The sequence below is a fragment of the Sarcophilus harrisii genome, chromosome 2 (genome assembly GCF_902635505.1).
Source record: "Sarcophilus harrisii chromosome 2, mSarHar1.11, whole genome shotgun sequence".
Taxonomy (NCBI): Eukaryota; Metazoa; Chordata; class Mammalia; order Dasyuromorphia; family Dasyuridae; genus Sarcophilus; species Sarcophilus harrisii.
This window is the reverse complement of record NC_045427.1, coordinates 509,725,134-509,797,222: the sequence shown is the minus strand read 5'-3', so window position 1 is coordinate 509,797,222 and position 72,089 is coordinate 509,725,134. Positions and strand designations below refer to the sequence as shown.

Below are 72,089 nucleotides of genomic sequence, written 5' to 3'. Positions count from 1 at the left end.
TCAGGAGGATGAGTTTTCCTGACTCCAAACCTGTGTGCCACTGTGCCACCTAGCTGCCCTACAGACAAAAATAATATGGACATATTAAAACACATACAAAGTATAGTGAAGAGTAATATAAGAAGAAATGACTAATAATTGGGGAGACCAGGAAAGTCTTCATGCTGGAGTTAGCACTTTAGCTGGGTTGTGAAGGAAGCTCACAACTAAGGGATGGAAGGTGTACATTCTAGACATGGTACCCACTTGTGCAAAGACAAACCTCAGGGAAGAAGTAGGAGAAGAAATATCACGTATGGGGAAAGCCAGCAGACCTATTTGATTGAAACAGAGAGCATATAATAGAAATATGTTTTTTCAGGGCTGCACATATGTAATCTATATTAAATTACTTGCCTTCTCCAGAAAGGGGGAGGGAAGGGAGAGAGGGAAAGTATTTGGAACTCAAAATTTTAAAAAATGAATGTCACAAATTGTTTTTATGTATAGGAAAAATAATAAAATATAATTAAAAAGAAAAGAAACACCATAAAAGGGGAGTAACATGAAAATAGACTGGGAATATAGGTGGGAGTTAGTTTTGGGGGATCTTTAAAAGCCAGAGTAACAAATGTGTATTTTCTTCTAGATGTACTAGGGAGCTAGAGAAGTGTTTTGGTTTGTTTATTTTTATTTTATTTATTATTTATTTTTACTACAGAGCGGTAATATGATGAAATTTGGATTTTAAACAAGCTAGATTGACTAGTTTGTTCAGAAACAATACAGCATACCAAAACATTGACTTGATTGTTATTTCTTTCCCCAAAACCTAATTGAAGAAGAAAAGAAGAAGAAGAAGAAGAAGAAGAAGAAGAAGAAGAAGAAGAAGAAGAAGAAGAAGAAGAAGAAGAAGAAGAAGAAGAAGAAAGAATTGTAATTAAAAGAGGTAGAACGCAATCCCTTGTTTAGGAAGAAGGACAGAAAAGTTTCTCTTCCATCCTGTGTTAACCAAAACTACAATATCTGGTGCTGAAAGAAAAGTTGAAGGATCAAACTAGCCTAGAAATAAATGGAACTTTGCAACTGAGGCTATAGGCAGAGGTATAAATGATGTGAGATAACAATGATAGCTAACATTTATATAGTAGTTTAAGGTTTTCAAAAAACTTTACATGAAAAACAATGTAAATCGTTATAAACATAATATGAATCAGCATGTATTCATGTGTGGAAATTTTGTACTAATGGAGCCCCAAAACAGTTACTTGGGAAATAAAAAAATCTGGTTAATCAACTTCATTCTGGTAACAAAAGTCTTCTTTGGGACAACATTGGGTTAGATAATCCAATAAATAATTCTGGATTAGGTAATCTACTCAGTAAACCCTGGAATAGAACTGACCCAGGTAAGATTTAGAGGGTGGGCCTCTCAAAATATGTCTTCCCATCATTACAACCAGCCAAGTTCCAACATTCATTCCTTCCTGCCTTGGATGACCAAAAGACAAAACTTAGAATTCACATCAATAATGAGGGAGTGTATGGGGCAGGCATATAATCAGACATTAAAACAAATTGGAAGTTTATAATAGAAATCCTTTAAAGACCAGTCCTCAGTTAAATAATTTGCCCAGGGTTGCACAAGTAATGAATTGCAAGGCAGGATTTGAATCCAGACCCTCTGACTCCAACACCAACATTATTTCCCTTATATCATGCTGTACTAGCAGGATAGGAATAGCATGCTTTTGGATAAGTAATAGGCAGAACAAGATAATAGTCGGACTTAAAAGCAACTTAGGACCTGAAGTTTCTATTTTCATTTTTACACACTTACATTGGAAAAAGAAAAGTGAATCTAGGATAAAGACTATCTTTGATCAAATTAGAAAACATGTAAAGTGTGTTGCAAATTTTAAAGCACTATGAACAGCTAATATTAAGAGCTAGTTGTTTGCCCCCAAGTTAGTGTACTCATGGACAAAGAGAGCTATTGGCTAATCACTACATCAAAATTCAGGGGATTTTTTTTTTTTAGCTGAAGCAATTGGGGTTAAGTGACTTGCCCAGAGTCACACAGCTAGGAATAGGAAGTGTTAAATGTCTAAGACCAGATTTAAATTCAGGTTCTCCTGACTTCAGGGCTGGTGCTCTATCCACTGCGCCACCTAGCTGCCCCCCAAAATTCAGGGAATCTTAAATATCAGCCTTGCCTCAAGTTTGAGTTTGATGTGCCTCAATTTCTCCATCTAAAAAATGTTTGACAAGATTATCAATCTATTTCCGCGGGACAACTGAGGATAGATGTATGTAGTTGATGGGGAGGGAAGTGGATGGGAGGAGTATCAACTAATACAATAAAGGGTATTATAAAATGATTATCAGACCAGAAACCACAACCATAATGTTTTTCTAGCAAGAAAAAAAATCAGTCTTTTTTCTTGACCATATGTATTGGGGGGAGTAGTAATCAGAGGGTTAATTGTAATAGAAGATATATTCTAGGAGACAGCACTAAATCAAATTATAGGAAAACATTCCCACGGTTTTAATTTACTTCACAGAAAGAAGCAAAAATATTCAACATCTTATATTGCTTCTCTTTTGCCTGAAGGGTAAATGAGAGATTAACATGTAGAAAATTCTAAAAATGTAATAATAAGTCCCCATCATTTCTATGTTAGTATTGAGGATACAGAATCATCTTTTTTCAAAAATGTAATGTTGCCCTTTATAATCCTTTTGGGAATATACTCAAATGTCAAGATATTACACTAGCTTTTGTCCTATGCTTCCAAAGGATGAAAGAGAACATTCACTGTCAAAATGGAGGGGCTTGGATTGGGAGTTGTTTTAGTGTAAACCTCAGTTTCCACTCCTGAATCAGAAATATTTGCTGTGCTGCTGACATCTACTGAGGAAATGTGAAATAGCATTGCATGGGGGAGAAAACATGAGTGATGTTCTGAGAAAAATATTGCCATGAGAAGACGTCTGAAGCTAAGCAGAAACAGATGAATATACAAATTGATTCCTACCTCATAGAGTCATGGGAGAAACCATCTAGAACAATGCCCTCAGTTTACAAATGAGGAAAAGAGGTTAAAGGAATTTACAGCTATTAAGTCACAGATCAGGATTTGAATCTAGGCCCTCTGACTGCAAAGCTATTGTCTTATTCATGGTACCAGCCTGGGACCACAAATTGTGACTGCTTTTTAAAGAGCCAACTTTGGAGGCTGAAGATTCATCTTTGTCACAAAGATTAGATAATGATGGAAGAAAAACAAACAAGGTTATCTGTACCTGTTATCTCCATAAAGATAAGGAATAACACCTTAATTCCAAAGCAGACCCTTCCACTCCCCCTCAAAAAACATGTAACGCTCTTTGGCTTCCTTATTTTCCTTGTCTGATGCTTCATTCCAACCTTCACTGAAATTCTCCTGTGGGTGCTTCAATGGGATGTGACCATGAGCCCAGATTTTCCAAAGAGAGTGTACTTCTACGAAGATTTGAGTAGTATCCATGTTTCCCACTCTCTCCGTGTACACTCCTAAAGACTAAGGTATAGAAACGTCACAATTTACTTTGGCAAAAGAGTGACCATGGACCTTTGAGAGTCAGAAAAGTGGTTCTGTGAAAACAAGGATGGATTTTGAGAACGTGGTTTTGAATTCTGGTTTAGTTATCTGTGGGACCTCAGACAAATCGTTCTTACCTTTCACCATAAACTTAGAGCTAAAAGGGACCTTTGAGTAGTGCAACGGCTTCATGTTAAACAAGGTCAAAGGAGATGGAGGTTTGTCCAACATTATATAAATAATAAGCAGCACAATGTGGATTCATACCCGGGTCTTTGCTATGACTTGGAATCCAGTGCTTTCTCATCTATAAAATGAAGAGACTGGACTGAATGGCCTCAGTGATCACATCTGATTTTAAATCTGTGATCCTGCGAATTAAGTTGGTCACTGTGAATAAATGCCTGCTTATACAGTTTAAGTTACATTGATGGGGGGGGGGGGGCAGGGAGGAAGAGAAACAGAGGAAGTTTAACAAGCTTCAGATCTAAGTAGAAATCATTCAAACTCTTTTTTTTTTTTAAATCAACTATCTTTGCCACTAGAAAAGGTGATATATGAACAGCTCTGAGATTTAATGAGACATTTGGCAATTATATCTCTTAAAAGCTATGGGGTCCAAAAGAAGTTCTCCAGAACCAAGAGAATATGAATTTAGAATGTCATATATAATTTTATTTGCAACCATTGAGGGAATTTTTCTTTGACAACGTGTGTGTGTGTGTGTTTGTGTGTGTGTAAGGAAGAGAAAATAGACTTCTGTCAAATGGAAGAAAAATTTAAATTGAAGGAGAGGGGTTGCTACAAATAGAAAACATTGTCTATCTTCAGATGAACTTGTTACAAATAAGTTTTATTTAGATGGTTCATTTTGTTACAAGAGATTTCTCATGAAGTGGAAGAATTTCTAATATGAAAGTGTTTGTAATATAAAACCCCCAAAATAGAACCAGTAAAATTTTAAAATATTTTTAAAAGACATAGGGCCCAGTTTCACGCTATTTTCATTTTCTTCTCTAATATGACACTATTAGATAATGATTTTTATTTATTTCATGCTTTCATGTACATGGACCTTGCTATTTGTGATTGTTACAAATCTGTGTGATCTTAGACAAGTCACTGAGTCTCTGTAAAATGAGAGTGATGATAAATTATGACCACTTCTAGGTCTAAATCTCTGATCTTAGGATCTCATGACACGCTCTATGTCTGTGTCTCCTTCTCAGACAAGCTTGCCCGTCTCCCAAAAAGCCCCAGCCAAACGCAAAGAAATATTTCTTTGCCATTCCATGGTAGTGCTTAAGTGAAAATTGGGAGAAGAAACTAGGCCAAAGGCAGATCAACCCCAACCACCTCCCTGGCACTCTGTCAGCAGTTTTAGTGAGTCAAGATGGGAATGCTTTAAAAAAATACAATAAATGTTTGCTTACTTATGTAAAACTTGTGAGGTTTTCAAACTTTTATTAAAGTGTGGTATTTCAGGTTTTATTTATTAGGAAGTTGGTGGAAAGAGGAGGGGAGAGAAGGAAAGGGAACTGGCTCCTGTTTTGGAAGTTGTATTTTCTTTGATTGGAGTATAGCATTTCATTTGTGGAATTGAATTGTTGCACATGAGGAAGCTTACCTGTAAAAGACCTAGAGGGTCTCAGGGATGGATGCCCTATAACCTTCTAAGTCTATGATTGTCAATTTGAATCAGGATTATGGTCCGTTTCATTTTATTTTTCATTTCACTTTCATGACATCCTGACCTTTGGTCAAGAAAACTATGTTGTTGTTTTTAAATTCCATCCATATGATTCTCATTTTGTCTATGCTTTATCAGAGTCCCTGATGATGAATTTATAGTACATTTTACATATACACATACATATATGTATCTATATAATTTTTAGTGAACCTAAAAAAGATATTTCATGGAGTATTAAGGGGATCTCAAACTGGGTCCACAGACCCCCTCAGGCTCCTTGCAGACTGCCAACTTGTGTTATAAAGGAAGGATAGTATAACTGGTAGAGCCCTGTTGTATTCAAGTCTTCTCAAACATTTATTAGTTGTATGTCCCTGGGTAACTCTTTCTTGTTTAAGTTTCTTTGATTGTAAAATGAGGAGATTTGATTCAGTGATCTCTGAAGTACCTTCCAGATCCAAAAGATTGAACCATTTGGATTAAATAAATATGTAATTAGATTAGTGCGTCTTTCTGAGAAATAATCCGTTCAATTAACAAATATCTGTAAAATGAGGGTGGACTAAAATAATCTTTAAATTATCTTCAAGTATACAACATTAAAAGTTTGAGAGATACAAAGTGTGAATATAACTCATCCTGCCCTTATAGCATAATTATAGTATAATATGATGGTCAAGCTCATTAGAAAGATACAAAGTGCTTCTGAGGACCCATGGCGGTGAACAGAGATTATAAAATTGTGGTCGGGATAGAATTTCAAGAAGAAGATGTCATTGATAGAAACTTACGACAAGCTTAGAATACATTCCAGCCCCAAGGAACAATATGAGCAAAGGCACAAAGGTAGAATAGAAGGGTATGTTCAAGAGATGGCAAGCAGTTCAATCTGGCTGAAGCACAAAATGAATGGAAAAAAATTAGAATAAGACTAGGCTAGAAAGGTAAGGTAGTGCCAAGTTGCAAAAGGGCTCAAATACCAGGTAAAGGAGTTTGAAGTGTAATTAATGGATAATGTCAGTGAACATTTCTGAGTACAAGATGAAATAACCAGGTTTATTTATGTAGAAAACTGACCTTATCTTGCTGTGATTCAAAGATGGCAAAGAGAAATAAAAGTGGTTCAGTAAAAATAGTGCCAAATATAGTTGTAAGATCTGGCTACAAAATCACCCTCTTCTACTTATCCCATGTATGACTTGGGCAAATCAAAGTCTCTGGATATCAGTTTACTTTAGTAAATAAGGGAGTTGGGCTAAATGGCTTCCAAATCTATGATTCTGTGATAAGTTAGAGAAGACTGTTGCTATGATAGTTCATACAGATAGATATAAAGTTCTAACTTAGAACAGGAGCCACAGGAATGGAGAAGAAAGAATAGTGACAAGCAAAGGTTGTTTGGAAGTTCAAATAAGATAAGAGATACCTTAAAATAATATTTAAATGCCTAATTACTACTATTACTGCTGCTGCTGCTGCTACTTCTACTACTACTATTACTGTCACTGCTACTAGTACTACTACTGCCACTACTATTGTGCTACTACTACTATTACTACTACACTAGTACTACTACTGCACTACTGCTGCTGCTGCTGCTGCTGATACTACTACTACTATTACTACTGCACTACTACTACTACTATACTACTGCTGCTGCTACTACTATTGCTCCTACTACTATACTATATTACTACTACTGCTACTACTGCTGCTGCTACTGTTATTACTATTGCTACTAATACTGCTAATATTGCCACAACTACTATACTACATTACCACTACTGTTACTACTACTACTGCTGCTGCTGCTGCTGCTGATACTACTACTACTATACTACTGCTGCTGCTGCTGCTACTACTATTGCTCCTACTACTATACTATATTACTACTACTGCTACTACTGCTGCTGCTACTGTTATTACTATTGCTACTAATACTGCTAATATTGCCACAACTACTATACTACATTACCACTACTGTTACTACTACTACTGCTGCTGCTGCTGCTGCTGCTGATACTACTACTACTATTACTACTGCACTACTATTACTACTATACTACTGCTGCTGCTGCTGCTACTATTGCTACTACTACTACTATACTACATTAGTACTATTGCTACTACTACTGCTGCTGCTGTTGCTGCTATTACTACTGCTACTACTACTACTATTATTACTGCACTACTACTACTGCTGATGCTGCTACTATTACTACTACTACTACTATTAATTAGTCTATGGTCAATATAGACTGGTTATTAATCCTCTAATCTGGTTATGACTTTATTCCCTGTTGCACTCCTGTTGAACTGAAGCAATGTTTACAGACCACTTTTCACACAAATTAAGTCTTATCTAACCAATTAGAAAAATATTAAATGCTCTTGGATAGGGCAAGCAAATATAATAAAGATGACAATATTACCTAAACTAATCTATTTATTTAGCGCTATACCAATCAGACTCCCAAAAAACTATTTTAATGACCTAGAAAAAATAACAACAAAGTTCATATGGAAAAACAAAAGGTCAAGAATTTCAAGGGAATTAATGAAAAAAAAATCAAATGATGGTGGCTTAGCTGTACCAGATCTAAAATTATATTATAGAGCAGCAGTTACCAAAACTATTTGGTATTGGCTAAGGAATAGATTAGTTGATCAGTGGAATAGATTAGGTTCAAGGGATAAAACAGTCAACAAATATAGCAACCTAGTCTTTGACAAACCCAAAGATCCCAGCTTTTGGGATAAGAACTTACTGTTTGATAAAAATTGCTGGGAAAATTGGAAACTAATATGGCAGAAACTAGGCATTGATCCATACTTAACACCGTACACCAAGATAAGGTCAAAATGGGTTCATGACCTAGGCATAAAGAATGAAATTATTAATAAATTAGAGGAACACAGGATAGTTTACCTCTCAGACCTGTGGAAGGGAAGGAATTTATGACCAAAGAAGAACTAGAGATCATTACTAATCACAAAATAGAAAATTTCAATTATACCAAACTGAAAAGTTTTTGTACAAACAAAACTAATGCAGACAAGTTTAGAAGGGAAGCAATAAACTGGGAAAATATTTTTACAGTCAAAGGTTCTGATAAAGGCCTCATTTCCAAAATATATAGAGAATTAACTCTAATTTATAAAAAATCAAGCCATTCTCCAATTGAAAAATGGTCAAAGGATATGAACAGACAATTCTCAGATGAAAAAATTGAAATTATTTCTAGTTTCATATGAATGAATGCTGAATATGATGCTCCAAGTCATTATCAAATTAAGACAACTCTAAGATACCACTACACACCTGTCAGATTGGCTAAGATGACAGGAAAAAATAATGATGATTGTTGGAGGGGATGTGGGAAAACTGGGACATTGATTCATTGTTGGTGGAGTTGTGAACGAATCCAACCATTTTGGAGAGTAGTTTGGAACTATGCTCAAAAAGTTATCAAACTGTGCATACCCTTTGATCCAGCAGTGTTACTACTGGGATTATATCCCAAAGAGATTATAAAGAAGGGAAAGGGACCTGTATGTGCACGAATGTTTGTGGCAGCCCTTTTTGTAGTGGCTAGAAACTGGAAACTGAATGGATGTCCATCAGTTGGAGAATGGCTGAATAAATTGTGGTATATGAATATTATGGAATATTACTGTTCTGTAAGAAATGACCAACAGGATGATTTCAGAAAGGCCTGGAGAGACTTACACGAACTGATGCTGAGTGAAATGAGCAGGACCAGGAGATCATTATATACTTCAACAACAATACTATATGATGACCAGTTCTGATGGACCAGGCCATCCTCAGCAACGAGATCAACCAAATCATTTCTAATGGAGCAGTAATGAACTGAACTAGCTATGCCCAGAAAAAGAACTCTGGGAGATGACTAAAAACCATTACATTGAATTCCCAATCCCTATATTTATGCACACCTGCATTTTTGATTTCCTTCACAAGCTAATTGTACAATATTTCAGAGTCTGATACTTTTTGTACAGCAAAATAACGGTTTGGTCATGTATACTTATTGTGTATCTAATTTATATTTTAATATATTTAACATCTACTGGTCATCCTGCCATCTGGGGGAGGGGGTGGGGGGTAAGAGGTGAAAAATTGGAACAAGAGGTTTGGCAATTGTTAATGCTGTAAAGTTACCCATACATATAACCTGTAAATAAAAGGCTATTAAATAAATTAAAAAAAAAAGAACTGAAACAGTGTTTACAGAACACTGCTTAGGTGTGCTGGGAAATATTTAACCACTTGTTTGGTAATGAGGGAGTGGGGAGATAAAAATTTATGGATAGACATTTTAAAGTTTAATCTGTATTATTAACTCTGAAGTCTAATAATCAAGCCCTGATTCAAGCAATTCATGATTTCTAAGGGATAAAATTTCAGTCTGAAATTTTAACAGTCAGCTCTTGCAACTGATTAGAACAGGCATCAATATGTTCCTGGATTATGAGAGATTAGAGAATTGGTGAATGTTGCAACTTTTTGATTATGAGAGGTGAGGAAGAGTCAAAAATAGCATTAATTACATTAAACATAGGAGACTGGATAAATGGTAGTACCTATAATCATTAAGATAGAAAGAGGGTAATGTAAAAAATAACATTGTTACAATTACAAAACTTTGATACAATTTTATTTTTAAAAATATGAGGATACGATTGACTCAGATCACCTTAGCATTTTATAAGTTAAAAGAAAACACTAATATCTATCAGAGACATAAATGGATTGGGAAAGATCAGAAAAAGGTTTGTTAGCCTGAGAAACAAACTTTAACATTAAGGAGGGATAAATACATGATCCACTTGCAAACACTTTAGTTTAGGCAAACACTTTTGCCTGATTAGTCTCTCACCACTAATTAGAGGGATATTCAGGTTAATAAACTCTGTCTCTGAAAAAAAAAATTGATGTAATATATGTCTTTCTCTACCCAATATCCAGCACAGTATCTATCACATTGTTGCTATTCAATCATTTCAGTTGTCTCTAGCACTTTGTGATCCCATTTGGGGTTTTCTTGGCAGTAGTTTGCCATTTCTTTCTCCAACTTATTTTACAGATGAGGAAATTTAGGCAAATAGGGATAAGTGACTTGTCAAAGCTAGTGTCTGAGGCCGATTTTGAACTCAGATCTTTCCCACTCCTAGTCCTGTATTCTATTCACTGTGCCAACTTTGTCTATCATGGAATACATGTTTTAATCAGTACTTAGTAGTTTGAATAAAATTATATTGACCTGAATTGATTTGAATTCTATTTAAAACCTATCTTATCATCAAGCTGGAAGAAAAGACATTGGATTTTAAAAGCATACCCTGAAAAGTTTCTCTGACATTGTATTAGTTCAATGGTCCCTGACAGTTAGAAATCTCCATTATCACATTGTTTGCCAGTGTGTCCCAACATTTACAATGTCATTCCTGTGGAACTAATGCCCCCTGCAATATTATTTTGCTTAACATGCTTTGACAAAAACAGTTAAGGATGTTATTCAGAGGATACCTAAAGCTTACCTTTGATTGAATCTCTTTTGTCCATTTGTCAATGAAGGAATGGTCAAATAGAAAAGAGATTTGTTTGCCTTTGTACATAGATGACCTAGGCAGTTAGATGTCACTATGATTAGAGAATTGAGCTCGGGGCTAGGACAAACCAAATGTCTCAGATAATAAAATAGCCAAGTGATTTTGGGCAAGTCATTTTTACCCCTGTCTACCTTAATTGCCTTATCTGTAAAATGAAGATTTTAATAATAGCACCTCCTTTACAAAGTTATTGTGAGGATCAAATGAGATAATGTTTGTGTTTAGTGTGAAGCCTGGCACATAGTCGTGCTTAATAAATGCTTGTTCAGGGGCAGCCAGATGGTATAATGGGTAAAGCACCAACTCTGTAGTCAGGAGGACCTAAATTCAAATCCAGCCTCAGATATTATCTGTGTGAATCTGGACAAGTCATATAGCCCCAATTACCTCACAAAAAAAAATAAGTAAATAAAAAATGTGCTTGTTCAATCTTCCCTCTCTTTCCTTTTTCCATTTTTTTTTTGTGCAAGACATGATATTTACATAAATTTAGATTATCAACAGATTTCATGCGTTTCTGCTCATCAGATTTTAGAGGACAATCCTAACAGCCAGGAAAACTAAGGTCACAGGTGGACCTAAATCCTGAACTCTGTCCTTTTAACCTGAAAAAACATTCCTAACATAGCAAAAGGCAACATTTAGCTCAGGGAACATCAAGGGGAGAAGTAAGGATGCTTAGGGGCCTTTTAAAAAAAATTCTAGTTCCAAACACAAAGGATTTCCATAATCCACTTTTAAAACAAAGTCAAACAACCTTTAAAGGATGTCAAAACATTTTGCCTGTTCCCAAGAATTCCCTCCCAAGATGCACTTTCGGATCATTTCACTCTGTATCTGTGCTTATTGAAGACTGAGGCCACTTAGATTAATATCAACATTTCATAGATTCTAATAACAAAATATGGCCACAAAAATGTTGTCTATTGAAAAAAAAGTATATGGAAGAAAGAGTTTTTAGGATATTAAGAACAGATGTCACTGATATGAGAGAGCTTTTACTTTCTAACATAGCCAAAGAGATCTATGAAAACATATGCAATATCAAATTAATATCGCTTTTATTGGATTCTTTCCACATATTGACCAGTTACAAAGCAATTTCTGCTTAAAGATATAATCATAAAAAAGAGGTTTCTATAATTTCCTGGCAGCTGCCTCTTTTAAGACCAAGCGGTAATAGCTCAATAAATAAACACAGTTACCTTTCATTGTCCAGTATCCAAAACAGTCAGGTTCTGGTGGAGGGCAAATACATCACCATCCATCAAACATCTACTGATTTCAATTCTAATTACTCCCATCCTGAGAACAAGGAAGGTTGTTGTACATTTCTAGGGAAAATCTGTGAGAGAGATCTCTTAGACTCATATGAGGGAAGAATACATAGGGAGCACATTGATGACAGATTTAGGCAGGAAGGCACCTGAAAAGTCATCTAATCCAGCCTCTTCATTTTACAGTTTAAGAAACAGAATTTTAGAAAGGATGCTCCTTAGAGGTAGGGACTGTTTTTCTTAGTATTCCTAATACTTAGCACAGGGCCTGGCATATAATAAGTTCTTAATAAATGCTCATTGATTCATTGAAATGATTTGTGGTCACATTAAAGAATGACCCAAATCACTAATCGTTAGAGAAATTAAAATTAAACAAGTATGAGTTTCTACCACCCATCAAATTGGTAAGTATAGCCAAAAAAAGGAAGAATTGCAAGTACTGGAGATGTTACAGGAAAATAGGCATATTAATGAATTATGAGACCATGAATTAGCCTGATTACTCTGGAAAGCAATTTGGAAACATATCCAAAAAGGTATTAACCTGTGCATACATTGTGACCCAATGATACCGCTATTCCTTAAGTAAATCCAAAAAAAAAAAAAGGACCTATTTTATACAAAAATATTAATAGCAGCTTTTTTGTTGTAGCAAAGAACTGGAAACTAAAGGATAGGCAAGACATTAACTAGGGAATGGATAAACAATTTTGGTGTTTGAATAAAATGTAATATGATTGTGTTGTGAAAAACAATTTTAAAAATAGCTTCAGAAAAAATTCATGAACTGATGCAGAGTGAAGTAAGTGAAATGAAGAGATCAATTTGTACAATAACAACATTGTAAAAACAAAGAATTTAAATACTAAAAACTCTAATTAATTCAATGGCCAACCACAATTCCAGAGGCAGAATGATGAAGTTTCTTACCTTACCTATCTCCTGGCAAAGAAGTAATGGACTCAAGGTACAAAATGAATTTTTTTAGACATGACCAAGGAAGAAATTTCTTTTACTGAGATATACATCTCCATTATAATATCTTTATTTCTGTGTCTTTTTTTCCAATGGAAGGGGAAAAATTTAAAAATTTTTTAAAAATTTGAAAAAATAATTTTAATGAAATGATTTGCCCTGTTGCATTAATAATAATAAATAACTGGCAAAGCTAAAATTTTAACCTATGTCTTCTGATTTCACATCTAGTATACCTTCCTGTGTAGTATACTTTCCTGAACTCTTTGTGATCCCATTTGAGGTTTTCTTGACAAAGACAGTAGAGATATTTACCATTTCTTTCTCCAGTTCATTTGACACAGGATGAACTAAGGCAATAACTTGCTTAGAATCATACAGCTAGTAAATATGTGAGGCCATATTTTTTAATTCAGGGAAATGAATTTTCCTGAGTCCAGGACCGGTATTCTATCCGCCTTATCACTTAGCTGCCCCTACTTTCCTGTGTACTATACTGAATTAAAAAATACTGTGTGAACAAATCTAGCACCCAGAGAAATTATTTCCATATTGGTATCAGAGGAAGGGGGAAGAGACCCAGGCCTTGGGAATATATTTCCATGACAAAGTAAGCAGGTCCCAAAACCCTGAACTTCCCACATTTTGATTTTTTGTGGAATTTTGATATATTTGTGGGAAATTCCCATAAGTTTGCAAGCAAAGTTGAAGTTCCACTTCCTCCAAAACAAGCCACTGAGAAAAGAAAGTCCATTGTAGAAAAGATCCCACCAGAGGAACTGAGGCGTCTTGTACTACTCAAAGTTCAAATTTCCTGGTTTTTGTCATTTTGTCTGGCAAAATTCATATTATCTACACTTAAGAGGCTTTTAATTTCCTTTTTTAATAATAGAAACCTGTCATGAGTAGTTTTAAAATGTATATTTACCTTTGGGACTGAAGCTGAAAAGTAATGGGGGAGGGAGTGGAGAGGGGAAGGAGAACTTTCTTCACCATTACCAGAGAGCAATGGGGGATACAGAGAAGAAAAGGGACAAGAAGAGCCTCTGGTTTTCTTTCTTTAACATAGCTTCATCCCCTTGGGCCCCATCCTTGCCCCTCTGGCTGATCTCAAGAACAGAGCTGTCAGACAGGAGTGTATTACTTACCTCAGAAATCCAAATAATGTTCATTCAACCAGGGATCTGACTCCATACTGGAAATCTGGAGAATCCAGTGGGGCATACTCAATGGAATCTGCCCAACAAATTACCCTAAGGGTTCAGTTGCTTGATTGGAGTTCTGAGAGTTTGGGCAAAACCAAATTATACTTGGGCAAGTATACTTAACTCCTGTTTGTCTCGGTTTCCTTAACTGGAAAATGGGGATAATGATAGCACCCAACTTTACAAGGTCATTGTGAAGATCAAATGAGGTAATATTTGCAAAATACTTAACTGACCCTTAGAAAATGCTATATGAAATAAGCATTTATGCTTATTTCCTTTCTCCCTAAGAATTGTAGTAGCTTCAAAAGAAGTATAAAACACAGTGACTGCTTTCAGAGAACTTACAGAGGACTATATATAAATGATAAAATGCATGATGCAGATTTCAAATAAAAAGGGAGGCTGGGTATGCCAAAGAGAAATATGAATAATAGTCAGAACATCCTTTTCTACTTTTACTGGAGGAGGGACATAAGAAGAAAGGAACTGACAGGAGAATATCAGGCAGAAAGGAGGGGATCAATATCTAGGGAATAAGGGGTCATACAGAGAAGATATCAACCGTCCAGAAAAGGTATATATACATGGGAACTGAAGCAGTCTTGGAGGACAACAAATTTTATCTAGTCTTTAAAGGATGAGTAAGATTTAGATGAAGGAAGTTAGGAACAGATTAGTTTATAAATAACCAGAAACAACCATGGTTGCTATGGAAGAGATTTGTCTGAATTTAACTGAAGATCCAAATGAGAAAGTAGTAGAAAATAAGGTTGGATAGCTGAAGTGGACCAGATTATGGAGGATCTTAAAGCCAAGATATGGATAATTAGAGTGTTCAATAAACACTCTATGCTAGAGAATGTCACCTAAGGGAGTGAAGAGGAAAATGTTATTACAAAGATTTGCATCTTGGTAGTAATGTACAGTGTGGATTGTTAGGAAGAAAGATTAAGTAAGGATCTGTTATGGTAATCTATATATAAGAGAGAAGAAAGGAATGAGAATGAGAAAAACAAGAAGGAAATTAAGGGGATTTTTCAAATAAAGAATAGTCAGAATTTGGTGACAGATCAGAAAGCATATTTATTCAATCTTTACTGCATTTGAACAAAAGAATAGTCTTATTAATCTGAATACAGTTTGACTACAAAAATTAAAAATATCTTGGCTTCTATTTGTTCAGATTTTTGTTGAAAGTAAACTGGCTTGATCTTTGGTAAAATTCTGAAATTGGAAAGCATCTCTTTGTGACCCCTTCTCCCCTAACTTTTGATCCTACGCCCCTTTAGGTGCCTAGTGTTCTTTCCTTCAGCTCCTTTCCTCCCCCTCCCCTAAGCAAAACAGGAAAGGATTTTACCATCATTATTCATGCTCATCTTTGGCATCCTCTGCCTCCCCTTTTATGCATTCTTTGCTACCTAGAGGCTACTCCTTTCCTTCTGTCAGACCTGAAGAATGTGGGCAGAGAGGGAACAACTTTGCCCCCATAGCTTTGGTTGCTGTCCACATCTGTTACTTATAACTTAGTCCTGATGCTGGTGTTAGAGGCATCACGGTGGAAATCAGTCCCTAGATACAATAAGAAAAGGTTTGGATGAAGAGATAGCATTATAAAGAGTTTTCTAGTATATGGGAGAAAGAGGAAGGGGAAAGTCAGGGAGTGACTGGCAGCTAAAAGTGCCAGGAGTTGCTGGAGATAGTGAGGGTGTGGGCAGAAATAGAGTAGGAACGGATAACGGAGTAGAGTAGAAGCTGGGATGAGATTGGTCTTTCTAATTCTATATCTAAATGGCAAATTTTTGAGGTTCTACAAGGGAAAGCAGTGTGCCTGGTAGGAGTGGGGAAGAAAAACAGAATCAGAATGTAGTGCCTTAATAAGCTCAATGGGGCTTCAAATGAAATGTTCTCAACACCTCCCTGGGGGAAATATGATGGTGACAAAGCAGAAAGAATTTTAGACTTGGAATCAAGAGACCTGAGCCCAGTGTTTCATTTTCCCTAACTCTAGACTTAGAAAGGGATGTTACTTCTTGGTAATAATATGACAGAGATTTTAGGATCACAAATTTAGAAGGAACCTTATTGGTCTCCTAGCCCATACTCTCCATTTTGCAGATAGGGAATTGAGCCTAGAGAAGCTAATAGGCCATAGAATCTTAGTGTTAGAGTTAAGAGAGAATAATTAGTCCAATTATTATTATATTATATTATTATTACTGAAGTTGAAGGAGGAGCAAAGGGAATAAGCATTTATATAGTACCTACTATGAGCTAGGCAATGCTAAGTGCTTTATACAAATATTACCTCTTTTTATCCTAACAATAACTCTGTAAAGATGGGCACTTTTCTTCCCCATTTTTCAGTTAAGGAAATCTAGGGAAAAGAGACAGAGCCAAGATGGCAGAGTAAATCAGGAACTTGCCCAACCTCTCCCTCAAACTGCTCAAAATTCTTTTTTTTTTTTTTTTTTTTTTTTTTTGGCTGAGGCAATTGGGGTTAAGTGACTTGCCCAGGGTCATACAGATAGGAAGTGATAAGTGTCTGAGGCCAGGTTTGGACTCGGGTCCTCCTGACTTCAGAGCCAAATTCTTTAAATAATGAGTCAAAACAAATTTTAGTGCCAGAACACTCACAAAGATGAAGTAGAACATTTTTTAACTGAAGAAAACATAGAAGGTCAGCAGAAAAGGCCTGTGGCACCAGGATGGAAATCCAATGAGCAGTCCCAGTGCAGGCTGTGCCGACACAACCCTGGCCCTGACCCTAGTCCCAGCCACAGCTCCACACCAGTAAAGCAGGAACTGGCCTAGGGACCTCAGAAGTACTGGTCTGGACCTCTCAGTCCAGAGACCCCAAAGACAATTCGGAAGGTCAGTGGGGTGAGCAGGCCTTGGCAAGCCAGCAAACCACGAGTGAGCATAGGCAGTGGTGGCAGCTAGCTTTTGGAGGCCTCAGCCCCCAGGAGATCTCTTTATTAACATTAAAGAGACTGTGGCTTTAGCACACTGAATGTATAGTCTCAAAGGGAGGAGGATGGGGACATTCCTAGTTTGAGGGTAGAGAGTGTTTGTGTTTAAGTCCCTAGAAAGATCTCTGAAAACAGCTTCACAAAACCCCTGAAGTTGGAAGAATGCACCCTCCACTCTGGAAACAGAGCTCTACTTTAGTAAAGAGTCAGAAGCTAAATAAAAGGCTAGGGAAATGAGCAAACAACAGACATAGTTTCTGATCATAGAAAGTTATTATGGTGACAAGGAAGATCAAAATACACACTCAGAAGATGATTACAAAGTCAAAACTCCTACATCCAAAGTCTCCAAGAAAAAAAAGAATTGAGCTCAGGTCATGGAAGGACTCAAAAGAGATTCTGAAAATCAAGTAAGAGAGATAGAGGAAAATTAGGAAAAGAATTGAGTTATGCAAAAGGAAGTGCAATAAACTAATCAGGAGAAGAATGCCTTAAAAAGCAAAATTGGCCAAATGGGAAAGAAGGTACAAAATCTCATTATGGAAAATAATTCCTTAAAAATTGGAATTGAGCAAATGGAAGCTAATGATTTTATGAAAAACCAATAAAACAAAACCAAAAAAAAAATGTAAAATATCTTATTGACCTGGAAAATAGGTCCAGGAAAGATAATTTTAAAAAATTATTGGTCTACCTGAAGGTCATAATCAGGAAATCTGGGCAGACAGAGTGACTTGTTCAGCTAAATACATAGCAGTAAATATCTCCTAACTCCAGGTCCAGAACGCTATCCACTGAACCACTTAACTGCCTTAAGGGTGATTAAGTGACTTACTCACAGTCCCATATGGACAATGTTCAAGAGGGAAACCCTGATTCCAAGACTACTATTCTTTTTGTCCCACTCTGCTATACTAATTTCACAGACCACAGCCAGTAGTTCACACCCAAAGTTAAAGCCTCCAATGTTCTCTGAGAGTGTCAAAACAATGTCATTATCTGATATAAATAATATCAGAGATGAAAAAGACTGTGAAGAAAACTGAGACCTAGAGAAGAAGATTTCCCAGGGTCACACAAGTAGTGATAGAGGTGAGATTTCAACCTACCCAGATCCTCTATGCCCAATCCAGTGCTCTTTTTTCACCATATATACCATTTTATTTTATCAGCCCAAGGAAATAGGAAGAATCAGGATCATAGGATATGGGAGAAAAAATGGAGAATACAGTTATTAAAAAAATCCAGAGCATCAGGTCCTGCCAAGGGAAGGGAGACCCCTGTGAAGTCTAGATTAGTAAGGGACAGACAAACAAGGGCCAGAAGAAAGAGAACAAATTGAAAGGCCCCCAAAATACACACTTTACCTATTTCAGAATTGTACCTTCTGATTTCCCTGGGAAGAGAAATAGTGACAAAGCATCTTCTCCCCTAGGAAAAGAGGAAGATCTCCTTGGAAGACCTGCTTCCAAGCTAGATTCCCCAGTGTTGTAGGTACTCAGAAGTCTGCATTTCCAGTATTTGAAGCACAAGGACATTTTATAAAGGCTTAGGTCAGCTTTTTGGCACCAGTATCCTACAAGGACTAAGAATGGTACTTACCAGAAGAATATACTCAATCCAAAATAGATCTGGGATCACACAGGTCAGAGTTGACAAGCACTACCAATTTTCAATGATTCTCATAAACCATTGTCTGGGTTATAGAGACCCCAGGGGTTCTCTTTTCCCCTCCTCTCTTTTAGTATCCCACTGTTCACTGCTGCCTCCTGTCTCATCCATTCTGCTCCTTGTCAACCACTCTGATAAAAGATTTTGATGGGGGAGGATTGGGACTGCCAGGATTATAAATGTCCATGTTATTTCTGTCACATGTGAATATAGACAATTAGAAGGGGCCGTATGAAAATGAGATCCTGGAAAAGTAATCTGCTATTATTAGGGACAGTTAATTTTAAGGGCTTGTCTGGAATGCACTCTCTCCTTACCTGAGCCTGGTTGAATACCTCGTTTCCATCAGTACCAGCTGCCACATAGCCCTCTGCTCATTTCCCACCCCCACCTCCCAGTTACTGCTCAATCCCTCTTGAAATTACTTGGCACCCACTTTGTATTTATTCATCTGAGGGCAAATTCTATCTCCCCAGTAAAATGTAAGCACTTTGACCAGAGACAGAGACTGTCATGTTTGCCTCTGTATTGCCAACACTTAGCACAGTGCTTTTTTATGATTAGATGATTAATAGTTTTATCCAAAACCAAGTTTCTTCTGAGGGCTATGCATAAAAATATTCTGTCTTAAGCAAGGGGGTCAAAAGGGAAGAGCACATGGAAAGAAAAACTGAAAGGACTCAAAAAGATAAACTCTACTTACAAATTAGTATAGGTATAGAAATATGGTTCTAGTATAATTTGCATCTGTCACCCTATTTAATAGTTTTCCTTTCTAGATAAGCAGATATTTTAGACCTCCCTTGACATCAAAACTGCAAAACTCTTTCCTAAATGTTCGTTGGACTTGATTCTTCAAGTCAGATTCATTCTGTCTACCCCTAATATGTAAGCCCAGGTGTGTCTATGAAGTAACATGGACAATGAAGTAAACAGACATATGTTTTCAATATACCATTAATCCTTATCACATTTGGGTAACATTTAGCAACAACAACAATGAAAAAATGGGAGCCTTGAATCCAAGAACATTTTAAATGGTGGGATTGTGGCAAACTCCATTTCTTACTAAGCCACAGACCCACAAAGCATCAATAAACTGACCTTCAAAATAGTGTTTAGGGGTTTGTAGGTCAGAAAGAGAGGTCAAGGCAACCAATTTGAGCATTTTTCACCTATACACAAAGGAAACATTAAAAAGACATGCAGGCATGTAAATTACCTCTGTTACAAAGAGACTGAAGTTGCCTTTCACCTACTGCTTTCCATCAGCCTCTCCCTCTTTTGCTTAAAAATTGGTCCTGAGAAATTGGACTGACAGATAAGAAATTTCCCTTTTTACACTAAGCCATCCATTGAAAAACCATGGTTAAAATAGACTGAGGCTTGCAAAGGAGGATTTTTAAACAATGCAGAGAAAGTCACTCACGTTTTTTTATTAGTTTGCACCCCCAGAAATCTTATTCTGAAGGCTGGGCATAAGATGCTTCTCTGATAGAAGGGGGAAAGAGAGACAAAGACAGAAAACAGAAAGGGACAGAGAAGAGACAGAGCTAGAGAACAAGATTTAGAAATTAAATATATTTAATTGAATCGGCTATTGTTTTGACAGATGTTTTATACTGTGCTTCATCTGCTAGGAACAAGATGTTCTAATAAATATTGGATAATAGTGAGAGAAAATTTACTACAAAGCTATAAATCAATTGACAAGAGGTCATAAACTGCAAGACTGGTGCTCAAAGCATTTATTAGATTATCAGAATTTAAGATTGATCTGCAGCTTTATCTATCCTCCCCTATCCATCATTTTTATAGGACATGGAAAAGAGTTATAAAGGACAAATTGCATTTAAAAAAATTAAAATGGCGAATTTAGACAAAGAAGCATACCAGGATATAGGACTAGATTAAAAGAGTGATAACTCAAGAAATATATCCAAAGCAGAAATATTTTTATCCCTCTGTAAGAGGTATGTGAATATCGTTTGAGTAGTCAAAAACACCATAAAATAACAGACTGATAGAATTTAGAACTGGGAAGGACATTAAACACCATCTCATTCAGTCCTCTCCCCCTCCATTCTTTTTTTTTTAACACATAAGGAAACTGAGGCCCAGAGAGACTAATTAATTTCTTCAAAGGCATATCTTGCAGCAATTTTTTTTCTAAATAGATTCTAAAAATTGTATTTTGTTTTTCATATCATTGTTTGGGGCTTTTTTAAGAATAAATTTTGGTTTAATGAACTTTTTAGATCATAAACTCCTTGAGGGTAAGAACTGAGTCAATCTTTATTACATATTCCCAAGTATTTAGTAAAATGATAGTTTAAAAAGTATTTGCTGGCTGACCAGAAAAGATGCAGAGAACTCATAGCTTTTGAGTAATTCCCTTTAGTTCTCAAAGGCTTTGTTTCTTCAGCTAATAAAATGAGAACTAAGGGATTAGACTTGGTCTTTAGGTGGAGAAGTGATGAAGGCAGGAAGGTCACCACAAGGCTGGTCAAAGATGGAATGTCCCATTTCCAATCTTTCTCAGCCTTTAAATACCCTATTACAATTACATCATTACAATATACTGAGTATGTGTGAACTAGAGAACCATCATCTCATCAATTCCACTGAGTTAACACCTTGTTGTAAGTATTTTTATTTCAAGTATACTGAAACTTGAGTTTCCAGCCCTCTATGCTCCTAGAGAGGTATAAACATAGGAAAACACTCCTGGCCCAGATAACTCACAATTCAAGCAGTATAAGGACCTCAATATCCTTTTAGTTATTGTGGTATCTTCATTTTACTCCCTCTAATTTGGGAAAATTGCTCAGCTGTGTTCTCTGAACCTCATTCTCTTCACATCTCAACTACAGATTTCCCACGCTGCTTTTCTAACTGATTAAATCTCTCAAGAATATATTTTGCACTTTTTAAAAAGGACTTCCAAAGGGTATATATGGCTGATATTCTTTTTCTTTGTTGAACCCTTTTGGGATTTTCTTGATAAAGATGTTGGAGTAGTTTGCCATTTCCTTCTCCAGCTCATTAAAAAAAATTTGTTAACATATTGTTTTATGAATCATGTTGGGAGAGAAAAAACAAAGTAAAAGGGAAAAATCATGGGAGAGATAAAAAAAAGAAAAAAAGAATTGAACATAGCATCTGTTGATTTACATTCAGTTTCCTTAGATCTTTTTCTGGATGCAGATGGCATTTTCTGTCCAAAGTCTATTGGGATTGCTTTGAATCACTGAACCACTGAGAAGAACCAAGTCTTTCATAGCTAATCATTGCACATTGTTGCTGTTATCATGTACAATGTATTCCTGGTTCTGCTTGTTTTGCTCAGCATCAGTTCATGTAAATCTTTCCATGCCTTTCTAAAATCAGCTTGTTCATCATTTTTAAAAGAAGAGTAATATTCCATTACCTTCAAATATCACAATTTGATCAGCCATTCCCCCAATAATGGGCATCCACTCTTTTTCCAATTCTTTGCTACTACAAAAACTGCTGCTACAAACATTTTTGCCCATGGGGGTCCTTTTCCCTCCTTTATAATTTCCTTGGGATTCAGACCCAATAATGACACTGCTGGGTCAAAGGCTATGTAGTTTTATAGAATCTGATATTTTGAGCAACCTATGGCCAATTTCCCTAAAATTCCATCAAGCTTAACTGATGTACTTTAGGCATACCTTGGCAACTTAACTTCTGTTTGCCTCAGCCTTCTCAACTGTAAAATGGGGTTAATACACTTATCTTCCAGAGTCATTGTGAGGATCAAATTTAAAGTACCCAGCACGCTTCTGAAGCATAGTAGGGGTTATATAAATTCTTCTTTTTTCTTTTCTTCTTCTTTACTTCTCTTTTTCTTCCTCCTTCTCCTCCTTCTCATCACCTTTAAGACCTTAACATCTCATTGTCTCTATTGTATGTTCATTATACTCTATAATTTCATTAATTAAACTAATAATAAGTCAATTGACCAAGAGTCTCCTCTTTCCACTCCTGTACCCTGACTATGCATCAAATATACCAGTGGTCTGGAAGCAGATTCCTTTTACCTGGTATTGTTGCCAGAATGCTAGACTTGAGTTAAGAAAGGCAGAAAAATGAAGTTTCCATACAGAATGCCAAGTTATTATAAAATATACATGGAACAAAACCACAACAATTCTGCTTATCTAAGTTCTGTGCACATCTTTAACCAGACTATAAGCAGTGGACATATCTAAGGATGCTTTCTTAAGAGGCTTCTGGGAGTCTAGAAGGAATTAAACATCTGAAAGGTAAATAGAGACTTGGAAATGTAGGCTCCAACCAATAAACCTCTCGGTGAAAGCCAAGCAGGGGCAGCTAATTTCACTCTCAACTGCTTCTTATTCCTTCCTGCTGCTGCACACAAAAACATGTGTCCTCAATTCTTCCTTATCTTCAAAATGTATATATCTCTCACCTTCTTCAATGTAGCCACTAGGGTCCACTATGGAAATGACAATCATTTACAAAGACAGGTCCAACGGTATGTTGGACACCTCCAAGCACAGTGGCAATCATTTTTGTGAAAGGAAGACTTTGAAATCCTATGAGAACAAAGGTTTTTTACAAAAGAAAATGGATAGGACCAAGCATTTGTCCTACAAATAATATTTAAGATTTTACAGATAAGATTCAGATTCTTCATGGTGAGAAAAAGGACAAAGGGGAGAAGTGGAAGGCTTGAATTATGAGATGTAAGGAGTCTATAGGAAACTACAAAGTATTAGATTACTATGCTCTAGCAAAGTAATTTCACTCTGTTTTTTTATGATAGAATTATAGAATTTTATAGCTGGAAGTAGATAGTCAAGCATCATTGTGGTTTGGAAATTGTAAAATGAACACACATTAAAAACTGGAACCTCCAAACAAGTGTCAAAGCCACAACTAGAATCCTGCTTAAGCTCATTTTAGATAGTTATAGAATCAAAGATCGAACTGGAAGGGATTCTACATGCTATCATGTCCATCCTCCTCTTTCTACAGAAAAGGAAATTGAAACCAAGGAAGGTGACTTGCCTTAAGTCATATAGATAGGATTAGGAGGAGAGTTTGAAGCCAGGTCCTCAGATAGTTTTCAATTCTTATGCTCATAACAATTTGTCTGTCCATATGAATTCTAAGGATTAGAGAGTATCACTTTTAAGTGATGTCTTCCACTTCTTTAAATAGTTCCCCTTTCCTAAAACAGCAAAGACCTAATGTAAATTGAGAGGCAACCTGCTGTAGTAAATAATGTTCTAAAATTGGAATCTGGAAGACTTGCCTCAGGTACTTATTAATAAGGTGAATCCGAGTAAATTTCTCTGAATCTTATCTGTAAAATCAGGGGGGTGCACCCAGAATTTGTATTCTTTTATTTTTAAGGTCCCTTCCAGTTCTAAATATATGATCTTCTACCACCTTGCTCTGTGAGTCTATGAACTGTAATTTTGTTGATGTTTTATTGTTCAGTTGTGATGTCCAACTTTTCATGACCTTATATAAGTTCTGTTTTGGTTTGGTTTTTTGGCATACTCATTTAACAGATGAGAAAACTGAAGTAAACAGAGTTAAGTGACTTGCCCAGAGTCACACAGTTAATAAGTGTCTGAGGCCAGAATTGAACTCAGGAAGGTAAAAGTCTTCCTGACTCCAGGTTTGACACTCTATCCACTGTACCACTTAACTGCCCAAACTATAATTTAGTTTCTTGTTTTTATTTAATTTCCAAAGGAAAGCCCATGTTGATATTGTAATATCAGCAAATCAGCTTATATTCCTGATCTCACAGGGAAGGACTGATGATGTAAACCTTATGCAGTCTCAAAATTCTCCTGGCTATTTCAGTATCTATTGAGTTTTTCATAAAACAAGACCCCCCTCTAATATTTGCCACTCATTTCAACTCTTCTTTACATGTTCCCACATCCAGAAGTAACCCTACCTCAAAACCAACAAGAGAGAGTACTTTATGGAAAAGGTAATGGGGAGTCAATCTTGTCATTTTAACTACTACCATGTTCTTGTGGTCCAAAACATCTTCAACAACAGCCTGAATGACCACTTGTTTGATGTCTTACAGAAAGGATTCTTTTCCCATTATGGTCTGAAAGAGATGGCTTCTAAGTTCTCTTCCATCACTGAAGTTCTTCCATTCTATGATTCTGTGATCTTTAATTGGGTCTGGCCTTTTGTTATTGAACTAGTTGACGGGATTACAATGCTATGAGTTGTAAAAAGGGTTTTTCCTAAAAATAAAATACTAAAATATAAAGCTCAGCTGGATCCCGATTTAATAGTATCTGGCAAGGCAACTATATTGTTTTTGTACACACAGAAGTAAATCTGATATGAATAATAAAAAATGAAATTTAACATGGACAAAGGAAATTTAAAATTCTCCTCATCTTCAAAAGAAATTCTATACTTGAATAATTAACTATGCCATATTTATAAAACTAGAATAATTGAAACCAGGATTTTCAGTTGATTCATATAGCCTCTGAAATATTTATTATTGCAAGTCCAAAAGATCTGTCTGGGTTTTGTCACTGGAAATGTCTAAACTCGGTGTCCAGATGTTTATTTAAGTTGCTCCCACAGAGTTCTAATGTCAATACCAGGGGTTATCAGAGAGCATCACTGTGTATCTTCCTTGAATAATATTCTCATTTATTCTGCATCTTTGATGTTTTCTTTCATTAAAATTCCTGGCCTATATCCACAAAAAACTGCTGGGTTTGCATTAAAAAATTCGTCTGCAGACTTGACATATGATGATGCTCCATGTCTCTACAAAGATAATATTTATCAGCAGCTATCACTTAGGTATAACTACCAGTAATGCAGATTTCCATTTGAGAGAGAGAAAAAAAATCAAAGAATACAAACTCTAGGTATTTGAAAATACAAGTGGCAGGCCCATCCTGATTTTCTCCATATACTTTTTCTCTTAAAGTGCATTATGAGAAGGCTAAATAATCTAGGTACAAATCTCCACATCCATGCTTTCTTTTTTCTCCTCCTCTCTTCTTCTGTCATGCATATATACTCATATTTACCCTTTGCTTTTCAAAAATGTAATGTATAAGAGGAAAAGTCAAGATTTAAAATAAAAGAAATGAGGAAACCTATCAATATCCAGAATCCAAAGTTTCAGTGAAATAAATCACCTGGAAGAAAATTGTAAAGATATATGCCCTGACTCCTTTTCTTTCATTTGAGGATGACAGATGACATAATGACGTGTCATGGAGCTGATAAGATGGAGATAACAGTATTATTTTTGTTAGCCAACTAAGCAAGAAAAGAGGATTCCACAAGGTTCTACCTCTCTAAGGTGGGTTGAATTTTACCCAGCTTTTTAAAGTGGTAGGTCATTTCATATAATAGGATAAAAAAAGAAAAATCAGTGTACAGCAAGATCATTCCAAAATCATAGGGCCAATTGTACAACCAAATATAAATCTAATCCTCTAATTTCCCCTTAGCTTTTGTACAACTGATCTAAAGATAAAGATAAAGATAAAAATTCAATTGAATTTGCTTTGTTCTCCAAGATAACATGAGTAATGTGGCCAAAAATGTGGAGGTAATTGAGAAAGTACTAATACAACTAGGTAATGGACACTAAAACAAAATCTAGTCAGCCTTAGATGATCTTGGAGTAGCTATACATATTTCTTTTTGTCTACTAGCAAATCTGTCAAAGTTATTGCCCGTTAGCACCTACTCTACCTAATTACTTGTTCTGTTGACATCTCATAAGTCTGTTTATCCCTAGTAGATGCTGCCTATAGCCAGTATTTGAATTTCTTTTCAGCCAAACAGCTGGGACACTGCAGTCCTGCCTGGGTTAATGCTTGCAATTAGTTAGTTCAGTGCAAGCTACTGACTTTTCTTGCTGGGATGAGTAAATGGAAGGATTGAGGTGGAGGGAAGAGCTGGTGGACAGGAAGAATGGCCCAAATGCAATGACCCAGCAAGGTCATGGTTTGGTCTAGGGTGATTTCAAAAGGACAAACAAGGCTGGGTGTGGCGGAAAGTCTGTGATCCCTGCTATTGGGGTTTGGAGGGGGGATGGAGCTGGTAGATCCCCGGGCTCAGGAATTATGAATTGTGGTAGGATTTGTTGTTTGTCTTTCTTTTGAAGGGGATAAGTGACATCACCAAATAATGTCTTGACTTGTGCATGAATTGTATTTAAGTGAGACATAGTTGTACAAAATCATCAGTCATACTCTTTCTGAGTGAAGATGACTGGTGATGGCCTAGGATGCAGTAGATGACCTTGGCGTCTTCGAAGGAGCAAATTATAGTAGGGTTAAAATCAACTGGAGAGGCAGTTAGGTGGGCCTGGAGTCAAGAAGATCTGAGTTCAAGTCTGGCCTCAGATGCTTATTAGCTATGTGACCTGGATAAGTCATTTAATCCTGTTTGCCTCAATTTGCTCATCTGGAAAAAGGAGTTAGAAGGGAATGAAAAATCACTGTCGAATCTTGCCAAGAAATGAGGATTATGAAAAATCAGATATGACTGAAATGTCATAGCAAAAAATCAATTGACTATCATACTAAGTCTGGCAACCTCAAAGGTAGTAAGGTAGAAGAAAAAATCAAAATTATTGATTAAAATCAAGGAAAAGAGGGAATTTTAGATACCACTATGATTCTTAAGCAAGAGTGAAATGGCTCAGATCAGAAATGGAATTGGTCAAAGTTTCCAGGCTGATCCATACTGCAATCAATGGAATGATGTGCTGGAAAATATTTAAGAACTAATTCTAGAAATGGGGGAAGAAACATGACACTTTAAAATTTAATCTTATTATTAAAATTTTCTACATCACTTCCTTACATCTAGACAATCATCAAAACAATAAACCAAGCATTTATAGCATTTCCAATTTCCAAGATATAGATGCTCACACTGAAAATTTAATAATAACACACCAAAAACTGGTATAAACTCATGCCAGCACATCTCTAGATTGGTGGTAATACACTTCCATGCTGGGTCATATAAAGACCTTATATGACCTGGACAGACAGATAAGACAGACAGACAGATAGACAGATATAAACAGATGATAGATAAACAAATGAATAAATGAAATGAATGAGTAAATAAATGGATAGATAGATAATAGACAGCTAGACAGACAGAGAGATAGACAGATGATAGATAAACAAATGAATAAATGAATTGATGAATGAATGAGTAAATAAATATACAGATGGATAGATAGATAGATAGATAGATAGATGGTTAGATAGATAGATAGCAAGAATTCTAATTCTCTGCAACACTAGAAGATTTGGGGAGGAAATTAACAATTGTATAAGAGGCATTCAGGAGTGAAATTGTGTCCAAGCTTTACTTGAAGTTTCTTAATTATTAGTGATATATATGTATATATACATATATATGAGGTTTACAGAGATCTTTTTATGCTTTACCATTTGATTTTTTTAAAAAATGCTTTCCTCTCATTCAAAACAATTTTTAGTGAAAAAAGGTGCCATGAACAGTGGGAAATTAGGCCCCCTAGTGGTATGGAAAGAACTTTTTATAGTTTTGCTCTCAAAGCCTCCTCTGGTTACAAAGAATTGGATTTTGGAGCCAGAAAAAAGGTTTAAAATGGCTGAGTTCAATCCTCTTATCTGTAAGTTAGGCTCAGGGAGATGGAATGGCTAGCTCAAGGTGAGGAAACCTGCCGGCGTAAGTGTGTCAGGCAGGAATGGGACTGGAAGCGGCTTGTTTTGACCCCCATCCGGTCTCCTGCTGCAGTACCACTGCTGTCTAGGCCTCTGTACTTCATTTCCTGTTCTAAGAGTGGGTCAAAGGTTTTGTTCAATGGTTATGAAATTTCAGGATGCAGCTAAAAAGACAAGTAGCCTGGGCATGAAGTAGCACCTATCCTGCAATTGTAGTAGATGTACCTCCCTTGCCCTATTTGTAAAAACAAATTTGCACCTGCCAAATGCATTTTACCAGAAGGCAAGACAGGAATACATTGGCTAAATTTGTAATTGTGGACTGAGCGTTCTGGTGGCATGGAATGCCAAAGAAACAAAGAACTGGGTAAATGCTAGACCAATAGACAAAAAGTTTTCTATATTTAAATATTGCTACATATAATTAGAATTTCTAATGCATAAATAATTTCATTTTTAATCTTTTAGAACAGCTCTTTTTATCATCAGGTCCAGGAATTCCATCCTTCCTCCATCCAAAGTCTGGATTAACTGTATTTCAATCTAATTAGTTTTCCTTTATAATCTTATGTACTTTATTTTGTATTAAATGCATTATTCTAAAATCAGTTCATAGGTTTCATCAGACTTCCAAAAATGTCTATGATATAAAAAAATTAAAAGCTTTAACAAATGACTCCTCAGGTCCCTTCTAGAATCAAAATATGAAAAAGAGGCTTTTTTTAAGTTTAATTACTTCCATGGTACTTAAGTGTCAGGAGAAAACAGTCACTAACCTTCTATACAGTGGTCTCTGTACATGTTACCCTAGTAAACAAGGAAATTGGCCAATAGTTTAGAATTCAAAGCCTCTGACATTTGAAAACAAACTGTCACAAGCCCAGTTATATCTGAAAATATTTTAATAAAATCTCAAATTAAGCAGCCATTTTCTAAGTATGAGAATGTTATCCAGAGAACATGAAGTCCATGTTTCAAATACAGGTAAAAAAAAAAGCATGTGCTCCTTGGATCCAGGAAATAGGGAGGCAAGAAGAATGCTGTATGACCTGTTGGTTAAAACAGATCTGGGAGACCAGAAATCTGGATTCAATTCCTGGCTCCATCTCCAACTCACCATATAATTAAGAGGGCAAATCAGTTAATCTCCCTGTCCCTCATTCCACCATCACCACTATTCTCACCATCCACCACCGCCCCTCACTTCAGAATGATAAAATCTGGTCTCCCCCTACTTCTGAGGAATGTCATGACAGAATAAATATGATATGGATGCCTGTGAAGGTCAGTTAGCCTTGGACAGAGAATAATTTTATGTGTGGCTTAAACTGACTCATGATTTTGGTCAAGAGGAGTTTGGGTGAGAGGAAAGGGAAAGAAAGAAATTGGTCTGGAGAGGGCAGGGGCAAAAGTATGAGCAGGGTAGGGCAGGGAAGGCAAGGGCAGGGAAAGGCAAGGAAGGAAAGGAATATCCACAACCTAATATCACTGCAAGAAAAATGGCATAAAGCTCTTGTCCTGGTGTAATAAATCAGTAGCATCAGTTCAGAATTCCCTTGACTGGGAGCATAATTCAGAAGTAATAGGAACTAAACAGGGAGTTGGAAAACCTGTACTGTCATATACAATCTGGCTTGTTACCAACAACCAGGACCTAGAGTTGGGAAAGGATCATGTTTTGGTAGGGTCCATAGTACAGAAGTTTTCCTGTTCTGGGATTGAAAAGAAAGGATATTGCCAATGTTCATTCATAGATTAAGTTTTGACATGTTGAATAAATTTTAGATAATAGAACTTGAATTGACTGGTTTATTATCTAGAAAGTCCATAGGCGAAAATTAGGATAAAGATCAGGGATTCATAACAAGATCTAAGGGGATTGTTCTCTTAACTCACCATAGCTTCAGCTTTCAAGCCTCCCGTCCTGGCCATCATTAGCCATCATGAACATATCAGCCAAAGCATTTTGTACCATCACTCGCACCTTCATAGAAACTATAGGAGAATGAGGAAAATCTCTGTTCCAGTTCTGGATTTTTCATTTGTGTAACACTGGATAAATCACTTTTATTTTCATAAATCTCTTCATATCCTCACCTGTAAAATGAAGGGGTTGTTCTAGAGGATATTAAAAGGGCTCCATTCATCTTTATGAATCTATGATGTACTATAAAAATGCAGGAACCATCATTTCAATCTAAACAGTTAGGCTTTCTTTGAGAGAGAAAGAACCTGACTTCCCATCCCATCTCTGACACTTCTTATGTATTTATGTAAACTTCACCTTCCCTTATTCTGTCTCCTCAGTTTTAAAATAAGAGTTGAAGTAGGCAGCCCGAAGTCCCTTCCAGCTCTATATCTCTGATCCTGGGATCCTAATTTTCATACTTTGGAATCTAATCTTCACTCTTACAATGCCACCACCGAGTATTAATGCTATCTGTCTATTGGAGCTCTTAGGTGGTGCAGTGGAAGAGTACTGGGCTTATAGTCAAGAGGAGCTGAGTTCAAATCCAGCCTCAGACACTTATTAGTGACCTTGAGCAAGTTACTTAACCCTGCTTACCTTAGTTTCTTCATCTACAAAATGAGCTGGAGAAGGAAATGGGAAACCATTTCAGTATCATGATTAAGAAAACCCCAAATGGAATTAAAAAAAAGTCAGACACAATTGAGCAACAATAACAAATCTATCCATCCCTCCATCATCTTGGTAAATATGTTTCTGTGTATCTCTATCTCTATTGATCTATCGTTTAGGTACCTTTGTCTATGTATCTTTCTATTTCTTTCTCTCTCCATCTATCTTTCCAGTCACCCATCTGTTTATTCATTCACCATCTCTCTGTCTATTGTTTGTCTGTCTGTTTCTCTGTGTATGTCTATCTGTCAGTCTCTCTCTCACATACTCACACACCCACACACAGTCAATGGCTCTCCATAAATTCTTTGGCAAATCAAAGTTTCCTTGTACTAACAACTCTCCAAGGGATGATGTAGTTGAAAGAGTGCTGATCTTGATGTCCATAGAGGTCTGGGTTCAAATCCCAGGTCTGACACTGATTAATTATATGATCCTAGGGAAGTCACTTCTACTCTATAACCATCACCTGTAAACAATATATACAATATATACAGTATATACAGTTAATATACAATGACTTAAAATAAAAACACCACTCCTTACTACTTTGCAGGGTGAGGGTTAATGTATGTACACACACACACACACACACACACACACACACACACATATATATATATATATACCTTTTGATCCAAAGATCCTATCACTAGTTATATACTCCAAGGAGGTAAAAAATAAGGGGGAAAATTCCATGTAACAAAAATATTCATAGCAGTAATTTTTATGTCAACAGAAAAAAACCCACCAAAGTGAAAACTCCTCTGTTTGAGTCTGGCTAAACAAATTTTGGTGCATAATTGTAATGGGATATTATAACAATGTAAGAAATCACAAATATGAACAATTCAAAGAATAGGAAGAAATATGTGAACTGAAGTAAGCAAACCCAGAAAAATAATATATACAATGACTATAATAGTATAAATGGAAAGGGAAAAAAGAAATTGGATACCATGTGAATATAATAATCAAGGATCAGAGTTGAAGAAATGCACACATAATCCTTTGCAGAGTTGAAGGATGATGGGTATCGAATATTATAAAGACTGTCAAAAATAACTGATGTTTTCATTCATCTTATATAATTTCATTTATTTTATACTCTATTCTTTGTTGTATGGGATAGTTTTCTAAGTAGGAAAATGAGGAGGGATTTATTTAGAATTGAAGGTGATGTAAAAACAAAAGAAATCAATTTTAAAACTCAAAAATAGATTTGATTTGTACATATGACCATTCTTTGAATCGTGCTACCTGGCTTCAGTAGCCACCAGCAGAAATTCAATACTAAAGACCCTGCTGATTCTATCAGTGCATCATATGATCTTGTCAGGAGATTTGTTAGCATATTTTCCTTATTAGCTACTAAATGATTTATTGATACCTGGGCAACTTGGATTTTAAAGGAACAGTAATATTAGGATTGTTAAGAAACAATCAGAGAAGGCTTAAACCAACTTTGCTTAAATAAACTTAAACTAACTACAAGTATCTGCTTATAGTTCTTCTACTCCAGAGAGTTCTGCTAAGTATCCAGAAAAATAGAATGAACAGAATGGTTGCTTGGTTCTAATAGTGTCAGTGAAAATGTCCAGTGACAGGATTAACTCTTTATGATTCAATTCAATGGAACAAACATATGCCTAATGTGTACAATAATGCTTACTGCATTAATAAAAGCAAGATGTTTTGGGGGCCCAGGATACCAAGACAAAACTACAATCCTGGTCATTAGGAACTTATAGTCTATTGGAGATGGAGGAGATGACAGAAATGGGTTGAGAGATATACAAAATGACACACAGATAAGTAAATGTAGGATGGGTGGGGTGTAAATCAGTAATCATTAGGGTAGACATTCCTAACCTGAGGTACATGAGCCCCTAAGTGATCCACAAATAGGTTTCAGGACATCCAAAAACTTGAATACAAAAAATACAACTCCAAAACAAAAAAATAAAAAACCTTGCATCTAACTGAAATTTAGCATCTCCCTCTAAATTATAAATAAAAAAAAAACTATTCTGTAGAATCCAGAGATTTCCAAATGGGGTTCATTACACAAAAGAGTTAAGAATCCCTGAATTAGGGACAAAGACTTTGAATAGACACATGAGTTAAACTTTGAAGCGTGGTAAGGATACTAAGAGGTGTATGTAAGAGGATGTGGTGTATGTATGGGACATGTTTTCCAGACATGCAGGCTAGCATAAACAAAAGCAGAGAGGCAAAAAATAAAATACCCTTTATAAAAGAACAAGAAGCCCAGTTTGGTTGGAATATAGGATATATAAAAGGAAGTAAGAAGAAATAAATCTAGAAAAGTAGACTGGCGCCAAATAGTAAAGGTTTTAAATGGTCATCATAGGAATTTATAACTTATCTTATTCGATTCAATTCATCAATAATTTGTCAAGCTTCTAAAATGTGTAAGGCTTTAAGCTAGGTACTAAAGATCAAAAGACAAAAACGAAATAGCTACTGCCTTCAAGGAAAATATATTCTATTGGGGGAAAACATATACCTAGAAATTTAAATAAAATATATATGAAGTATAGTCCCTCCTTTTGGTTCATTCTCCCAACTTCCATTGTCAGTTAGGATTCCCAGAAGGAAAGCTGCTATTATTTATAGATTTCCAGCAGTAGGGAAGATGGTAGAGAAGATCAGAAAATTCCATGCTCTCTAGATTTCCTCCACAAGCAAGAGAAAATAATGCTTTGGGGTGAAATATGGCAGGCAAAAATAAACAAGAAGTGGGGTAGAGCAGTGGTTTTCCTGAGACAACAGGAGAAGACTTGAGGAAAGACTGGAGGATGGAGGTTGAAGCTGAGTGAAGTACAAAGATCTCCAGGTTATTTCTACTGAAACAACAAACAACAAGCACTAGGGGTGGCTAAGTTGTGAGGTAGCCTCAGTCTCAGTCTTGGAACACTATATATCAAAGAGCAAAAGAACTGAGGTTCTGAACAAAAATAACTAACCCAGCAAAGTTAAGTATAATCCCAAAAGGAAAAAAAAAAGATATTCAATTAATTGAATGACTTTCAGGTTTTTGTTGCAAAAAAAGCCAGAACATAATGGAAAATTTTACATATAAGATCCAGAGGAAATATAAGGTAAATATAAAGACCAATTACAAGGGATTCAATAAGGTCAAAGGGTTTTTTTTTAATATGTGAAAATGTTATCTCAGTATTTTTAAGACTGCCATTAGTACTCGGATAGTTTTAAAAAAAAAGATTAGGACTGAGCTGAATATGGTGGAATGAAGCTAAAAAGCAAAAATATCTAGGAAAAGGTAAAAACAAAAACAATTATCTCATCCAAATAAGTCAGCAAAGGAAGAACTAATACAGACTAAATAGGTAGGAATAGAGGGCTTGCTCTCCTCAGATCTGAGTTAAAGAGGGAATAACATGTACATCTAGAAGGGTGTAAAAGTCTTTTAAATTTATAAATAAATAAGATGGTAAGGGAACAGGATAATAGGGGGGAGATTCTTAAGATTCTTAGAAAGTTATGTTGACTAAAATTTAGGAGGGTGGGAGGAGAGGTAAAAGTAGTGGAATAAGGAAAAGAAGTTAGGAGAAAGGAGAAGGGAGAGATTCTTCAAAAGGGTGTGGATTGGGGAGATTGTGCTTAAAAGAAAAAAGAAGAGGGATAGAGTAGCCTGAGAAGGACAATAATGAGGAGAAAAATAAGATAGAAAGAAATACATAAATAGTAATTATATGTTTGAATATGAATAGGATGGATTCAACCATAAAACATAAACCAATAGCAAAATGGATTAAAAATCAGAATCTGAAAATATGCTGTTTTACAAGAAATACATTTTAAAATGAGATAGTGTGGAAGCCAAGAATCAATTGTCAGTCACAGAAAAAAAAGACTCAGAAATTGGAGTTTTCCAACATTCAACCAAATCTTTCCATTACATTACACTGTTATCTACTGACATATATTCTAACATGAGAATCTGGAACCAGATTTCTAATTGCATTGGTAAGGAGCAAGGATGTCACATTCAAATAAAAACAAGATGCCTGCAGAAGCATATTAACATATAAAACTACAAATAACATCTTATTGTAACATTTTTATTTTGTCAAATATTTCTCAAATATAACTTAATTTGGTTGGGCTACACTGGAGAGTTTTGCAGACCACTTGCAGCCTGCTGGCTATGAGTTTGACATTTTTGATGGAGAACTTCTCAGAGGAGGAATTTCTCCTATTAATGTAGATGGCCATTTCTATGCCATTTAAAGCCTCAGATGTTGTCAGGGGGCACTGAAAGGCCAGATGACTTGTCAGACAGCCACAATGTGTGAGAGATGGGGCTTGAATCCATGTCTTTCTAATGCTGAAGTCAAGTCTCTATCCACAGTACTTTGCTACCTCTCTTAATATTTCTTGATAGTTCAGTAGAAATTTATTTCACCTTAAATTTGTAGGTGTCCAAGGAAATACAAGTCTCCAGAACTACAGTGATAAATTTTTAAAACTATGACTTCTATTAACATTTGGAAGAGCAGTGGAGGAATACCGGTATTTGTCATTTCATTTTTTTTTCCTATTATGCAACATCAACAGCTTATTTAAAATATATATTATATATAGATCAGTTTCTTAACTATTTTATTTTCCCCCAACTACATGTTAGAACAATTTTTAACATTTTTTATGTTTCAAATTCTAATGCTCCCTCTGTCTCATCTCCCTTCTGAGATGGTAAACAATCTGATATACATGTATAAAACATTTCTATAGATCAAAAAAAATAAGAAAGAAAGTGAAAAATAGTATGTATCGGAATGTACTCAAAACAATATCAGTTCTTTCTGTAGAAGCAGAAAGCATGTTTCATCATGAGTCCTTCAGAAAATGTCCTGGATCATTTTATTGCAGAGAACAACTAGTCATTCATAGTTCTTTATTGCTATTACTGTATACAATGTTCTTCTAGTTCTACTCATTTCACTCTGAATCAGTTCATGTAAGTCTCTCTGAAATCATCCTGCTTATCATTTCTTATAGCACAATAATATTTCATCACAATCATACCCCACATATAGACATCTATGTTACCCTACAGAAAAGTAGGAGAGGAAAGGGATATGAGAAGAGGAGAGGGTAATAGAAGGGATAGCATATTAGGGGAGAAGGTGGTTAGAAGCAAACTAATGAGAGCCTCTTTTCTCAAATGTGTAGGGAACCGAGTCAAATGTATTAAAAAAAAAATAAGAGCCATTCCCCAATTGATAAATGATCAAAAGATATGAACTATGTCGAAAGGGCTACAAAATCATGTATATCCTTTGACCTAAACAATACCAGTATTAGGCATAAATCAGTATATGTATACATATACATATACATATATATATATATATATGCGTTTATGGCAGCTCTTTTCTCAGAGCAAACAATTGGAAAATGAGGGGATGCCCATCAATTGAGGAATGGCCAGATAACTTGTAGTATGTCACTATGATGAAATATTATTATTCTTTAAAGAATTAAAGAATCATTAAAGAATGATGAGCAGATGTTCTCAGAAAAGCCTGAAAAGTCCTCCATAAGCTCATGCAAAGTGAAATGTACTGTGCAAAAAATTATGGAAATGTTATAGGATAATCAGCTGTGAATGACTTTGCTTTTATCAGTAATATAATAATCCAAGATTACTGTAATGAGCTGAAGCTCGAGTTGATGCACTGAGGTCCCAAGCATGTGAGGCTAAATAGTAATTGGACAATACTCTATTAATATATGCTTGGAGAATGAATGGCCCCACCCACTCTCCGCAGGTTTTGAAGTGTTGTATAGGAAATGACGTAGAGACAACTTGGTGGGGTGGAGAGAAAGAGGCAGAGAGACTGCTGGTCGGGTTCATGTCGCAGCTGCTCTCACTTCCTATCGCTATCCCCCTTCACCTCCACAGAGAATAAATATCGAGGATTTTCCCTTAACCTGAATTCCTGACTCCAGCTGATTTTAAAATACATGGTCATCACATTTGGCACCCAAGTGTGGGAACCAAGGACCCTACTTTCACTGAAGAAATCTTCAGTGACTAGGAACTTAGGTGAGTATTTTAATAGACAAACAGGGAACTTATTTTCTTAAGGACTAAACTAGTAATCTTTTCTGGTTGAAATGGGATAGATGTTAGGAAAAGATTCTCCTCCATCCCCACTCCCCTCCCCACCCCCACTCCCACCCCGAAGTGGTGCTATAGAAAGCATGCTTAAGCTGATAGAAGGACAAGGGCTACTTATAACTTGGGAACAGATAGCTATCTGGGTACGTTAAAATGCACCTCCCCTTGGTTCTTAGACAAAGAGCAAATCTCTCAAGATAATTGGACATTAATAGGGCACCAGCTCTCTGAATATTACAACGAAAAAGGTCCTCATTCAATTTCCATCGAGGCATTCTATGTATACAATATAATACAGTTGGCCTTAAAGAATCCTATAAGTTATAGGAAAAAGAAAAGCTCTAGGAATAGCCAGATGAGGAAGCCTGAGATAAAGGAGGAAGACAATGAACAGATTAATGACCTTATCCCACAGAGCATGGAGACTTAAGTGAGGCTCAAGGGTATGGTGACATTCCACCCCACAAGGCAGCTTCAGCCCTGCCTAAGGAGCAAGTAATTGACACAACCCCATCAACTCCACCTTTGAGGATGGAGGGAAGAGAAATGGGGGGAAGGGGAGGGGAGAAGTGACAGCATCAGCACCTCACCCCTAGCATCCAATCGCTCCTATGACTATATTGCAAAAGGGACTAATTAAAGCCAAGGCGGAAGGGAAAGATGTAACTGAGCTCCAACGTCACATTTATCCTGTGATTCAACAGTTTAACTCTTCGGGTCAAGAAAGTAGAAAATATGCTCCTTTTGATATAGAAATCCTCAAAGACCTGAAAAAGACTTGCACTCTTTTGCAAGCTACATAGGGCTATATCAGCTTATGTTAAGATGTTATTACAGAATTTGACTTATGAAGTCTTAACCCCTAGCTACTGGAAATCTATAGCAAAGATATAGTTAGAACTTGGAGCTCTCTAGGATACAAGCCCAACAAAATAGTCAAAGTGGAGTTCATACTGCAATCAACTGTGACCTATTAACCGGTGTAGGTTCCTAGGCAGACATCACAGTACAGATTAACTATTCCATAGCAGTATATGAGCAAATTGCTGCTAATGTTGCGGCTGCTCTCACTTCCTATCGCCATCCCCTTTCACCTCCACAAAGAATAAAGATCCAGGATTTTCCCTTAACCTGAATTCCTGACTCCAGCTGATTTTAAAATACATAGTCATCACAGATTACTCTGAAGGACTTATGATGAAAAATGCTATCCATACCCAGAGAAAAAATTGATTGCATCTGATTACAGATTAAAGGATACTTTTTTAAACTTTATTTTTCTTAAGGGTTTTTTTTTGGGGGGAGATCTATGTTTTCTTTTGCAACATTGACTTTTATGGAAATGTTTTGCATAACTTTACACATGCCTTCACAATATGGGGATTGAGGAGGAAGGAAGGGAGAGAATCTGGAACTTAAAGTTTTAAAAGCAAATAAAAAAAATTTGTTTTACATGTAACTGGAAAATTACATATATATACATATATAAATATAAACAATTTGTTCAGCCATTCCTCAATTAATGGACCTCCCCTCAACTTCCAATTCTTAGCCACCACAAAAAAAAAGATAGAGTACAAATATTTTTCTGTACAAATAGGTCCTTTTTCTCTTTTGGGGGGATAATTTTTCTAACAAGTTGTGTGACAGATAACTGAGAAATAACTTCCCCACTAGTTTCCAGGCATTTCTTGAATATGTAATCTCTTTCATTTTGTGTGACATAATTCATGACTTACCATATCCAAGGAAGACTCTTTTTTCAAAGAATGTATGCATAGTATATTTAGTAGATGTGATATTTCTCTGTGTAATCTCAAAACCTTTGCCTTCTCATTCTTTACTCCTGAACCATATTTTCCAACATTTTTCACCATCTTCCCTTATGCCTACCTTTGAATTGAAGTCACTGAATATGATTGAATTTAGTCTTATTTATTTTCTTTAGAATTTGTCCACTTCTTTATAATTTACAACAGATGTTAGCACATAAGCTCTCACCAATTTCATGTAAATGTTAATCATGAGCTCTTTAGTATGAGAGGATCCAATGTTCCATAAAATTATATTTCCTGATTTTGCATCTATGATAAAACTAAATCATTAGTCTCCTGAAGGACAATCCACCCTTCCATTTATTTAGCTGTAATTTGCCTTTTTTATAATTTCATTAAAAACATGGGTATCAAGATTATAATGATTCAGTTATTCCATTATATTTACTCACTCACTGGACAAGGATTTCACACACAATCATAAAAATTAATATTGCATATCATCTAAAAATGAATTTTTAGCAGCTTCTTTTTCATTTCTTTCACTATGTTGTCGTTAGTAAAGAATGGAAGAGAGATACATGAATATGCTGGTAAATGTTTAACAATCAGCTCTCCAAGACAAAATAATTATATATATTTGTATATATGTGTGTGTGTGTGTGTGTGTGTGTGTATATAAATATATAACACTTTAAAATTTTATCAGTATTAACATTTTCACCTTCACTTTTTAAGGTTTGGACAACAACAAAACCATAAATCAAGACATGATTTGCAAATGCTCATAATGGAAACTTAATAATCAGTTCTACTGAGTTCTTCCAATAAACTTCTGGTACATTAGATTAAGAACCATTTTAAATTTTGGTTAATGGGTTGCTGTGACCAAATAAGTCATCAAGTGGCCAAGCCATAATGATGAACCTCTCTCTACTGAGCTAGACCAGTGCAAGAACAGACACAACCTATTGCCAAAATATTATTCAAAGCCTTCACTTGCAAAGCCTTGAAGAACTAGTTGCCTCTATGACATGATGAGGCATCAGAGTAGGAATGGGATGGGAAAAGCACAATAGTGCTTTCTTTTTTTTTAAAAAGAGCCTTGTTGATTAATAATATTTATAGACAAAAGTTAAACATATCAAACCAAGATTCCATTATGATGATTTATTTGAATGATTAAGCTTTAAATGAGGAAAGCATTTGATTTATAATTTTTATTCTTTTGCTGTGCTGATTAAGGCTATCAAAGATTTTTTCATACAAAGTTGGACATTGTCATAGCTTAATTTTCAGGTTTCCCACGATAACAATTCTCAAAGACTTTTTAGAGATTTACTCTGTAAATATGCAATCCAAATTAAAATAATTTAAAGTTATACATAGTGATAATTTAGAAACATAAATCTTTATGATTTTTTAAAAATTACCTCAAATAATAATGGAAAGAATGCTGAGTGTGGAGCCAGATGATTTTGAGTCAGGAGCCTATCTTTCCATATACTAGAAATGTGATTTACAACAATTAACATGAGCATTAATTTCTTTCATTTGCAAAATGGAATACTTGTTTAATCTAACTTACAGGGATGATGTGAAGAATAAATGAGATCTATTGTACGTGGAAGCATATAGAGTTATTGCCATTATTGATGACTATGATCATGAGTAATATCACTGTGAAGGAATGAGGGATGAGATATGTAGTGTTATTGACAGTACATTCTGAACAATTAAAGTCTTAGTTCCCTTGAGCACTGAGAAGTTGAATGACTTGTGCAAGATCACACAGATTATGGCTGAATGTGGCTGTGGATGGCGGTTACAGCTTCACATCATCATCATTTTATTTGGATTCCTAGTTGCTGTTTTTGGTCCTTCCTTCTTGAAGAGAACCAATGATATCACAAAGGGGGATGTCATTCTTGGCGTGAGTGAACAGGATTTACAGGCAGAGTTGTGCATACTGTCAGCCTCACTCTCTCATCCACAGTCAGAATTCAGTGGCAAGAAAAAAATGTTGTATAGAAATAAGGGACAGTTATGCAGTACAGCGGATGAGGCTTGGAGTTGGGAAGAATTGAATTTGAAATCCACCGCAGGCACTGAAGGCAATTCCTTTTACTGGCTATTTGCCTCAGTTTCCTCTTCTGTAAAATATGGATGGTAACAGCAACCACATCCCAGCCTGTTGTGAGGCTCAAATGAGATACTAATTATATCATTATTATTACTTATTCTTTAAAAAAAAAAACCACAACTGATAACTATTTTAAAAAGTGTTGTTAATAAAACCTTAAAGAAGGCAAAGAAATTATCATAGCATACACCAGAAATTAATGGAGCAATAAAGGAAAGATTTTTGCCTTTTCAGTGATATCATGATTACCCACCCTCTTCTTTTTCTACTCCAACTTTTCTAAAAATCACCTGGCAATTTATCACATATAATTGCACAGCCTTTTACACTGTGCCATTAGGGTCACTTCTGATTTGTGGTCTGGCTCTGTCTCAAGATCACCTGACATTAGGATTATTTCAGCCGCATATCAAACCATCTTCACTTCCGCCAGAAATACAAATAGTCGTTTTGAGTTGCTCTTTGCTATGAAGAAGAGACAACTAATTATAGATTTTGCCAAAAAATAAAATTCCATTTTTCTAGTGCATTTTTTCTATATAATCTAGACCATGAACTCCCTTAGCTAGGATCATCTTCTCAGTCAATTTCTCACCATTTATACACTGAATGAACTTACTTGACTTGAAACATAAACGTCCTTCTTTAGTTTTGCTGAAGAGTCCAAGATGCTGGCAGATTTTCCAAACCCTAACAGCTGATGCAGTATTCCCTACCCATACTTTGTATTTTTGCAAAAGGAGTTTCCCATCCTTTCTTTGGGTTCAAGTTTAAATGTTATGATCCCACACCATTCAGTTTTGTTTCAATTTATACTGTTGTAATTGCGCGTATCATTTTCCTGGTTTGGCTTATTCTATTTAGCATTGGGTTCACTTAAATCTTCCCATGCATGCTTCTCCTCCTTTTCTCCCCCTCTCATTCTTTACAGCACAGTAATATTTCATTACATTCATGTCCCACAATTTGTTCAGTCATTTCCCCATCATCTATTTTGCTTCTAGTTCTTTTCTATTACAACAAAAATGCTATGTATCATATTTGTGGGACATTTCTTTCAAGAATAAGTATCTATAGAAGTGTTCACAGTAAGCTAGACACTGACAAATACAAGCAAAAATAGTCCCTGCCCTGTAGAGTCAGCATTTCAATGGGAGAAGACAATACATAAAAGGGAGTTAAAGGAAGAGAAGAAATGATGAAGATACTCAGATCAGGGACATGATAGCGAAGTCTGGAGGGTAACCTAGTGATAATCATGTTGTCCTTCGTTCTTGAAGAGAACCAAAATGGCATCACTATTAAGAGTTATTACCATGTGTCCAGCTGTGGCTGATCAGACCAATACAAGCTTGGAATGCTCTGCTACAGGTTCGTACAGTTCGTACGAACAAATGGGGTGGATTTTTTAAACTCTGCACACCTTGTGTTGCTTCTTAGTTAATTCAATTCTGCTTTGCTCATACAGCATAGCACCTTCTCTAATGAGAGTACACCATGCACGCTGGACAATCCTGTGCCAGTGTCTACCATGTCATATGATCAATTTGACATGGCACACAGTAGTAAATGACTATAACAATCTGTTTGATAAACCCCAAAACTTCAGCTTCTGGGATAAGAACTCATTATCTGAGAAAAACTGAATAAACTGGAAAAATCTAGCAGAAACTAGATATTGACCAACATCACACATAATATCCCAAGATAAGGTAGAAATGGGATCCAAATGTAGACTTACAGGGTAATACTATAAGCAAATTAGAAGAGTAAGGAATAGCTGACCTATCAGATCTTTCAAGAAGGGAATAATTTGTGACCAAACAAGAAATAGAAAACATCATGAAAACTATCATGAAAAATAGAATATAACTTTGATTAAATTAAAATGTTTTTGCATAAATAAAACCAATATAACCAAGATTTAAAGGAAAGCAGATAGATGAAAAACAATTCTTACAGCTAGTGTTTCTGATAAAGGCCTCATTTCTAAAATATATAAAGAACTGAGTCAAATTATAAGAATATAAATCATTTCCCCATCGATAGTCAAAGGCTACAAAGTTTTCAGATGAAGAAATTAAAGCTATCTATAATCATAAGGAAAAATGCTCCAAATTGATTAGAAAAATGCAAATTAAAACAAGTTTGAGGTACCACCTCATACCTATCAGATTAAACTAAGATAAAGAAAATCATCAATATTGAAAGGGATGTAGGAAAACTGGGGTACTACTGCATTGCTGATGGAGTTGTGCATTGATCCAATATTCTGGAGAGCAATTTGAAACTATGTCAAAAGGGATATAAAATTGTGCATACCCTTTGATCCAGGAATACCACTACTTGGTCTGTATCCCAGAGGTCATAAAAAAGGGAAAAGGATCCATATGTACAAAAATGTTTACAGCAACTTTTTTGTGGTGGCTAATAACTGGAAATTGAGGGGATGCTCATTAATAGAGGAATGGCTGAACAAGCGGTGGTATATTCATGTAATAGAAAACTATTGCTCTATAAGAAATGAACAGATTTCAGAAAAACCTGGAAAAACTTACATGAAATGATGCTGAGTGAGCAGAACCAGAACATTTAACAGTAACTTTGTGTGATGATCTACTATGACCGATTATAAGGTTAAGATTTGGTCATTTTCATTTGTACTACAACACCTAAATATTTTTTCCCAAACCCACAAATGACAATAACTGACTTCAAAAGAAAAGAAAGCCTAAGAAGTGGCTAAAAACATTATTTTCACCTGGAATGATTAAAAAGTGTGTGTGTGTGTGTGTGTGTACACTCAGCAAAAACCAGAAGTTGCTTATTTCCTTGGTAGTATTTTAGCACATCACATGGTAACTTCATGAATACTGATAAAGCAATTGGTATGACTGTATAAGGCTCAGCAATCCTAATTAGTAATATTAAAGTGCAAAGCAAAGTTGTGAGTGCCTGGTTCTGTTCCTGGCTCTACCTCTGAATGACCTTGGGCAAATCACCTCACCTCCCAGTTAAAGAAAGCAGGTATAATCTCATATGTCCATTACTTTATGCATTCTCATTAATCCTCATACCTCTCTCCTGGGAATGAAAAGTGAACTATTCAGGGACAGGTGTTATTAAAATACAAGGTAATATTATTCCTTCATATCGTCATAGTGTGACTATAAAGTAATGAGACTGACTTTAAAACACACAATACTGAATAATCTTCATCCATCAAAAAGTCACTCCTTAAAATACTCATTTCACTAGCTAAACTGAAAGCATTTCACTTTTTTGGCCTATTTGAAAGATGCAGGGAGTTTTCAGATTTAATTTTCCAGCCTGAAGATTCACATCACTTCCTCTTGTAACACTATTTTTAGCAGCTATGTGGTTTTGTTGTCTTTCCTTTTCCTCCACTAATTTTGGACAATTACAGGATGACAGACTTAAAGTTACCTCTTTTTACAGATGAGAAGACTGAGATTCATAAAAGTTTATTGTGATTAAAATCACAAATATTATGTCTCCTGAATCCAAAGCCAGGGCTTTTCCTTGATCCAAGGGCTTTACCCTTATATTCAGTCCTTTATTGCATGTCTCTCAAGATGGAAAACCTTCTCAAGTACTAGGCTTGAACTGTTTCTTCTATCCTATTTCCACAGTATTGTCATCACAGCTTTCACCCCATAGAAAATGTTGAACATGCTGATTTCAAAAAGGCCTGGAGACTTATATGAACTGATGCTAAGTGAAGTGAGTAGAACAAGAGAATACTGTACCCAGCAACAAGAAGATTACAAAATGATCAACACTGCGATGGACTCAGCTATTTTTAGCAATAAAGTGACTTAAGGCAATTCCAATAGACTTGGAATGGAAAGTGTCAGCCACATCCAGAAAGAGAATTAGAGAGACTGAATATGGATCAAAGCACAGTATTTTCATTTTTTTGTTTTGTGTTTTACCCCCCTTTCTCATGGGTTTTTTTTCTTTTGGCCTGATTTTTCTTGCACAACATGACAAATTTGGAAATACGTTTAAAAGAATTGGACATGTTTAACCTACATCAGATTACTTGCTGTGTTGGGGGAGAGGAAGAAAGAAAAGGACAAAAAATGAATGTTGAAAACTATTTTTACATGTATTTAGAAAATAAAATATTATTGAGAATTTTTTTAAAAAATAAATTTATATATTAGAATTAGACAACAGCATTTCATAAAGCAATGGGTAAAAAGCTATTTTAAAAACAAATTATTTGTTATTTTAAGATGAACTGAAAACTTGTATCCTTCATTAACAAACCCATTTAAAAAAAAAAATGGTGTGCTGGCAAATCATTAAATTCAATGGTGCATAATTCTTTTTCACTGTTATCCTGTTACTTTCTAGGAAATAAAAGTTTCATTATTGGGGAAAAAATAATAGTGAAAAAGAATTGTGTAGCATTAAAGCTTAGTTAGGAAAATTACTTCCTTCAAAGTTAGTTACTTTTGCTTCCCTTTTTTCTCCTTAAGCTTCAGGACCACATTACATAAATCTGCTAAATGCCTCCTTTTTTAATGGGCTATTATTCTTCCTAGCATCTGTTGAAAGTCCACCTCTTTCCATGTTTCTTTCTAGACTGATAAGATACTGAATCAATTTCTTTCTTACCCAATTGAGAACATATAAATAAATAATAACAATAAGCAGAGAACTTCCCTAGATAACCACTGCCTCAATTTAAAAAGGCAAGAAACTATGTTTATGTCATTTTCTAAAGATAGTGTCCAACACAGCAGAAAAGGAACTCAGTAAAGGTTATTTCATTGTGGTAGGATATTGATAATGGTCAGACAAAGCTACATAGCTCTATTATAATTCTAATTATTGTTAACTGGCACAGTGGTTACCATGGAAAAGTCACACAATCTCTATGTCATTTTTCCTATTCATAAAATGTGGGAGCTGTACTTGATGACTTCTTTGTTCCCCTCCAGCTCTAGATATAAGTTGGAAAAAATGAAGCAACAAAAAGCTAACTCTCTAAAATAAGAGTAATATCAAACTAAACACAAAATACTGCAAAAATTTATTTTATATAAACATAAGAAATAGATTTATCATATCCTTAATAGAAATCTTTCTAATTTTCTGAATGCCAAGAACACCATGAAAACTTCAGTCTGACCAAGCATTCTTATGCACACTTGTAAATTTCTACTTTTGAACTGCTGGTCTAAAACTCAAAAATAAAACATCTTCCAGAGCCTAGGAGGAGTCTAATGTGAAGTAAAACTTCAGAAGTGAAGAATTTAGGAGATTATTCAATCATCCTTCTTTAGAATTAATCTTCAGAAGAATGATAATCATCTTCATCCCTCACTTCTCTGTATTTCATTGATGCAGCACCTTCAGGATTATAGCTCTGCATTTTAATATTCAATCTTTCAGCCAGTTTTTGTGCAGCAAGCTTGCCTTGAATTTCCTTAAAAAAAACAAAAACAAAAACACAAAAAAACAGAACATTAAACATATTTTCCTCCACAACATTTTTATTCCTTAAAAAATTCTACTAAGCATCTACATAGCCCTTTTCACAAAAAAAACAAAAAAAAAACATCCCTTTATCATTTAACGAATTTCCTAAGTCACAGTATCTTAGAATGGCACACCCAATGCAGAAACCCTCTCCAATGTAATTCACATTTATTAAATAATTTCTATGTTGGAGGCACTGTACTAGGCACTACAGAAAGAAAATGAGTTGTAAATACAGTTCTTTCCCTCAAGGAGTTTGTCTTCCACCAAAGGGGAATATCCCCAAGTGATGGCAACTAACCCATGCTGTCTGAACAATCTGAGTAAAGTGGGCTCAACAGCTCATAAGGTAACCCCTATAAAGCTATGCTGTTTGGATTCACTAATAAATTTGTTCCCTCTCCTCTCAACTGGGCACTCATAGCTGCCCAAAGAAGAGAAATGATCTCACAAAGAACAATATAACCTCTCCGAGAGCCACAATCATGCTACAGCAGTACTGACTTCTATCAGCAATCAACAATATATAGAGAAATAAATCAAATCTTGGCAAGAATTGAATGGCTAGATTTGGAAGTTGGAAAGTAATAAATATTGATGGACTTTTAAAGAAGTATAGTAGTCAGCAACTTTTATAATTAAAACACCAATACCACTCTAAGTGCTGTATTGATTCCCCAATAGACAAAAGTTCCCACGTGAAAACACAGTTCTAAGAGTGTCAAATGCCACAATGAAGCATCATAGACCAACAAAGACATGGTTGTGTGTAAAAGTGCCTGTTCAGAAAGTCTCTTTCCACAAAAAAGGTCAGGTTGTCTTTATAAATCTTACATCTTGCAAAAACCCAAGGATTATGTGACCACCTGCTAAAGCCTGGTGGCCACACTGATTTCTGCTGAGACTTGGATCTCTCTCTCTCTCTACTCAACACCTAGTTCTCCACAGACTAAAGAAGAACCAAACTGATAGCTAAAAATACTGTAATAAATTCCCATTTGAGGTGGCTTGTTTAAATTAAAAAAAAAAAAAAAAAAAAAAAAAAAGTCAAAAGCTGAGCTATCAGCATGGTAGATGAAAAACAGTAAATTGAATCTAGCTGTCATAGATGTCCAATGTAAACTAGACAATTTAGAAGATGTAGTTCTTTGGCTCCACAGGCACAGTCAGGACCTTTACAAAAAAACTAAAGTATTTGAAGAAAAAGTAGCTTAAAAAAAAAAAAGGCACAAACCTTGAAAATATCAGTACACACAGTCAAAGATACACACACAAGCATACAGTCACACAATTACTAATAGAACAGCTGGTGTTAATGGTTACATACCTGTACATTAATTGACCTATAGTATCTACCATACTGGAAATTAGAGTTTGTTTGCCCTAGCATTTTAAATAATCTATGCCTCTTTTCCAACCTCCTTCATTCTTTGTAACCGCGAACATCTTTGTCAACATGGTGCTTCCTTCTCATTTTCAAGTTTATACATGAAATACCATGTTTAAAGAGTTTTATATATTGTACATACAGACTAAATAAAAATGGCTGATTGCAATATACTCTTCATACAGACTTTAAGACTAATTTTAAATATTCCTAATTAGGCATTTAAAATGGTAAGGTAAACAAAAACAATATTCCTAATACCTCATAATTCTGCTTTTGCTGTTTCTGAATGGCTAAAGATTCTTCCATAGGCAGCAACTGTGTAGGCATATGGTGAAGCGGTGGCAGCCGAGCTGCTGTGATGTCATCCAAATGTTTCTTATCCCTACGCCGCCTTTCTTCCATAGAAACTGGAGACTCAATTCTCTGTGGGGAATGACTTGGTGAGTCGTGAGATTCAGAAGGTAGCCTAAAGTGAAAATAAATGACAATGCTGGAAAGGGACAGTTATAAGACTTAGGCTATGTTTTGGAGGAATTTTATTTTAAACATTTAATAAAGAATTTAACCAAAAATTAGGATATTTTCCTTTTGGAAATAAAAAACTTTCTAAAAATGGCTATTGAAAATGAATTATATATTACAATAACTTACATAATTTTCCCTTTCAGCTAATACTTGGCAGTAATTTTGCAAGCATTGATTCATCTTGGAAAGCCTCATTTCCACTTACCAAAAACAGATCATATATGAAACAAAGAGGTAGTAAATCAATTGTCATTTATACTCAGAATTTTCTTTGAAGCTTAAAGCCTTGAGATTTAAGCATCTTTAACCTGGGAGAAACAAGCAGCTGCTGCAGGCCCTTCTCCTCAATAGGGTGGGACAAATGGGGGCCTGCCCTTTACTACCTACTCAGGGAAACTACATCAAATAGGCTAACCCAAATCAAGCTACTGACTAGATTTTATTTGACATCTAGCATTCCACATTAACATCAGGCAATTCCTTCTGCCTCTTCCTGCTTCTACCTACTATTCCTTCAATCTGGGCATGCCTCAAGACTTAACTGTGGGCCCTCTGCTTAACCTGCTTGACTCCCTTTTCTTTGGTAATTTTATCTACCCTCATGGTTTTATTAAAGGCTTTTTCATTTCACTTTCTACATGTCATTTGCAAAAAACTCCCAAATCTACATCTCTAGTCTTGATGTCTCTCCAAATTGTAATCCCACATCTTCAGCTTTCTATACCTCCAATTGGCTGCCAACCCATCTCAACATGTCTATAACCAAATTCATCAACTGTTCCCCAAAGCAACTGTTCCCCTTCTGAACCTCCTAATAACTAGGATAAGCATTCCTGTAAATACTGAGAAGGTCCTATTAAAATAAGCAGGAATAATATAAGATCATAAATCTAAAGCCATAAATCAAGAGTTTATCTAACCCAACCCTTTCATTTCTACTAATGTTCAGAGGAAAAAAAGAATTGTCAGAAAGATGAATTTGTTTTAGACATTTTTTTTGAGGATTAGGGGGCCTTCTACTCTAATCCATGACTACTTCCATTTCCTTACCTGAATTTCTGAAAGTACCATCTGTCAAGGCAAAAATGGTCTAGCCAATACTCAATGGTTCTTGAACATGCCCAACATAGTCTTACCTCCAAGCTTTACTTACTCATAACTTTCTTTGAATAAGCTCCTTTCTCTGCTATCTATTCATCTAAATCCTTCAAGATCTAGAATAAGTCCCACATTTATAAAGTTCTCTTCAGTCATCATTAGCCCTTCAGGATAGCTCCTTGTAAATTCCTGAAGAACTTATAACCTACTATTCATTTAATATTTACCATCTGCCTTATATCACTATTTTATGTAAAAATGCTATTTCTTCAACTAAACTGTAAACCCATTAGAAGCAAGTATTATATCTTAGGTGGGCAATTAGGTGGCACAATGGATAGATTACCAAGGCTATCTTCCTATGTCCAAATTGGATCTCAGACACTGATTAGCTGTGTGATTCTAGAAGACATAAATCCTGTTTGTCTCAGTTTCCTTATATGTAAAACTGAGTTTTTCTTTGACAAGTAAACCCCAAATGTAATCATGAAGAGTCAGACATGACTGAAACAACTGAACAACAACTGCAGTTTATGCTTCTCTATCTCCCAAGAGCTTGGAAAAACATTCCACAGACATTCTACTTTATGTTTTCAAATGATTTTGTTGGACACGGACAAGATATAATATAGAAGTACTAAATTCTCCTACCTCAACTAACTAGTTGTATAATCATGGACAAATTTCTAAGTCTGTTTTCTCATCTACAAAATGGGGATAAAATATTAATTCCTTATTTCACAAGGTGTTGTGAAGATCAAGAATTAATGTAAACCATCATCATTATACTTTGAATATTTTTTTTTAATATTTATCTACATCTTACTTCCCCCACAAAACTGCAAGCTCAAAGCAAGGACTGTGTCTTTTCAAAACATTAATATCAAGTACAGAGTATTATGCATCTATTGAGTGTTGTATGTTTAATAATATTTCAAGCCTAAATTGGTCCTCTAAAACCTGTAAGTAAAAAGTAAACAATGTTTATGGAATTAAATTATGCCTAGGTTCGCATGACAAACCAATAAGATCTAATATAGTAATTCATTATCACTAAATCACTACCCTAGAGGAATGATTCTACTAATAAGAATGCTATATTGGCAATCTTACTGGGGAAGATATATTGGGATGGGTCAATTCTTTATACCCAGAGCTTTGCAAAAAGCTATCTACAAAGAGGGTAGGGAAAACAAATCTGGCCTTCAATTTAATTCCATTATGGCAACTTCATTAAGATCAGCACAGCTAGAGAGCAATTTCCCCCTCCAGGAAATCAAATGACTATTTTATTCCCAGCTGACTGTGGAGATTAGATAATGTGGCTAAAGAGTTGTATTAACACACTACTCTCTAAAGGTTTCCCCAAATCTCTAGATTACTACAGTTATACCCCGATACTGGATGAAAATCATAAAGACCAGTAAAATACAGACCCAGTTAACATGAAGGCCAATGTTTCTAAAAATCCCAAAGCTTTAAGCTAAGTCCTAAAGCTTCCAGAGAGTAAATTATTGTTTAAAACCCATGCTAAAGCTTTTAAGACAATCTTTCCCTAAAATCTAAGCCATCCTTCCACATGTTATGTCTTGAGGAATTAAAAAAAAGAAAAAAAGCTTCTAAAATAAGTTATAAAGTTTGGAGGGAAAAAAAAGAATCCAATTCTCAGTTCACAAAAAAAAAAAAAAAAAATTAGTATTTCAAAAGGAAGTAATATTTGGAGATAACTATTTACAAAACTTATATAACCCAAATGAATTAAGAGGCCATGACCAAAAGCAGTCTAACACTCACCTTTGAACTAGGTTCCTCAACCCTCCCATCTCTTCTCTTCAATTGTCCTACTTTTGATGTTCCTGGAAGTTTATCGTCACTGAAATGGGGACTTTCAGGAGCAGAAGTCAGTTGCCAGGGGCAGTTTTAGTCTTCAGTACCTCTGAAAATATGTCAACTGTGCTATGTAGTTCCACTAAAGTGCTACACAGGCTGTCAGGAGAGGTCCTGGCAGAGAATGGCCCATTCCTCACCATGTCCAAGGTGGCGATCTCTAGATCAGCAGGCCAGCTGGGTGCAGTGGGTAGAGCACCAGGCTTAAAGCTCAAATCTGGCCCCTATTACCTACCTGTGTGACCCCGGGCAAGTCACTTAACAGTTTGCCTGTTTTCCAAATTGTAAAATGAGCTGGAGAAGGAAATGGAAACCCCTCTGGTATCTTTGCCAAGAAAGCCCTAAAAGGGTCACAGAGAGTTAACTAAGCTTCTCTTCCAGCTGTATCATTTTTTATTTTTCATATGAAGCAACAATTCCATATTCTTCTTCTACTATTTGCTTTCTCTTCTATCCTTTCTACCATACTCCTACTCTACCCTTGCTTTCCCCAACTGACCATATTGTAGAAATAGATATCTAAGAATTCATCACAGTCTTGGAACTCAAAATGATCTCAGCAGTCCTTCAATTCAACCCTTCCTTGGAATAGAAAATCAACTCCACAAGAACTCACCCTCCTATGAGGAAGAGTCCCTGCTTAGTTCCTGTAAGATTATGAGCTCTTCCTCAAGGGCAAAGACTGTGTAGTTTCACTCACCTAACAGAGTACTGAGCACACAAAAATATTTAATGATAGAACCAAAAATCTGTTTTTTAATAGCTCTGATTGTCCTTTCCTATGCTTAAATGAATCTGTCTCCCTGTAACTCTGTTGTTTCTAGTTGCACTTTCTGGAGCTAAAAAGCATTCACAATCCCTTTTCCAAATAACATATTAGAGGATGAAGTACTCTCTCCACTGTGTTCTCTCCTCCTCCAAATCCCGTCACATTAAAGCATCCCAAGTTCTTCATTAATCCTTCTGGGACATGGATGTCAAATTCTATTGTCTTCCTCGTCATCAGGACCTAGGCCACTACAGCTTCTCAATGTAGCAGTTCAGAATGGAACACTATATTTCTGTTTTGAATTTCTCCATAAAAGGTCCTTTTTCTTGGGTCAAAAATGAAATATTAAAAAAATTGTTAAAGCTTATATAACTTCTTTTTATAGCAAATAGTTTCAATAATTTTGAAAATCTGGTAAAAATTTTTAACTGCTTTTAACACATGAAAGTATTATTTCTTAGATATCTGCCTCTCATGGCTTGCAAACATCTGATGTTACTATATTATACTTGTAGCAGCTTGTCAGTTGTTTCTGTTCTGACACAACAGTGATTTATACAAATAACAGTGATTTAAAAAAAAAAACCTTTCTGTTTTGCTAAGGACTTGTTTAGATGGAAGGGATCATAGAATTGGAGCTTAAAGGGACTCAGAAATCTAGACCGAGGATTCTCTCAAATTTTATTATGTTGGGACCCTGTTAGCAGTCTGCTGATCACTATGGATTCTGTCTCCAAATGTGTTTTTAAAATTAAAAATGGAAGAAAATGTTAAATTCCAGCTGATATTAATAAAAATATTTTTCCCATCCAAGTTTATGGACCCTCTTAAATCCATGCATAGATGCCTTTGTGCTCTATATACCTAGGTTTAAGAATTCCTTGACTTAGTCCAATCCCTTCAACTATTTTACTTATTTGGAGATAACTCTTGCTGAAGAACCCAAGAAACAGAGGTACTGAGTGTTGAGAATCAACAGGAGTTTTGACACAAAGGTAATAGACTTGAAATCTGAACTCAGATCCTGGAATCCAAATCCATAGCTCTCTCCATGGACTGTACTATCTCCCTTACATTTTTGTTATAAGAGATCAAAATAACCACAATGTTATTTTTTTCCAAGAAAACTCATCTAGCCAATTAGATTATGTTTCTAAATAGAAGGGGCCCCCTTCACTTCCAAGTGTCCCTTCCTATATCACCTGCATTTTGTACATAGAAAAGCATTCAAAATTCATTGGTTAATAAATCAAAAAATGAGAGAGAAAAGACTGTTTGCCAAAACCCACTCTAGAAAAGAATTCAGAATAGTAAAATTCATTTCAAAAATATAAATTCAATTACACAAAAATTTCAGTTCTACCAACAAAGCAAAAGTGCTTTCCATGCGCAAGCACTATTATGTTTCCCACTAAGGGATACAGAAATAAATAAAAATCTGTCTTCAAGGATTTTCTACTTTAGTAGAAGTCACAGGAGTTAGGACCTCCACATTAAATAATCAAAGAGCCTGGAGCATGATATTCCGGAAAGCAAAGATATTTGGATTACAACCAAGAATCAACTGCTCAACAACACTGACACAATCTTTCAGGGGGAAAAAGATGAATACTCAATGAAATGGGGAACTTTTAAACTCTTTTGATAAAAAGATCAGAGCTTAACAGAAAACTCAATCTTCAAATATAAGATTCAAGAGCAGCATGAAAAGATTTGTAGGGGGGAAAATAGGAAACAAAACATGCTGTTCAATAACATTATATCCCTACATGGGAAGATGTCACCTAGAAGTTTTGCATACTGTATCTCTTCTATTATGGCTGTTATAGTATGGGTAAAAGTTGACTTTGATGTGATATTTTAAAAAAATTAAGGGGCAAAAAAAAAAAAAAAAAAAAGGATTCTACTGAGATAAGAGGAAAGGAAGAAACAGAATAGGGTAAATTGCATTACAAGAGGAGGTGCAAAAAGACCCACTACAGTACAGGAAAAGAAGGCAGAGGATGAGCATTGTTTTTGACCTTAGTCTCAACAAATTTTGCTCAAAGAGGAAATAATATACATAATCATTTGGATATAGAAATTTATCTTACTCTCTAGGAAGTAGGAGGGAAAAGAAAAAGAAGGGGGGGGGGGGTGATGATGGAAGAGAGAGCAGATTGAGAGAGATGGTAGTCAGAAGAAAAACAGGATGAAAGGAGAGAGAAAAGTACAAATGGGAGGAAATAGGACAGAGGGAAATAAACAGTAATCATTATTGTGAATGTAAATGGGACAAACTCTCCCATAAAACAGAAGCAATAGAGTAGATTAAAAACCAGAATCCTACAACATATTGTTTACAAGAAACTTATTTGAAGCAGATAGATACACACAGAGTAAAGGCAAAAAGCTGGCACAGAATATATTTCAGTTCAGCTAAAGTTTTAAAAAACAGCAGGGGCAGCAATCCTGGTCTCAGAAAAAGCAAAAGCAAAAAAAAAAAAAAGTCTAATTAAAGAGATAAGGAAACTACATCTTCCTAAAAGATACCATACATAGCAAAGTAATATCACTCCTTAATATATAGGCACAAGTGGTATGGCATCCAAATTCTTACAGGAAAACTAATAGAAACAAACAACAAAGCCAACTAGTGGGAGAACTCAACCCCCCCCCCCCCCTCAGAATTAGATAAATCTAACTGCTAAAAAAAAAAAGTTAAGGAGATAAATAAAATTTTAGAAAAGTTAAATAAGCTAGACCTCTGGAGAAAACTAAATGAGGACAGAAAGGAACATATCTTTTTCTCAGCAGTACATGACACTTACACAAAAACTGAACATATATTAAGGCATAAAAACCTCATAATCAAATTTTGAAAGCTTGGGCAAGTTACTTTTCTTCCCTGGTCCTGTTGTCTCATTTGGTGTGTATGTGGTTTTTGTTTTTTTAAATAAATGAGAGAGAGAAAGACTAGAGAATGGACTATCTAAAAGATATTCAAGCACTTTGTCCCTTAAAAGTCCATATTAAAGGAGAGGGTGAGGCCAAGGTATGAAATAAGTTAAAAGCTTCATGATTTAAGAAACTGGCTGGAGGCACATTATTACATTGCTAGTGGTTATAAAAATAAAGAATTAGATTAGTAGTAAACACCCTTTTGAGTAACTGGGAACTGAAGTAGTATTCATTTATATTTTAAGATGTCAATTCAAATATCTTGCAGGCAATGATTTAGTACCAAATAGGGTATTAACACAAACAGATTTTTTTTTTAAAACATAGATTTTCTTCTAAAATAAACAAACTGAACTTAAGCACATTCACCAAGCTTTTAAATTGAGCATTTACTGAGAGATTTGTTTCCCCACCATACTTACATATTAGTTCTAAATTTATTGTGGGGAGGGATTGGATTCTTTGCTCTAGTTTCCAGCACTTCCATATAATGAGGTTTTTTGGGTGTGTTACTGTGAAAACTACAAAAGTGATCCATGTTGGTATCTTCTTCTGACTGGTTTTCATCATCTTTAATTGTGATCCTTTGTAAACGATCAATAAACATGTCATCAGTCTTCCCTGAAACATCTCTTGCATGATTTAGAAAATCAAGATGATTGGACTGTTCATTTGTTTCTGATGGCAAAGTTACTGCAGCTTTATTGTTATTACACATCCACTTGTTGCACTGTGTGTCACCTTCAAACTCTCTAGTTACATCATAACTTATGGGGGTGAGTTTTCCTGTGGTATATTCAATCTCTTGGTTTCTTGAGGCAATTTTAGATGACTTCTTTATAACTGCAAGGGAAGAATCAAAAACTGATGAAATTTCTCTTCTCTGGTCAGGAGTCCATGGTTTGTCCACACCTAAATTAATAATTCCATGTGCTACATCCTGCTTTGAATCAAAGTCCAATCTGTAAGTTCTTCTCAGCTCTTCACGTTCTGCAATGGCCAATTTCACTCTCTCAACAAAATCAGAGATTTTTTTTCCTCCATCTGGCAAATTGCGAATGAATTTTCTAGGAAACAAGGGCAAAAATGTTATTAAAAGGTGTAATTTTTTATTATAGCTTTTTATTGACAAAACATATGCATGGGTAATTTTTCAACATTGACCCTTGCAAAAACTTCTATTCCAACTTTTCCTCTCCAACCCCCTCCCCTAGATGGCAGGTAGTCAAACATGTTAAATATGTTAAAGTATATGTTAAATACAATATATGTATACATATTTATACAGTTGTCTTGCTACACAAGAAAAATGGATTTAGAAAGAAGGTAAAAAGAACCCGGGAAGAAAAACAAAAATGCAAGCAAATAATAACAGAAAGAATGTAAATGCCATGCTGTGGTCCACACTTCATTTGCCAATGTTCTTTCGCTGGGTGTAGCTGGTTCTGTTCATTACTGACCAACTGTAACTGATTTAGATCCTCTAGTTGCTAAAGATGGCCACTTCCATCAGAATTGATTCTCATACAGTATCGTTGAAGTGTATAACAATCTCCTGGTCCTGCTCATTTCACTTAGCATCAGTTCATGTAAGTCTCTCCAGGCCTTTCTGAAATCATCCTGCTGTTCATTTCTTACAGAACAATAATATTCCATAATATTCATATGCCACAATTTACCCAGCCATTCTCCAACAGTCTTGTGAACCTAACCTGTTCCACTGATCAGCTAATCTATTTCTTAGCCAATACCAAATGGTTTTGGTGACTGCTGCTTTATAATATAGTTTTAGATCAGGTACAGCTAGGCCACCTTCATTTGATTTTTTTTTTCATTAATTCTTTTGAGATTCTTGACCTTTTATTATTCCATATGAATTTTGTTGTTATTTTTTCTAGATCATTAAAATATTTTCTTGGAAGTCTGATTGGTATAGCACTAAATAAATAGATTAGTTTAGGGAGTATTGTCATCTTTATTATATTTGCTCGACCTATCCAGGAGCACTTAATATTTTTCCAATTATTTAAGTCTGACTTTATTTGTGTGGAAAGTTTTTTGTAAATTTGCTCATATAATTCCTGACTTTCCTTTGGTAGATAGATTCCCAAATATTTTATGCTGTGTAATAGAGTATTTAAGAAGTCAAGAGTCAGACCTAGAGCAGGACAGACTCAGAGATAGAGAGAGAAGAAAGAGGACTGAAGGCTGGAAGACAGACTCGAAGATAAAGACCTTCATGGTGGCTGCCCTGTCTCCTTCACTTCTCCACTAAGACCAAGGTCCATCTGAAGGTCCCCCAGAAAGCTAGGGAGGAGGAGACAGACTGTGAAGGAGATAATAAAGACTTTGAACTTTATACCAGACTATTCTTGTGGTGATTATTCTGCTGAAATCAAGGCTGGTCCTGAGACCACAGAAACCTAGTCAGAACATTACAATCTTCTTAGTAATGTTTTTTTGGTAAAAGATAAAGTGAGAAAATGAGAGAGACATAGGGACAAACAGGTGCATCCTTGATAAAGATATAAGAAAAAGTAAGACTCCACAAATCTTATATAGTCTATAGAAGAACACATCTGCACATAAGTGAATTAAAAGTCTAAGTGTAAAATACAAGATCCTTATTTAATGTGTATCATTATTGACTTATCCATAGAAATGTCTTCTATGCATGTTGAAATCATCTAAGATTCCTTGGAAAAGATGCTTTTGTTCAAGGGACCTCTGACTATTCAAATTAAAAAGCATAAAACAAAATAGGTTCAGAAAAGAAATTTGCTATATTATCAAAGATGACCAAAAAAAAAGAAAAAGTCCAAATCAAAAGAAGCATTCATTAGAGATGAGGAGGTCCTACAACTTTCTACAATTTGCAGATGATATCGTGCTGGCTAAATCAAATCCTGGAACACTGAACAAATTAAGTAATCTCCCAGGCTCAAACTAAGTCTCAAGATGGATTCAGGTCTTACTCTTGGTCTAGCTCTCCAGCTAAAGAATTTTAAAGATAAAAAGAACATCCTTCTTTCTTCCGTTCTCCCTATTTAAAATTTAGAGAAAATGCTTATACCCCATCTCCTTCACAAAGCCATTTCTGAACATCCCAGTTAGATAATTACAAGCAATAAGAAGCTAGTAATCACTTCTTTATATTGCTAGGGCTTGGACTGCCAGAACCATGTCACACCTCTACCCAATAAACCCCTGGGTTTCCCCATTATCTCTAGGGTCCAAAACAGACTTCCTGTGCATTTTAAGCTCCTGACAACGAGGCTCTACTACTTTCCCAACCTTATTAGACATCCCTCTCTCCTGCTTCATGTACTTCTTGGTGGAGCCAGATTCACTCAAACACATTTTTCTGTCTTTTCATGCCTTTATAAAAATTAAACCTCCTAGTCTGGAATATATGCTCTTTCCTCCCCATCTCTAGGCATCCTATTTTCCTTCCCACCTCAGCTCAAATACTGTCTCAGGAATTCTTTTCTAATCCCTCTAGCTAATGCCTCTACCATTCATCCTTGGTTGGGGGGGGAGGGGGAGAGAAGGAAAGGGAAGCTTCATTTCACAAATTTTTTCAATATACACACACACATATATATGTATATATGTGTATATATGTGTATGTATGTGCAGAATAAGAGCTCTTGGAGGACTTTCACTTTTGGGTTCAACTCTTGCCAGTTTCTGGTTCCGATTGCTCTTATAAAACGAAAGACTGGAGTCAAGCGACCTCTGTCCTTCATCCCGTAAAGCTATGAATCTTGGGACATCAAGAAACTTAATACTTAGTAATGACAGCAGCTCACATTTAGAGGCACTGCACTGTAGTTTTAGAAATACTCATCGATGTTCACAGATCTTGAGAGAGGTGCTACTGTTCAGGCCCCCACCAATTTATACTGTCCCCCATCACCATCGTCACCCCTCCTCCTCCCCAGGCAGGCAGAGGCAGAGAGGTCCGAGCGCTTTTTCATAACACATGGTCTTCCTGGTATACTCTTGCCGAGTCATAATAATAAAGTTCGAATTGTGTTTTATAAATGTCTCAATTGATTCTCAGACAAAAAAAAAACAAAACAAAACCACACCCCGGGAGTTAAGTGTTAGTTAGTTTCCAATTCAGGAAACTGAAGCAGAGGTTAAGTAATTCATCCAGGGCTCACCCGGCTGGTAAATATCCAAAGCTCGGTTTGAGCTCAAGCGCAGTGCTTCAAACGGGGAAAGGTGGGGAAGGATTAAGCATCTTTATTTACATTTTTATACTACATTTATACCAGGCACAAAGGCTTTACAATTGATCTCGACTGATCCTTACAACCACAAGGCCGTCGGGCGTTGTGATTATCCCCATTTTACAGCTGAGTAAGTTGAGGCAGACAGGTAACAGACTTTGCCCTGGTCACCCGCCGGGAAGCGTCTGGGCCCCATTTGCCCTTGGGACCGTTCTCCGGCCGCCGCGGCCCCCGCAAGTGTGTCGGGGACCAGAGCGCGACCCCATTTCAGGAAGGGTCGCAGCAGGAGGGGCGCACGGCGCCGCCCTCGGGTTTCCCGGCCAGGATCTTCCCCGCTGGCAGTCCCTCACTCACTCGTTCCGCAGCAGTTTCTCTTGGCGTCCCATCATCTCGCGAAGCTCCCCCAGGCTCCGCTTCCGGAGGTCCTCGGCGCTGCCGGGCGGCGCCGACATCCTGCCGGAGAGAGGTAAGCTAGGCGGAGAGCGCCCAAGCGCGCCCAAGCTGCCGCTCACAAGGTGACCCCTCGTTCCCTTCCCCGGGGGACACCATCTTACCGGAAGTAGTCACGGGATTCGATACCTGCAGAACTTTATTGGTAGCGGGGGCCGGGACAACAACAGAGCCGCTGGGCGGGGAAAAGCACGCGAAGGGGAGAGTGCGCAGGCGCAGAGAGGCCCTTTCCAGCGCGGGCAAGTTGCGCCTCCAGGGAGCTCTGGGGATCGTGGTGGGGGCGACGAGGCGTGCAGATGCACGTGGGCCGGATTCGGGACGGCGTTTAGAGCTTGAAGGGTCGGCTTGTCCAACCTCCCAGAGAAGGGGGTGTGACCCCAAATCTCAGTCAGACTGAGGGTGCGACCCAACCCCCCAAATCCAAGACATCCAAGCCCGTTTCTTCCGTCTCCCCTCCCCCCCCGCTCCGTACCGCGCCATTACCTGTTGGGCAGCCCCTGCTACCCCGGGGGTAAACATGTGGAGTCAAATGCTGGCTCAGGAAGTTTTGCAGCGACTGTGCGCAATACCTCCTCCCCCCATTGTGACAGGTGAGTTAACCAACATATGCTTTCCCTGTCTCCGGGTCTCAAAAGGATACATGTGCCCTGTTAACAATATTTTGGTACAAGGGTGATTTTTATTTTTTAAGGCAGAAGGAAATTAGGGGCACATCCAGAGGGAATAAATAGATCCCAGAAGTGACGGGGGCCGACCCAGAAACCCTATTTCAGCGCGCATTTCTGAAACACACCTTGGATAAATCTCATTGATCTGTGCGAAGTGTGTGAGAGTCATGGTTCATAGTTTGAAAGAATTCAAATAAATTCTTGGTCACAAAAGCCATAGTTGATAGCGTGAGGGATGTAGAAGACCCTTATCCAAAATGACTACTGGGAGGTCATTCAGTAAAAAGCAGAAAAGCTGTTTATTGAAAACCTCCGGAGGATGATGAGCGTCCCATCAGGAGATAAAGAGAATGCTCCCGGTGGGAGGGCTAAAGAAGTAGTCAAGATACAGAGCTTTTATACAAGAGGTTACATCACAAGGAAGAGAGCATTGAGAAGGGGAGGGGGAGGCATCTAATTGGTTGTTGCTATTTGGGGAGATTGGAATGGAAGGTTTCTGTTTCCCTGAAATCTCCTGATTTCTAGGAAACAGAAAGTCAGGCCTTCAGGCTTAATCCAGCAGACAGTGGTCCAGCTAATAGACTAAATATCGATAAATGTCAAATATTGATAAATGTCATCAGCTCAGATTAAGTAAATATATTTCTAGCTGGCCAAGGCTCTAGTAGATATGAGCTCGCACATATTATACAGGTCATAGAGGAAACACAGAAATAATGAAAATATAATACAGAAAAAGCATTCATACATCCCTGTAAGTTATTCACCTTATCTCTCTCTATTCCATACAATAGGCTAGCCTCTACGTCTAACAAATTAGAAATGGTTCAGGAAGAGTTTTATATGCTGAAAATTTGGGGCTTAGCAGGTTAACAACTTACGATACAGTAAAAAGAAAGATGAGAAGGAACCAGGTAAGGAGACAGGATGCTTTTTAGCAAGATATTGCCAATCAGACAGCATGTTGTGTTTTTTTTTGTTTTTTTTTACAGAGGACAATAAGGAGCAACTGATGAAAAGTTTTATTGCTCTGTATTTCTTAACCAGGTATGAAGTTTTGAGTAGCCCTCTGCAATTATAAGAGTATAAATTTCAACGATGATCCCATTCCTGTATTGATAAAAGCAATTTCTTCACCCAAAGAGTTCCCAGTACCAATGCAATCACAAGTTCAGCTCCATTTATATAGACTTTGTAAATTTTAAAATATCGTCCTTGTAAGAACCCTGTAAAGTACCTATCTCTTGTTATCTCTAGTTTTGCAGGAAACAGAAAAAATAGGTAAAGTGAGATCTAATATGTAACAAAATCCAGTCAATAAGAATTTATTAAGCACCTACTGAGCTAACTGGGGGCGGAATAAAAAATATATAAATTTTAAACAGTCACTGTCTCTTCTTAGCATGGCTTTGTCTTTGTCCAGTGCACTTTGAAAGCCAATTTTGTAGGCTGAAACTTAAGAGGAGAAAGGTGAGACAGGTCCAAGTAAACAGACTGCTGACCACAGAAGCAGAGATTAAATGACTCTTGATGACATTCTCAGGAAGGCAGAAACCTTCAGGAGACATGGATCACCCCATGAAGAATTCTACTAACTCTACCATCTGATAAAGGACTCTTACCACCATTTGACACCTGCCTGACAAAAGGTTATTCCATCTTTTAATGCAGATTCCACCTACCTGCCTCTTAATTTTGTTCCATGGGACTCTTGTCATTCTGGGCTGATTGTTGTCTTTGTGGCTTTGTGTAGCACACCTATATAATAAATCCTCACTACTTTCTTTGGGGAAAAAAAAAAAAAGACTGCTTTCTAAGAGCTCATAATCTAATGGGGAAGAAAATATGCAAATAATTACATACAAAACAATTGTATACAGGATAAATAGGAAATAATCAAAAGAGGAAAGGTACTGGCATTAAGGGAATTGAGGAAAAGCTTCCTGTAAAAGGTAAGATTTTATCTGGGACTTATGGGCATTCCAAGTATTGGGGACAGCTAGTGAAAACGTCTGGAATTAGGAAATAGTGAGGAAGTTAGGTGTGCAGAGTACACAGCAGGGAGTAAAGTGTAAAAAGACTGAAAAGATAAGCATATCATGAAGGGCTTTGAATACCAAATAGGGTATTTTATATGGGAGAAGAGGAGAGGAAAAAAGTATTTATATAACACAATACTAAAAGCAATTTACAAATATTATCTCATTTGATCCTTACAACACCTGAAGAACATTATTTGTAAAGTAGGTTAATTTTAAGTTGAGGAAGCTGAGGTTAAGTGACTTGCCCACACACTAAGAAATATCTAGTGATATGTGAACCCACCAGTCTTCTTGACTCCGGGCCCAGCTCACTATCTACAGCTGCTGCTATCTGCTGCCTCGTTATATTTGATGATATTTGATTCTGAAGGTGATGAGGAACACCTGGAGATGATTGACTGTGGAGAGAGCCATATAATCAGAACTCTAAGGAAATGGATTTGACAACTATGGCCCAGACTGGAACCAGCCTCAAATTGGTGGGTGGCCAGAGCCCAACAAAGCAGCCTGGAGAAGGGAGCATCAAGACACAAACCAAAGTTCAATTTCAAAGAAAGAAAAAAGACTTGTAAGCAAGGACACATGTGAGAGAATCCTGATTCTAATGGGGGAACCCACTTTAGCGTGGGGAGATAGCAATACTTAGAGCTGTAGGGGTTATGTCGAAGATGTTGCATGAGTTACAATTTTATTTCTGAAAAAATTCAGGCTCAAACCATCTCCAGATCAAGCAATAGCATTTGTTTAGGGCATGTACTTGGGATATAGGGTGACATATCCAGCTGGCTTCTTCCAACAGAATGAGATGAAAGTTTTTAAGAAAAGGGAAAGCAAGAAAAAAACAAAAGAGTATGGGCAGAGCAGAAAAACTGGATGGTCTTAGAGAAGATTTTGCATTAATTTGCAGAATCTCAGGTAAAGTATGTATGGAAAAAGTTAAAAAGCCCTTTTGTCCTAATGAAGTCCATGAGAAAGAGAAAGTGACAGGATTATTGGGGCTAGGGCAGCAGATAGACTCCATACCTATGGCCATGCAGTGGCCCTGACAATGAGGGGTAGTTTGATTTATAGCAGGGCTTAATGACCAGAATATGGTACTACAGGTGCTTGTCCAAGTGCAGAGGCTGCCTGATGCTGCTTTGAAAGAAACAATTTTGGGAATTTGGTATGGTTGAAATCATTCTAAGGATGAGTGCAAAAGATTGTGATAAGCACAGCTTGTTTGCTGGACCTTAACTCTGGAAAAAAGAGAAATATCTTGACACAACTAAATCAAGTCTTCTAATCCCAAGCCCTGAGGCTGTGAAAACCACTTGTATAGACCAATGATATTCCCTGCAAAGATATAGATACAGTCTACCCTGCTTGTGTACCCTGTGCTTGAATTGTTCTAATCTTTCTGTAAATCCACAGTTGGGGTAGGTACCTATCGTTCTGTGGCTTTTCTCTGGGTTTTTTAACATTAGATGAACCTAAAGTAAAGGCTATCTGTCCATATAATGGAAATAACATTGGAATTGGAGGCAAGTAAAATATGGGGTTCTAATACTATCTTTGATAGTCTATTCTAGCAATGGACAAAAAACAAATACAAGTAGAATTCCATTTTATAGATACAGATTGCCTCTTTTATGTAAATTACTGACTGTGGTAGGAATAAAAAGACTTCTCCAAAGAAAATTATCTGGCCACAGAGAGTTTTACTCTTTCCTGGAAGGGTACAACAAATGTCCAAGTAGTTAAACACCAGGTAATCTGTGAAAAGAGACAACCTTAATTCGAAGGATCATCAAAAACTTAATGAAAAGATAATATCCAAACTGAGCCTTATAACAAGAATACCAAGAAGAATGAATAAGAAAGGAGGACATTTCTGCAATAGATAGAAATGCATGAAGTATAAGATAGAATGGCAAGTAAAAGGAACAATCTATTAGTAATCTGTAATCTACATTGGCTGGATTGTTTGAAAGGGAGAGGTAAAGTTGAGAGAGCAAAGGGGCTAAAAAGATTAATTGAAATTAGACTTAAATGCCAGGCTAAAGAATTTATGATATATTTTGGGAGAAAATTAGGATATTAATAAAGACTTGATTAGGAAAGTAAGATAGCCAGACTTTTGACTTAAAACTATTTTGGCAGGTGAGTGGAAGACAGGTCAGAGAAGGGATCAATTGGAAACAAGGGAACCAATTCAGTGGACCATAAAAATGAGACATCAAGAGCTCTTGAAGGATTATAGGGGAAAGATGATGAGCTTCATTTTGAATATATTGGAATGGTGATGCTAATGGAGTATATCCAGGTAGAAGATCCAAGAAGAGGTTGGTGTTATGATACTGGAGTTTAACATGAAGACTAGAACTGAATATTTAGATTTGATAATCATATAAATAAAATATACAACTCTACAGGAGCTGATAATTTGATGATCACATTAGCGCCCTGGATACTTTAGAATCAGCCGGAGTCAGGATCAACAAAGGTCTTTGATCTTTATTCTTTGTGGACCTGAAGGAAATGGCAATATGAAGTGAGAGCAATCACCACACGAATCTACCATGAGTCACTCTGGCTCTCTCACTCCACCCCCTAAATCCTCCACCCAATCTCCTATACAACAGATCAAACTTGCACAGAGTAGTGGGCAAGGGCCATTCTTTCTCCAAGCATATGCTAATAGAGTATTGTTCAATTGGTAATTAGCCTTAAGTGCTCCGATCTCAGTGTATCTGCTCAGTTTCAGCCCATTACAGATGAGGTCACTAAGGGAGAGAATATAAACAAAGAGATGAATGGCCAGGACAGAAAACAGAAATGTGTACATTTTGGGTATGTATGGGGGTGTTTCTGGATGTAATGAGACAAGAATAGTGTCACTTTGTCCAGTGGCAACAGATCCATCACAAAATGCCATAAGAGATTTGGGGCTGGGATTATAAAGGTAGAAAAGAGATCTCATGCCAATTTGAAAATTCTGGTAGATTGACTTTCAAGACTTGGCAAAGTGCTTCCTGTAATAGCATATATAACATATATAAAAATATATTTAACAATATCTATAATACATATAATATATATATGTATATATACATGTATACGCATGTATATACATATATATATATATGTGATCTCTTCTTTTTTTTTAATAATACAATCGTTCTCTCTGGGAGCAGGTTTCTTGGGGAGGTTTTCTGGAGGCAGCCTTAGTTTCAGTTCAAAGTAATAATCACTTCAAATACAGCCAGCTGATAAAATCCAAAAGTTTATTTTCTCCTTCCTTGATTCCAAGAGCTTGCAGTTTGTCCTTTGCTTCTGCCTCTGCTTTCTTTAGCCTCCAGCCAGCACAAAGGTGGGAAGATGGAATGAATCTGACTCCATCTCCTAGAGTGGGCTTGTGGGCTTCCTCTAAGAATGCTCTGTCTCTGGCCCTGAGAGCTTCTTGCTTATATACTTTACACTGAGTATACACCAATCATATCACTTGGAAACCATTATTTGTTGTATGATTAAATCAGTGCTAAATTAGATTTAAACATTGTCTCCTCAATTCCACTTAGTACCTTGTTTCAAGTTCTGGCCCATAATATCTCATAGGATCAGATCAATCATACTGAACTATGCTAAATTAGATAATTATTGTCTCTATCAATGCTAATGAGTTAACACTTTGTAAGGATTCCAACATCAAAAATAGTCAAATCATGTGGTTTCACACTAGATTTTGCCTATATATCGCAAATGACCAGGTACCACAGTTTCCTCTCCTCTAGGATCTGAAGGAAGTCTGATAATGGGAGTATTTTTATGATTGTTCTGAATAAGTCAGATTCCCTACCCCCATTCTCTTCTGAACAGCTTGGGGATACTATTGCCTTTATATTGGGAGCAGGAGTGGGGTGAGGATCAATATCCATACTAAAGTTTTATCCATAGAGAAAAATTAGATACCATGGCATACTCGGAAATGGGTGCTATTATACATAATGGTTTCTGCTCCCTCATAATGATAATAGGGATGGGTATGCCTCCACAAAGGGCCATGTATTAAGAAAGATGTGGTCCTTAGGGAAAAGAAAGACTGTGATGTGACTTCTGAAATTCCTAATTATGTGATTTGTGACTGGCCCTATATATCTTTGGGCTAGGTATTTTGAAAGGGTGGAAGAGATACCAGAGGGTCCATCCTGAAGAGGATTCACATAATTCCACCAGACATCCCAAGTCTCAGGGACCTGAAGATATAAGAAACCCTGGGTTCCTATGAACTCGGAGATCAGGAGGTAAGTTTTTGCTTCATGTGCAAGATACGTTGTGAATATGCTTCATCCCTATCCAGGGAAGCTCAAGGATGAGGCTAAAAGCTGGTCCTCAGTTCGTGAGTTTAGTTGATTGAGCAAGATCAGTATAAAATAATCCAAAAGTTATAGGAAGAATGATAATTATGAGTAATCCCAAGAATGTTATTATGTTTTAGATGTTATTAATTTTGGTAAAGAATAAAATAATGTGTTTTTTAAATGACTGTGTAAGAACTAATTCAAAAATAATCATAGATAACTGAAAAGTAAAATAATGTCCTATCATGATAAATAATCCTAACCAGTTTGAAGGAAATAATCTACTTGAGCTGCTAAAACTAGCACAAAAAAATACAGTAGAGATTGGTAGAAATATAAAAAGACAAAATTAAAATTTAGGAAATATGATCAATTTTATTTATTATTGTAATTCACAAGAATTATTCTTAATGAAGAAAGATGGCTATGTTTACTTTGCATGAATGCCTTGACAGTAGATAGCATGAAGCCTAATAAGCTGAAGTAGATCTCCAAAATATACATGAAGAATTCATCATTAAGGAAAAAAAAGAATTTTACAGAGAAAATTAAATATTCTTAATCAATAACAAAACCAAAAATTTATTGAAAACCATATCTGTAACATCAAGAGGAGTACACAGCTGGTAAGTATTAAAAAGCTTCATTGAAAAGAAAACAGAAATGCTACTTAAACATGCATTGATATTCAGAGTATTGTTTGGTGAATTATATGTTAATTCACAATTTGATGGAAAGATGAATTGGCCATATGTTTAAAGATCTTTGTCATTTAACTGAGAAATTTAAATGTTCTTCATTTTCATTTTATGTGAATAATGCAACAGATATAATCTATTTATTCAGTAACATATATATGCTATGTTGTTGAAACTAATGTTGGAGATTTCTGATTTTAAAAATCTATTGATAAATAAACACATTATGAAAAAATCTATTGATAGCAATCCTACATCGATATATTTTTCATTACAATGGATGGAATTGTTTTCACTGAAAATGATAATGTGGGAGAATCATATTGGATTCTGCATGAAATGATTACAATCAGTGTCTAGATGATTAAAATGTGACCTCATGGAGAATTTGAACACATTGCAAGCTTCACAAATAATCATTTGTATCAAAGATTCAAGTTGTTACAAATGTAACAGGGTACGTACAAAGCAGACCTTCCTGCTTCTGGACAACCCTTTGTATATGACAACATTGAGGGGTTTTTGAATTTGGAAGATGATAAACTCTCTGACTACTCCCTGCTGCCATGTATGATTCAGCACTCTTTTACCCTTTGAGATGATGGAGCATTTATTGGCTACTGCATAGAAAAATCTGAATACTCTTAACTTTTGATCCAATTCTCTTCTAGACACATTGTTCCAGAAATCTCCACAAAGAAGCCTGTACATAGCCCCTCCCAAGTATCCCACTTCCCAAACATTTATACCTGGTAAATTCTGGGAGCAGCAGCTCCATTGTAAGGCAAAGCTAAATAAAAGGAAAAAGATCTCCAAAATATTTTATAAAAACATTTTTTTCATCATTGAGGAAAATGGAGCTGTCTTACTTTAACTCAGAAACCACAATTTCAGATATGCTTACAGAAGTGCAAATATCATAAAGAGAACAATAACAACAACAAAAAAATCTGTATAAAACCCACACACACATATATATTGACAGTACAATTCTGAAGGTTTTCAAAAATTTACTGAAATTAAAGATAATAAAAGGAGCAGAACATACAAAATACATGGAGAAAAATTTGTACTTAATAAAAAGTCCTCCCCTGCCCCCCCCCCAAAAAAAAGTGATATAGAGAACAAGTATCATTGCTTTTTCCTGTTTTCTATATAAATATTTATGACAAATCTACATATACATCAAGGCATCCTCAGTGAAGGATATCAGTAGGAAACAGGCTTTTGTAAGCAATATTACACAGTGGATCACATCTTAACCATAAAAACAATTAACTAAAATATGTAGATAAGGTTCCACTGTAATTATTGTGTTGAGTTGAATATGTATGTGTATGGCTTTTGATTCAATAAAGACACCTTAATAGTTCTCTTCTAAAACTGTCTCCTGTGAACATATATCAAAATTATGTAAGATTCTGTAAAAGCCATAACAAAAGATACCTTTTTCAGTGATTCTCCAAACATTAATAGTAAGCAAGAGGCATATGTTGATCTAATCACGTTTTAGTGGATAACAAACAAGAGCCATGAAGAACTGCAGTAGAAAATCCCATTAGTATAACAAATATGATTTTTAAAAAACATGATGAAAGAGTGATGACCACTGTATAGCCTGCATGCTCCACTAACGTACATACCCGTGATGTTAAGAGATACCACGAAAGATCCAGCACTGATTGGAAGTCCTATATTCAACTTACGGTAGGTAGAGTGTGGACAAAAGTCACACAGGAGGGGTAGGCATGAATTGGTTGTGATGCACATTGCTGAGTAAAACATTTCCATCAATGAGGTCAAAGATTTGCTTGAGGATTTTCGTGTTCTCAAATTATCTGCCTAAGTTTTATGAAACTGGTTTTTTGTATCCCTATTAACACCTGCCGAATTAGTTAGTAGTTTTTCGTGTGGCTTCTAGGAAGCAGAGGTAGTAAAACAATTATCCACTGTATCTATTAAACATATTAGTCTTTCTCTATACTTACTATAGTAAGAGAAAAGAAAAACTGTATCTATTAAACATATTAGTCTTTCTCTATACTTACTATAGTAAGAGAAAGAAAAACAGATGAATCGATAATAATAATGTGTGAAAGTGCTACAGTAGATCAAGGCTTCCAAAGCATTTTCTATACATCATCATACTAGCTTGATGGCTAAAGCCTCTTTAGATGAGTTTGGAAAGTTTTAAACTACAATTGTATTGATATTTACATTCTAGCTGTATCAAAAAATTTTCTCAATATTCTCTCCAGAACAATTATTGTTTCATTCTTCATATCCTTTTTAATTTAATTTTATTATTTTTTAATTTATTCCATCTCAAATGAATGACAGAAAATGAAAAAGAAAATTCTTGCTACAAATTTTCATAATTGAGAAGCAAAACAAATTCCCACATTGGTCAGAACCAAAAATTCTAAGGGAGAGATTGCACTTTGCATTTTAACTTGAGTACCTGTCTGGACAGAGATTTTCTAGTATTATGGTTTATTGTTGCATTGATCAAAGTTCTAAAGCCTTTCAAAATTGTTTTTCTTTATGACAAACTATCAATTTTTGGTGTCAGAGACTATACTCATAGATTCATCAGTTATTCTCACTAACTGTCAAATTCTTCTCTCTTCTCCTTTGGGGCAAGAGACTTGCTCTGGCCAAAATTACTCTATGGGTAATTTATGTATAAAATAGCTAAATAAGTTATAGTACACTGGTCTAATGAAATTTTTTTGCCAGAAAATTATAAATATGGAGAAAAAAGGCAATATGAAAATTATTATACAAATTGAGAGAAAACAAGATCAAGAAAAACTAGACTGTATAATATCTTGACTACAACTATAAAAAAAGAAAAAATAAAACAAAGCCAAAGGCAGTAGAACGTCAAGATGCTCTTGAGATACAGAGCAAACATATTTTTTGTTGGTTGTAGATAAGCAAAACATAAGCAAATGAATCCAGAAGCCAAGTGTTTGTTAGATAATTCATTGATTACACTAAATAAAATTATATTAAATGAAAGCTTTGTGTAGGTTATTCTTCCTCCTTTTGCATGCATATCTGTTGCTACTAAGTTTATACTATCATGTTTATAATAAGTTTGTAATAAAATAATTTTAAGTTTGTAATATTGTATATAATGAAATAATTTTTAAAATTTATTTATTCAACTAAATACAAAATAAGAAAAGACAGAAAAGGAAAACAAAATGAAACATCATCAAAAGCCAGGCACAACACCAGGGAGGTTTCAAAATATATAACAATAAATTTGTTTCAAAAAAGCATATTTAATAATAATTGAAAAAATATTTTGTAGATTTGTAATTATTTTGTTCTCTGCTGTACACTTTTTACTTTATTCTCCCACCCCCCTTACTCTCCTTCCCAATCAGGCTACAGTTAAGCACAATGTGTGTGTGTATGCATATATGTGCATATTGTACATGCTTATATTGCATATACATGCACATGAATGCATATGCACATCATGCACACATATGCATGTGCATGTATGTGCTTGTCTATGCAGTGCACATGTATGTGCACTGTCTGCATGTTCACATGCACATGTATGTATTGCATTGTGTATGTATCTGTTATGTATTGTGCATACATTGTGTGTATGTGATATGTATATGAGCATTATGTATTATATCTGTATTGTATTATATCTGTATATGTATAAACTATGTATATGTATATCATATATACCTATATGTATATATGTGTATATAATATATATGTATATTATATATGTGTATATACTATATATGTGTGTATGCATATTATGTATGTGTATATATGTAATGCATGTGTGTATATATATATATATATATATATATGTATATATACATATACACACAAATGTGTTTACACTTATCCACAGACCCCCCCACACATTTATATATCTATATATGTATATATGTACATATATGCATTTACCCATATGTAAAACATGCATCTAAAACAACATTACCATGGCTGACATATAATGTAGATTTCTCTCTTGATTGAATCTTTAAGTTTGACTTTGTCTAAGATCAATAACTAC

General features: G+C 35.9%; 1 protein-coding gene and 1 long non-coding RNA gene across 5 annotated transcripts; one reads left to right on the top strand and one right to left on the bottom strand.

Annotated features, from left to right (window-relative positions):
• Positions 1-46,515: 46,515 nt before the first annotated feature.
• POLR2M (RNA polymerase II subunit M) lies at positions 46,516-60,495 on the bottom strand. 2 transcript variants are annotated; one of them, XM_031955273.1, is made up of 5 exons: positions 60,389-60,495; positions 60,189-60,287; positions 56,019-56,663; positions 48,636-48,843; positions 46,516-46,934 (listed from the first exon to the last, which is right to left on the bottom strand). In XM_031955273.1, exons 2-5 carry the CDS (start codon positions 60,284-60,286, stop codon positions 46,794-46,796), a joined length of 1,092 nt encoding a protein of 363 aa, XP_031811133.1. In that variant the 5' UTR covers position 60,287; positions 60,389-60,495; the 3' UTR covers positions 46,516-46,793. The 2 variants fall into 2 exon arrangements, with proteins under 2 accessions (XP_031811133.1, XP_012399305.1); XM_012543851.3 differs by having other exon boundaries at positions 60,189-60,392.
• Positions 60,496-60,640: 145 nt separating this feature from the next.
• On the top strand, positions 60,641-70,347 carry LOC105749632. 3 transcript variants are annotated; one of them, XR_001120653.3, is made up of 4 exons: positions 60,641-60,874; positions 61,945-62,601; positions 67,143-67,277; positions 68,704-70,347. It is a non-coding gene; the product is annotated as an uncharacterized LOC105749632 (long non-coding RNA). The 3 variants fall into 3 exon arrangements; XR_004232384.1 differs by lacking the exon at positions 68,704-70,347 and having other exon boundaries at positions 61,945-61,999; positions 62,376-62,601; positions 67,143-68,697; XR_004232383.1 differs by lacking the exon at positions 68,704-70,347 and having other exon boundaries at positions 67,143-68,697.
• The last annotated feature ends 1,742 nt before the right edge of the window (positions 70,348-72,089 follow it).

Bases quoted from the DNA above. Each gene is read 5' to 3' on its own strand.
- POLR2M (XM_031955273.1), bottom strand. From the start codon at position 60,286: ATGTCGGCGCCGCCCGGCAGCGCCGAGGACCTCCGGAAGCGGAGCCTG. The intron at 56,664-60,188 runs GTGAGTGAGGGA...CTTGTTTCCTAG, and splicing joins GAGAAACTGCTGCGGAACGA to AAAATTCATTCGCAATTTGC. The intron at 48,844-56,018 runs GTAAGTATGGTG...TTTTCACTTTAG, and splicing joins AATAAATTTAGAACTAATAT to GCTACCTTCTGAATCTCACG.